Source organism: Panthera uncia, chromosome D1 (genome assembly GCF_023721935.1).
Source record: "Panthera uncia isolate 11264 chromosome D1, Puncia_PCG_1.0, whole genome shotgun sequence".
Classification (NCBI taxonomy): Eukaryota; Metazoa; Chordata; class Mammalia; order Carnivora; family Felidae; genus Panthera; species Panthera uncia.
In genome coordinates this window covers 48,464,704-48,536,642 of record NC_064808.1, presented here as the reverse complement: position 1 = coordinate 48,536,642, position 71,939 = coordinate 48,464,704, and the positions used below count along the sequence as shown (strand labels likewise).

At 43.8% G+C, this 71,939-nt stretch overlaps 2 protein-coding genes and 1 pseudogene across 2 annotated transcripts; 2 read left to right on the top strand and 1 right to left on the bottom strand.

Annotated features, from left to right (window-relative positions):
• Window positions 1-13,193: 13,193 nt before the first annotated feature.
• NLRP10 (NLR family pyrin domain containing 10) lies at window positions 13,194-17,111 on the bottom strand. Its single transcript, XM_049622870.1, has 2 exons — window positions 16,829-17,111; window positions 13,194-15,201 (listed from the first exon to the last, which is right to left on the bottom strand). The coding sequence occupies exons 1-2, from the start codon at window positions 17,109-17,111 to the stop codon at window positions 13,565-13,567; spliced, it is 1,920 nt and encodes a 639-aa protein (XP_049478827.1). The 3' UTR covers window positions 13,194-13,564.
• Window positions 17,112-24,590: 7,479 nt separating this feature from the next.
• Window positions 24,591-24,991, top strand: LOC125936572 (60S ribosomal protein L34-like; annotated as a pseudogene).
• A 9,017-nt stretch (window positions 24,992-34,008) lies between these two features.
• On the top strand, window positions 34,009-41,464 carry EIF3F (eukaryotic translation initiation factor 3 subunit F). Its single transcript, XM_049650718.1, has 8 exons — window positions 34,009-34,428; window positions 37,671-37,741; window positions 37,978-38,057; window positions 38,462-38,599; window positions 39,767-39,858; window positions 40,278-40,414; window positions 40,550-40,663; window positions 41,238-41,464. Exons 1-8 carry the CDS (start codon window positions 34,029-34,031, stop codon window positions 41,313-41,315), a joined length of 1,110 nt encoding a protein of 369 aa, XP_049506675.1. The 5' UTR covers window positions 34,009-34,028; the 3' UTR covers window positions 41,316-41,464.
• Window positions 41,465-71,939: the final 30,475 nt, after the last annotated feature.

Genomic DNA, 71,939 nt, shown 5'->3' with positions numbered 1-71,939 from the left:
TAAGTAAATTGTTTCAAGCATATTGATTTCTGGTTAGAATGGGACTAATTATATTGAAATACATCTAAATGGGAAAATTTAGAGGTCAGTTCTCCACCGTCCATCCTTGTGACCATAAAGTGGCTTTGGGGGCTATATAAAATTCCATTTTTAGTTATTCTGATCCTGTGATTTAGCCTCTCTTTCTCTCTCTCTTTCTCTCTCTCTCCCCCTCCCTCTCCCTCCTTCTCTCCCTCTCCCCCCACCACACACACACTATTAGCAAGTTCATTTAACCATTAACAATTTAATAAACATATCATTGATTGCATATCTATCATGTGGGAGCCTGTGTACCCTCAAAGATACATTTGTGACATAAATTCAACAGAGAGGTCTTTCCTGGCTACACAACACAAAATCGCAGCCCCTATCCCCTACTCCAGCACCCTGTGACTCCCATCTCCCTGGTTTATATTTTGCCATAACACTCATCACCAGCTGAAATAACACATAGTATTTGGGCTTTGGCTTATTATCTAACTCCCCCTTCTGGCATGTAAGCTCCAGAAAGACAGAAACTTTGTTTTGTTCTATTCTTTCCTGTGTTCTCAGTGCCCAGAACAGATAATAAATGATACAATAAATGCAACACCAACATTTGTTGAATATATCAAAGAATAAATATTAAAATTTAGAAACCTGGACTCTGCCTTCAAGGAATATAGTGTCTGAAGGAAAAATAAGTCAAGGGAATAGAGAGACCCTGCAGACCCTATAGGGGTCCTAACTCTGCTACTACCTCCAAAATGAGTCTTTGACTCTTCCTGTACTCAGGTTCACTCATGTGGTTTGCAGCAGGAAGGTAGCCCTGGACCTGACATGAGTGTTTCTCTGATTTGTTCACAGAAAACTGCATGCTTCTCCTCCATTCAGATGAGGACAGAGCTGAAGGGAAGGTAGAAAAGTGGGTGGGCACCTAGAAGACATATATGCTGCCTGAGTCCTTTGGGCCCACCAGTCCCAGGCCCAGCTGACCATCTTCCTCCCAGGAAGCACCTCACTTCTCCCCCTTGTCCTGGGGCAGAAGAAGTGAGCACCTCTTGGCAGAGAAGGAGCACCTCACTTCTCCCCCTTGTCCTCCCCAGTCACCCAAACCTATGTCCCCAGCATCCTATTTATTGTCAAGCCTACAGTGAGGTCTTTAAAATCTGGAGTCCCTCTGGTCTCAGCAAGTTCATTCCCCCCCGCCCCAACACTGCTTCAATTCATGGCCTCTTTTCTTTGCCTGCCCCTCTCCACCCTACCCCCATCATTAAATAGTCTCCTAACTGGCTTCTCCACATTTTGTGACTTCTCTTCCAATCTATCCTTCATACCTCTGACAAAATAATATCCTCCCTTCCAGTACCTTCAGAGTCTCCTCTCATTGGTAAAATAAAATGCTCACTTCTCAAGCTGGCATTTAAGGGAAACTAGATGGAAACAAGTGCTCTAGAAATTTTAAAAGGGAAAAAGTACTTTGGAATGGCAAGAGGAAGTAAACAACCATAATCACAGGATGTCATGGGTGGAAGGGCCAGGAAGTGGAAGGAGGAAGGCAGAAAGAGGCAGGCTGACTTGCTCGAATCAAAGGTACTCGATGACATACATCTCAGTACTAGAATGAGGGCCTCCTGGCCTTGAAGGGGGTGCTTTGAAAACGAGCAGACTTTCACTGTGGGACAAGATGAAGCCAGAAGGATAGAAGGACAAGCAAGCTGAGGATATGTACTGTTTTCTTGACCTCAGATCATTAAAACATTAACAGATGGTAGAAGGCAAGTTGATTTACAGAGTTTAACTCTGTATTGATAAATCGAATACCATATGTATTAACCTCAATAATTACATACTGGATATCAAAAAATCTCCTAAAATTAGTAGACTTTGCAGAAAAAAACCATGTAAGTACCTTTTCTAGTAGATAAAAAATACATATATTAAGCACCGAGTATATAAAACCAATAAGTTTTAAAATATGAAAATTTAGAGAATCTTGAAAGAAAAAGAAAGAAAGAAGAGAGAAGGAAGGAAGGAAGGAAGGAAGGAAGGAAAAGGGAGGAAAGAAAGGGAGGAAAGAAAGAAAAAAAGAAAAAGAAAGAGAAAAAGAAAAGAAAAAAAGGAGAGGAAAAAGGAAAAAAGGAACAAATGAACAAATGAACCTGAATTCTCCCTCCATCTTTTCCCCTTCACAAGAGTTACCCTAATGCTAACCTGACTGATTCAATGACATGTCCTTTCAACTCCACTGTTAACTTTCTGTATGACCCTGGGCAAATCACTCCTTCCTCAGGATTTCATCTTTGTGCATGACTGGCCTTATTTCTGACCACCTCCAACCCCAGCTACATAGCTCTATGAATTGATGATTAGTGCAATAAAACTTCTTAAAGCTCTAATTATTGCCCAAAGTTTTATGTGACTATGAAAGGCAGAGTAGTTGACATTCTCACCTGAGCACTGGTAAGCATCTCCAATTATCAGTGAGAAGAACTATAAATGGCAAACCCACTAACAAGTACATAAACAGAATCTTCAGTTCCTTTCCTATGGACTGGTTCTGACTTTCATCCCATTTAATCAGATGTTTCACCTCTTCAGAAAAAAAAAAAAAAAAAAACCCTCTCCCATAAATACAACTCAGTGATTGAATGCACTGATTTTATAATATTATATGGGCATTAAATGTTTGCCCTTTGAGAGCCCTTCTCTGGAGAACTTATACTCAATTTATATAGACTTTCCCCTATGGACATAAAAATCTCAGCTATATAAACTTGAAACAACACTCCTTCAGAGCCCTATAGGGAAAAACATCTCTTCACTCCAGAGACCCAATTCCACCAGGACCTCCCCCCCCCCCCATTAAAGAATGAAAGCAGAGGCTGAGTAAATGTTACTAAACAGGTTGAGGAAGAGAGGAAGGGATGGAGCTATGAACAAAGGCAGGGTTATCTAGACTGATTGCATGGGATGGACAATATCTGCAGTGATCGGAAAACACGTTAAGACAAGTAGGTTGAAATTACTGTGTGGAAAGCCTGGATATCATTACCAAAATTTTAAATATATTTCCAGTAGAAGTATGAAAACACTGAAATTGGGGGGTGGGGGGATAGTCATTCAGGTTACTTTATAGTTGGTGCTTTTTAATTTGAAGAGAAAACATCTAGACTAGCTATATGACTGAGAAAATATGTAACTTCTCTGGCCCTATTACTTTTCTGCTGAAATTAAGATACTGTTATTAATCTCACAAGGTATGTATAAGAACCTAGGGTCTCAGAGTTCAGCCTACAGCAATGAGACCATTGGCTCAGTCTCAGCAAAATGTAGGGATGAATGAATCCTCAGGCTTGACTTTATCCTACACTCAGATGAGGTGAACAGAATCTGGGTTCCCTTTCTCTGTTTCTCATCTCTGCTTTCCTAGGGTAGGTTCCATTCTCAAGGAGGCTCTCCCCTCTGAGAGACAACAAGGCTGCCAATACAGAGATACATCCTCTCCAATCTGTGTCCCATGGGAAACATACCAGTTATTCTGTGGGGAAAGGCTTTCATTCACAAAAACCAATCCAAGAACCCCCCCACCCCATATCATTCACTGTAGTAGGATTACATGAGAGACCATGAACCAGACAATGTGACTAATGAGGGTGGAAAATGCTGCCAAATATGCACTTTATGGTCCCTACCCCATAGCTGAGGATAGCATCTACCCCAAGTGTACACACCTGAAAAAGTTTAATGAAAAAATTCCCCAGGAGAAATAAAGGTATTGTTGGTAGAGGAAGGAGGCCAATGAGTGATGGTGAGCCAACACTCAAATGCCCCTATACATATGCAAAGGCACACTGTCTCATTGCAACTATTGCATGAATACAAAGAAACCCAATCAATTCCATTTGTTGTTGGGGTTGTGTGTGTGTGTGTGTGTGTGTGTGTGTGCATGCACACACGTGTTTTGCAAGACAGGCTGGAAGGAAGTATAAATAGGATGGAATGGATGAGTAAAACAAGAAATATTGCAGAGGATGAATTGAGTGTCCTGAAGGACATGGATGTTGTGGGTGAAGAAGATAAGATTTCAAATCTTGATGAAGGAAGGATAGAAAATAACTAGAAACAGGGCAAGAGAGGTCTATAAATGAATTACTTCAAAGAGTTCACACATTTTGTGGTCTAGTTCCCAAGTCTAGGAGTGAAGGGGAAAAGATTATTAAAAAAAAGTCAAAGGGTGAATAGTTACACATCCTACTAATGAAGGCGCCTTTTTGAGATTAACCATCCTTTCTCTCAGCAGGCTGAGTCTGACAGTATGGATGTCCCAGTCACCGTCTCCATGGTAAAAAAAAATCTACTGTGCTGTACCAGTTTGCATTACTACCAATAGTGAGTGCAAAATGCCACTCTGGGAAAAAGTATGGAGGTTTCTCAAAAAATTAAAAATTAAAAATAGAACTACTCTATGGCCCAGCAATTGTACCACTAGGTATTTATCCAAAAAATACAAAAGTGCTGATTCAAAGAGGCACATGCACCCCTATGTTTATAGCAGCACTATCAACAATAGATAAATTATGGAAAGAGCCCAAATTCCCATCAACTGATGGATGGATTAAGAAGATGTAGTATACATATATAATAGAATACTACTAGGCAGTAAAAAAGAATGAAATTTTGCCATTTGCAACAATGTAGATGGAACTGGAAGGTATTATGTTAAGCAAAATAAGTTAGAGAAAGACAGATATCATATGATTTCACTCATGTGGAATTTGAGAAACTCAACAGATGAATATAGGGAAAGGGAAGGAAAAATAAGGTAAAAACAAAGAGGGAGGCAAACCAGAAAAGACTCTTAAATACAGAGAACAATATACAGCCAAGAATCTTTTATCCAGCAAGGCTGTCATTCTGAATACAAGGAGAGATAAAGACTCCCAGACAAACAAAAACTGAAGAAGTTCTTGACCACTAAACCAGCCCTGCAATAGATCCTAAGGGGGACTCTGTGAGTGGAATACTGCAAAGACTACAAAGGATCAGAGACATCACCTACAGCATGAAACCTACGGATAACACAATTACACTAAATCCATATCTTTCAAAAATAATTCTGAATGTAAATGGACTAAATGCCCCAATCAAAAGACATAGGGTATCAGAATGGATTAAAAAAAAAAGACCCATTTATATACTGTCTATAACAGACTCATTTTATTAAAATTTTTTTTTAATGTTTATTTATTTTTGAAAGAGAGCACAAGCATAGGGGCAGAGAGAGGGGATCTGAAGCAGGATCTGAAGCAGGTTCCAGGCTCCAAGCTATCAGCACAGAGCCCGACATGGGGCTCAAACTCATGAGCCACAAGATCATGACCTGAGCCAAAGATGGATGTTCAACCAACTGAGACACCCAGACACCCCAAAAGACTCATTTTAGACCTGAGAATGCCTTCAGATTGAAAGTGAGGGGTTGGAGAACCATCTATCATGCTACTGGAAGTCAAAAGAAAGCTAGAGTAGCCATACTTATATGAGACAAACTCGATTTTAAACTAAAGACCGTAACAAGAGATGATGAAGGGCATTATATCATAATTATGGGGTCTATACATCAAGAAGAGCTAACAATTGTAAATGTTTATGCCCCCAACTTGAAACAACCCAAATATAGACATCATTTAGTCACAAACATAAGCAATCTTACTGATAAGAATACAGTAATTGCAGGGGACTTTAATACTCCACTTACAACAATGGACAGATCATCTAGGCAGAAAATCAATAAAGAAACAAAGGTCTTGAATATTACACTGGATTGGATGGACTTGACAGATATATTCAGAACTTTTCATCCTAAAGTGGCAGAATACACATTCTTCTCAAGTGCACATGGAACATTCTCCAAGATAGATCATGTACTGTGTCACAAAACAGCCCTCTATAAATATAAAAGAATTGAAATCATACCATTCATATTTTCAGGTCACAACGATATGAAACTTGAAATCAACCACAAGAAAAAATTTGGCAAACCTCCAAAGGCATGGAAGATAAAGAACATCCTACTAAAGAATGAATGGGTCAACCAGTCAAAGAATAAATTTTAAAAATATATAAATGGAAGCAAATGAAAATGAAAACATGATAGTCCAAACCCTTGGGATGCAGCAAAGGTCGTCCTAAGAAGCAAATACATTGCAATCCAGGCCTATCTCAAGAAACAAGAAAAATCCCAAATACAAAACCTGACCTCACACATAAAGGAACTAGAAGCAGAGCAGCAAAGAAACCCCAAAGCCAGCAGAAGAGAAATAATAAAGATTAGAACAGAAATTAGCAATATAGAATCCAAAAACAAAACAAAAAACAAAACAAAACAAAACAAAAACCAGTAGAACAGATCAATGAATCTAAGAGCTGATTTTTGAAAGAAGAAACAAAATTAATAACCCCCTAGCCAGACTTCTCAAAAAGAAAAGAGAGAGAATCTAAATAGATAAAATCACAAATGAAAGAGGAGAGCTCACAACCAACACCACAGGAATACAAACAATTATTAGAGAATAATGAAACTATGAAAAATTATGTGCCAACAGCCTGGACAACCTGGAAGAAATGGAAAAATTTCTAGACACCCGTGCACTATCAAAACTCAAAGGAAAGAAATGGAACGTTTGAACAGACCCATACCCAGCGAAGAAATGGAATCAGTTGCCAAACATCTCCCAACAAATAAGAGTCCTGGGGCAAATGGCTTCCCAGGGGAGTTCTACCAGACATTTAAAGCAAAATTAATACCTATCCTTCTCAAGCTGTTCCAAAAAACAGAAATGGAAGTAAAGCTTCTGGACTCTATAAAGCCAGCATTACCTTCATTCCCAAATCAGACAGAGATCCCACTAAAAAGAATTACAGGCCAATATCCCTGATGAAAATGGATGCAAAAATTCTCAACAACATACTAGAAAATTGAATTCAACAGTATATTAAAAGAATTATTCACCATGATCAAGTGGGATTCATTCCTGGGCTGCAGGGCTGGTTCAGTATTCACAAATCAATCAATGTGATGCATCACATTAATAGAAGAAAGGATAAGAACCACATGATCTTGTCAATAGATACAGAAAAAGCATTTGACAAAATATAGCATCTTTCTTTAAAAAACCCTCAAGAAAGTCAGCATAGAAGGAACATACTTTAACATCATAAAAACCATATATGAAAAGCCTACAGCTAATATCATCCTCAATGGGAAAAACTGAGAGCTTTCTCCCTGAGATCAAGAACAGGACAGGAATGTCCACTCTCACCACTGTTGTTTAACATAGTGTTGGAAGTCCTAGCCTCAGCAATCAGACAACAAAATGAAATAAAAGGCATCCAAATTGGCAAAGAAAAAGTCAAACTTTCACTCTTCACAGATGACATGATACTCTACATGGAAAACCCGAAAGACTCCACCAAAAAGCTGCTAGAACTGATAACATGAATTCAGCAAAGTTTCAGGATAAAAAATCAATGTACAGAAATTGGTTGCATTTCTATACACCAATATGAAGCAACAGAAAGAGAAAGCAAGAAATTGATCCCATTTACAATTGCAACAAGAACCATAAAAAACCGAGGAATAAACCTAACCAAAGAGGTAAAAGATCTGTATGCTGAAAACTATAGAAAACCTATGAAAGAAGTTGAAGAAGACACAAAGAAATGGAAAAACGTTCCACTCTAATGGATTGGAAGAACAAATATTGTTAAAATGTCAATTCTACCCAAAGCAATCTACACATTCAATGCAATCCCAATCAAAATGGCACTGGCATTTTTCTCAGAGCTAGAACAAACAATCCTAAAATTTGTATGGAACCACCAAAGACCCTGAATAGCCAAAGTAATGCTGAAAAAGAAAACCAAAGTGGGAGGCATCACAATCCCAGACTTTCGTCTTCACTATAAAGCTGTAATCAAGACAATGTGGTATTGGCACAAAAACAGACACATAGACCAAAGGAATAGAATAGAGAACCCAGAATTGGACCCACAAAAGTATGGCCAACTAACCTTTGACAAAGCCGGAAAGAATATCCAATGGGGAAAAAAGACATACTCTTTAGCAAATGGTGCTGGGAGAACTGGACAACAACATGCAGAAGAATGAACCTGGACCACTTTCTTACACAATACACAAAAATAAATTCAAAATGGATAAGAGACCTAAATGTGAGACAGGAAACCATCAAAACCCTGGAGGAAAAAACAGGCAACCACCTCTTTGACCTCAGCTGCAGCAACTTATTACTTAACACGTCTCTGAAGGCAAGAGAAATAAAAGCAAAGGTGAACTATTGGGACCTCATCCAGATAAAAAGCTTCTACACAGCAAAGGAAACAATCAACAAAACTAAAAGGCAACCAACAGAATGGGAAAAGATATGTGCAAATGACATATCAGATAAAAAGTATTCAAAATATATTTTAAAAACTTACTAAACTCAACACTCTAAAAATAAATAATGCAGTGAAGAAATGGGCAGAAAACATTAATAGACACTTTTCCAAAGAAAACACCCAGATTGCCAACAGACACATGAAAAGGTGCTCAACATCGCTCATCATCAGGGAAATACAAATCAAAACCGCATTGAGATACCACCTCACAGGTCAGAGTGGCTAACGTTAACAACTCAGGAAACAACAGATGTTGGTGAGGATGTGGAGAAAGGGGAACCCTCTTGCACTATTAGTGGGAATGCAAACTGGTGCAGCCACTCTGGAGAACAGTATGGAGGTTCCTCAAAAAATTAAAAATAGAACTACCCTACAACCCAGCAATAGCGCTACTAGGAATTTATCCAAAGGATACGGGAGTGCTGATTCATAGGGGCACATATACCCCAATGTTTATAGCAGCACTTTCAACAATAGCCAAATTACAGAAAGAGCCCAAATGTCCATAACTGGTGAATGAATAAAGAAGACGTGGTTTAGATATACAATTGAATACTACTTGGCAATAAGAATGAAATCTTGCCATTTGCAACAACGTGGGCAGAACTGAGGAGTACTATGCTAAGTGAAATAAGTCAGCCAGAGCAATACAGGTATCATATGTTTTCACTCATATGGAACTTGAGAAACTTAACAGAAGACCATGGAGGAAGGGAAGGGGAAAAATAGTTTGAAACAGAGGGAAGCAAACCGTAAGACTCTTGAATATGGAGAACAAACTGAGGGTTGATGGGGGCATGAGGGAGAGGGAAAAATGGGTGATGGGCATTAAGGAGAGCACTTGTTGGGATGAGCACTGGTGTTAAATTTAAACAATGAATCATGGGAATCTACTCCTGAAGCCAAGAGCACCCTGTATACACTATATGTTAACTAACTTGACAATAAATTATATTTTTAAAAAATCAACACTGAATAGAAGCAAATCAGAACAGGGAAACAATAAAATTAAATTTAAAATAAATTTATCTTTAACCACCTTTACTGGGGCACATGGGTGGCTCAGTCAGTTGAGCGTCTGCTCAGGTCATGATCTCAGGGTCGTGGGATGGAGCCCTGCATCGGTCTCCACACCGAGTGTGGAACCTGCTTGGGATTCTCTCTCCCTCTCTCTCTGCCCCCACCACTTGCACATGCTCTCTCTAAAATAAATTTAAAAAAATACAGAGAACAAACTGAGGGTTGATGGGAGAGGAGGTTAAATGGGTGACAGGCATTAAGGAGGGCACTTACATGTCATATGTAAGTGTCATATGTAAGTGCCCTGGGTGTGATATGTAAGTGATCAATCACTGGGTGATTACACTGTATGTTAACTAAATTGGAAAAAAAAAATCCATTGGGGGCTAAAAGTGGGGAATGGGCAGTGTGAAACATAAAGATTATCATCTTTCTGAGTCTGTTATGAACTCAGAAGGGTGTTTTGCTTTGTTTTGTTGTTTTGATTTGTTGTTTTGTGTGGTGTTTGGAGGGGTTGTTTGCGGGGTAGATTATTTTGGTTTGTTTGTTTTGTGTGTCTGTGTGTGTGTGTGTGTGTGTGTGTGGAGGGAGTTGCATTTCTGCCAATGTTCCAAAAAGGGAAAAGGAAATTCTAACTTGTCTAAGAAGGCATAGTCAATGACAACAGTGACAAAAATGGATTTGCACATTGATCCAATCTCAAAATTGCCACATATTTGCTAAAATAAATTCAGTCTTTCCCTGGCAAATGTTCTCCAAATATTCCCAAGAATATTCACATTTTTAACTTGCTATAGGAACCCCACCAGTTTGTGGGTTCTACAAAAAAATGTGGGTTTCATTTTAAGAATCCCAGAGATGGGGAGAAATATGGTAAACTTTTCAAGACTATTTGGAGCTATAGCAGCTGATATATTACTTCATGTGGCTTATGGCTGCTGCCTGCTCCCCCACCACCCTCCTCCACTAAGGGTTGCCAGATTGAGCAAATAAAAATATATAATGCTCAGTTAAGTTTGAATTTCAGATAAACAAGTAAACTTTTAGTATAAGTGTGTCCCACGCAAAAAAAAAAAAAAAAAATATATATATATATATATATATATATAGTTTATCTGAAATTCAAATGTAACTGGGCATCTTGTATTTTGTCTCACTACCTTCCTCCTCCTGCCACTCTTGAACCCCACCCCTTCAGAGGGGGTCCCCATGGCTGTTCCCTAGGGACAGAGCTCTTGCCTTTGACCACAACCTTCTCTTTCCCATGGTTGGCACCTCCCACTCCCCAGAGGGAGGCTAAGTAAGCACCAGGTAAGGCCAGCCCCTCTCTGTACCTGGAATCACTCCTCCCTTTGACCATCAAGTCCTGAAGCCCAGTGGACCCTTTCTTTCAGACTTCTATCCACAGGGATTTCATTGCATCTCCCTCTTACACAGCCCCCTCAGGGAATCCCAGACCATCAGACACACTTGTATTTGTGTAAAGTCTGTGTGACATATTGTTCTGCCTGTTCAGAATCCTTCCCTTTTGGGAGCTACTCTCCCATTCCATGCATTTTAGGAAGTTCTGATCCTTTCTTACTTAGCCATGGGGGTGTGGCCTAGACCATGAGACTTAGGGCTATCCAGTCAGAGAAGTTCATCTTCCAGACCACAGTGATTGTTCAAGGCTTGGTACATATCTAGGGTCAGGTCAGAAACCTCTTCCAACTTCTCTGCTAGACATGTTGGTAAAGACAATTCTGTTCCTTTAGGGTCATTGACTGTAAGGATGGTTTAAGCAGACCATAAGAGAAATGGCTCTTATGGCCATTTTCTCTGACATGTAAGAGCCACTCTCTGAAATGAGAAGAAAGGGTGACTATAAAAAGAGCAACAGACAAGAGAGAGAGTGAAACCTTGATGTCGTTGTTTAAAAAGAGCCTGACAGGGGTGCCTGGGTGGCTCAGTCGGTTGAGCGTCCGACTTCAGCTCAGGTCACGATCTCACGGTTCGTGAGTTTGAGCCCCGAGTCAGGCTCTGGGCTGATGGCTCAGAGCCTGGAGCCTGCTTCCGATCCTGTGTCTCCCTCTCTCTCTGCCCCTCCCCCATTCATGCTCTGTATCAAAAATAAATAAACATTAAAAATTTTTTTAAATAAATAAATAAATAAAAAGAGCCTGACATACCTAAAACTAGAAATCATTACTTTTTAAAAAGTAAATACAGTGGGTCATTTAATTTTTGCTTAAGCTAGTTTGGATTGAACGTGAATCCTAATATGTTTAAACCTCAGTGGTTTTTAGATCCATGTTTTTTGAAGCAGGCCTCCTAGGCCCCATGAAAATCCAGCAGTGTAGCTAAGCACCTGTTTCATTGTGCCCAAATTCTGTATGACGTTCGGGAGTTGGTCTCTGTGAACATCTAAGCTCTGTAGGGGACAACACAGCCTTTCTCACTGGATGCCAACCAGCCTCTGTAGGAACGTAGTACAAATTACTCTTCAAATAAGTACATGCACACGCATAAGGTTTGTTACATGTACCCTGAATCTAGGTGTTCAATATGCAATCTATCTAATTATCAAATGTGGAGCCACCAACCTTCCTGTGTGAAAAAGAATTAATAATAATTAGTGTTATGATGTCCCAATTGACCATCCAAGGCTGAGTTCCCTTGGATTCAGACGTCTGGGCATGTCCAGCAGATTACTGGAATTGGTACACATGGAATCAATTTGTGAGGAGTCATGACAGTAATAAAAATGTGTAAAAAGCAAAACGAGGGGTATCTATAACCTTTCTGTGGGGCACTGAGGGTCCAAAGCAGCACCGACATTCTCAGCTGTGCTGACACCAGCAGCAACAGCTGGGGTGGGGATAGGTTTGCAGTGCTTAGGCACAAGGTCCTCAGGGGCCTCTACACTGTTGACTGAGGTATGGGAACTAAGAGATGTCTTTGAGGAACCCCAGAAATTGATAGGGCCCCTAACTGAACTTTAATTTCCTCATCTAAGAAATGAGTCACGAACTACATCTGGAATTCCTTTGATTCTTCTTCTTTTCTATACAGAGGGAGCCAAAGAAGAAAAAGAGATTATGAGTTACCGCTTAGAACTGACTGGTCTTTACAAAAATAAAAGGGAGGTAATGGCACCAATGAGGACAAGTGACATGGTATTAGTACAAAGCTAAGTCAAGTCACAGTAGACCTTCCAAGACCAAAGATCTGTAACAAGATATGGCTTATTTCCAACATGGAAACTCTAGAAGTTTCTAGAAAGATGGGGAGCTACTATCTAAGCAGCAATTGATCACAAGTACAAAGTCAAAGGGATATTCCAGTATGACACAGTACACTATTTCCTTTAAATGTTGATATGAGGGGCGCCTGGGTGGCGCAGTCGGTTGGGCATCCGACTTCAGCCAGTTCACGATCTCGCGGTCCGTGAGTTCGAGCCCCGCGTCAGGCTCTGGGCTGATGGCTCAGAGCCTGGAGCCTGTTTCCGATTCTGTGTCTCCCTCTCTCTCTGCCCCTCCCCCGTTCATGCTCTGTCTCTCTCTGTCCCCAAAATAAATAAATGTTGAAAAAAAAATAAATGTTGATATGATATGTTTCACATTATCCCATTTTATAGAATAAGCACAATCCATAGTTTATTATATTTAGAAGTTTATTTTATACAAAGAGTCAAATCACATGTTTGGTGACTGACATTGATACATAAGAGGGGTTACTGAAACTCTACAGTATAGGAGGTTATAAACAGCCTCTAGGAGGAGGAGATTTTAAATAACTGATTTTGAGCCATTGATGGTAAATGTGGTTGTTCCTGGGAACTCATTCCACATGGACTTTCCCCACATCTTATGTTCCAAGTTTTCTGATCCCCTATTATCCAATGTTATTTTCGATTTGTTCCTCTGCTTTTCCACTCCTAGTACCCATTAGTGTAATCTCTCATCTGTCCATTCCTTTTTACACCCTGTCTTCCCCTATCCTCCGGTCCCTACCCCCACCACCTTCCCAACCCTTCAGTTCTATCTGCTTCCCAGATAAATGCTGCTCCTACCCGCCACGTCGTTCATTCCTCTGCCTCTCTGCCTTTTCCATTAGAAGACTTCTCTTGAGCCTTTGCTATATTATTGTCACAAGGACATTTTTGCTTTTCTTTCCATCCATTGCTCAAGCTGGTTTTGACAGAAAATGAGTTCTTGCCATGGGATTTCTTTTTATTTGAATGTTCCATCTTAAACGATACATCGCTCATCTGAACGCCCTTTACCAGATTCTTTATTTTAGACTTATACAGAGATAATTCCAAATCCCAGGCCCTGTTACATTTTATAGATTCCATTTTTTCTTTAAAATTCTTCAGATCCTGCTGTACCGAGGGAGAAATTTTGAGGGAGAACTTTAGCTCAAAGTTCGAGGAGGTCTCTTTTCTCGATATGTCCAATAAAAACCGTGTACTGAGGGTCATCTCCTCGTTCCCTGCCTGCCCCTCTTCATCCAGAAGGCTGTTTACTTTTCTGTGGGACTCTTTCCCCAGCTGACTCTGGTCCTCTTTCACCAGGTAGGACATGGCATAAAAAAATTCCTGGAAACTAATGTGGCGGAAGGTATAGAACTTCTTGATGTCAAATCCCTCTTGGTAATCCATGCTGCTCAGGAAAGCATCAAGCCTGGTCCCATCTAAATTGTACTTCCTGAGGTCAGCTTCTTCAAACATGAACCTCTGGTGCTGGATCCCCTCAGCTGCTAAGGAGCACAGACCCATCAGGACCCTGTGCCGGGTAAGCTCAGAGCCGCCTCCGTTGTCACTGGGCGGCAGGAAGGTAGAGACATAGGCCATGAAGATGTCTGTGCCATTACTGGGAGTCTCTGAGATCTCCCTGCCCTTCTCCATCTGCTCCTTCAACCAGGAGCAGACCACCCAACAGATGCCTGGAATCTGACATGATTTGTAGAGAATATCATTCCCTTGTACAATGTCAAAGGCATTTCTGGCTTGCTTCTCATCCGTGAAATAGGAGCTGAAATACTTCCTCCTCTCATCCTCAGAAAAGCCTAGGATGTGAATATGATGCGACTGTTTCAGCAAGGGCTTCAGATTCGGCAAAGCCAGGGGCCGGGTGGTGATAAGAAGTGAAGACGTGGAAAGCATCTCTCTCCTAATTAGACGGTGCAGGATTTCCCCCATGGGGCACGGACTCAGCCTCTTCAAGCCCTTTGCAAAGGGCCTCTGCAGCTCATCAAAGCCGTCCAGGATGAACAGCAGCCGCTCTGGCTCCCTCAACATCTCATCCACAGGTGCCTGGTTGTCCCCACAACACCACAAGAGGAGCTGGTTCAGTCTGCCCTCCTGCAACAGGACCACTTCTCTGCAGCTGACATAAAAGACATAATCAAACCGGCCTTGGTAAAGGGTGCCAGTGGCCCAGTCCAGCACCATTTTTCTGGCCAGTGTTGTCTTTCCAGTGCCAGCAGACCCCTGTAGTACCACTGTGGGCGGGGCTTGGTAAGGCCTTTCTCCTGGATCAAACAGAGCCTGCAGCGACACGGAGTCCAGCTCTTGCTCCAGAACGGGGAGGGCAGACGATTCTGGGCTCTCCTGGCTAGGCCTGGCCACGAGGAGCAGCTGGCTGTGGCTGCCGCAGGGTCCCTCCTCTTGCCTCTCCTCCAGGCCACGCACATGCTCTCGGTATATTTCTCTGTAATCTGAGCCAGACACATGGGGTGTTAGCGGGTGACATGGAGATAAAGAAGGACCAAGAGGGCCGTTCACACTCTAGATCCTGATCTCTAGTTTCATTGTGTATGCTAACTTCTATCTTCCTGAAGTTTATACTTCCAGCCACAAGGACAGTGACTGCTACAGATGTGTATGTGTGTGTATCTGCACACATTTACATGCCTGGTGTGCATGTGTACACCCATATGAGTGTGCAAGGGTGTGTTTTGTGTGTGTGGGTATCTGTGGGGTATGAGTGACTGTATCCACACATGCCCATGAGAGTACACCTATGAAAGCTTATGTATTTTTTTAATGTTTACTTATTTTTGAGAGAGAGACAGAGCACGAGCAGGGTAGGGGCAGAGAGAGAGGGAGACACAGAATCTGAAGCAGGCTCCAGGCTCTGAGCCTGATGTGGGGCTTGAACCCACGAACTGTGAGATCATGACCTGAGCTGAAGTTGGATGCATAACTGACTGAGCCACCCAGGCACCCCAAAAGCTTGTGTATTTTTGTGTGAGGAAGGCATGTCAGTGTGCATCAGCAAGTAGGTGTTTGTAAGAATATGTATATGTGTAAAAGTCTCTGTGTATATGACTGAGTGTTCTGATGAAACATCCTCATTTCAAATGGTGAAGACAGGGCCGCCTGGGTGGCTCAGTTTGTTAAGCATCTGACTCTTGACTTGGCTCAGGTCATGATCTCACAATTTGTGGGATTGAGCCCTGTGTGGGCTCTGTGCTGACAGTGCGGAGCCTGCTTGGGGTTCTCTGCCTCCCCTTGTTCTCTCTCTCTCTCTATCTCTCTCTCTCTCAAAATAAATAAATAAACTTTAAAAAAAAAACAATTAAAAACTTTTTTAAAATTGAAATGATAAGGACAGAGAGGGGAGAAAGGGAAGGGAAGCTGGAGGATAGTGAAGTAATAGAAACATATTTTTGGTAATCAAAGCAGGTGCTCAAGATAAACCAGCTTCTGAGCAGAAGCCATGACTTTGTGCCAGAAGAGGTCTCAGGTGTGAAAGGGGTCTATGGATGGAGCACCCCCCCAGCACCCCATGAGAAGGGACAGGAGACCTTCTGGGCTCCATGCCCATCCTGCACTCTAGGGTGGCATCAATCCATCAGTTCCTTGAGAGAGAAGGACGCAGAAGCAGACTGTCCTCTGTGGGAAATAGCCTGAGCTGCCTGCTAGGACAGCAGCTAAGGCAAGGTCAGACCCCCACCACCTGATGCCATTTCTGCTGCTTAGCGGAATCCCCTTCACCAACATCTTCCCCAATCTCTAAGTCCTTCTCCTCTCCTCTTCTTTTCTGTGGCACTATGACTGGAGGCAGGAGGTGGGGGCATTATGGCCACAAGATAATAGTAATCTTTCTGTAAATAAATCCCCACCTTCGGCTCAGGCTGTCAGAGCCTTGGGCTGGAGACCACCAGGACCCTGGGCACTGGTGATCCTAGGCATGGACAGAGGGCAAGAGTAAGAGACAGCATAAATCACAGGCTGTGGGAGTCTCTGGAAATGTCATGGGGGTATCATTCCCATGATACATTGCTTACATACATAGTCCTGGGGCTACCCTGACCTCCTGTCATCCCCTCCTGCACTCACCATTCAGACAGATGTGGCTGAGCTGGTCCACTAGTTCCAACAGGTTCATGACCTTCAGGATCCTGAGCACCACCTTTGAGGCCTCCTGTGCTCCATACAGGGAAATCAGCAAAGAAGCCAGGTCCACCCGGCTCAGGTCCTCCAGCTCCCCACGAGCCAGCTGTGGCTGCCTCTCAAGCAGGCTTCTGTCCCGTAAGTGGAACTTGAATAGCTTGAAGCTTTTGTCCTCAAGGTCACTCAAAACCCAGAGCAATGTCTCTCGGGGGCTGTGGGCCAGGGCCATGGTGTTGGGGTGAAGGGTCGAGTTGAGACCAGTGACCTGGAGAAGCAAGGGAGAGGGGAAGAGAGGTGAGCACTGAGGGAAAAGCAGCCTGCAGGCACCTCAGCCACTCTCCTTTCTGGGTGTTTAGCAAGCTGCTGAGCCCAGGCCAAGGAGAGAGGAGAGAGAGACGTGTGCAAAATTCCAAGAAAAGCGAGTAGGTGGGACAGCAGGGAATTTTCTTACTCATTCCCGGCTGTGCCTCTTTGTCAGCTGACGTGTGTCTGTGCCAGCAAATAGGAAGGAAGGGATGTGGGTGTATAGGTTCTATCTCTCCATCTCTCCCTCCGCCCCCGTTCTCCCTCTCACACACACTATCAGGCCCTAACTGCCTACTTAAGACAGTTGGGTTAAAAATATATACTTCTTTAAGTTTTCAAAGTGAGCCCTTCCCTGACTTTGTGAACCTATCCAGAGTTGAAGCATACTGGCTAGGACTACTGAGGAGTCCTGGCAAGAAGGTAGAAACTCTATATCATCAACCCATTGGCTTCGCAATCAGCCTCATGGACTCAAGCACACACAGGATTTCAAAGCTGGAAGTTTTCTAATTCAGATAAGGAGACAAGTTCAAATAATAAAAGAACAGTCACTTTGAGGGCTCACTTTGTGCCCCATGATTTCTTTTCTTTTTTTAAAATTTATTGTCAAGTTAGCTAACATATAGTGTATACAGTGTGCCCTTGGCTTTGGGGGTAGATTCCCATGATACATTGCTTACATACAACACCCAGTGCTCATCCCAACAAGTGCCCTCCTCAATGTCCATCATCCATTTCCCCCTCCCCCACCCCCCCACCAACCCTCAGTTTGTTATCCATATTCAAGAGTCTCTTATGGTTTGCCTCCCTCTTTGTTTGAAACTATTTTTCCCCTTCCCTTCTCCCACGGTCCTCCGTTAAGTTGCTCAAGTTCCACATATGAGTGAAAACATATGATATCTGGTTTTCTTTTATTTATTTCACTTAGCATAATACCCTTCAGTTCCATCCATATTGTTGCAAATGGCAAGATTTCATTCTTCCTCATTGCCAAGTAGTATTCCATTGTATATATAAACCAGATCTTCTTTATCTATTCATCAGTTGATGGACACTTGGGCTCTTTCTATAATTTGGCTATTGTTGAAAGTGCTGCTATAAACATTGGGGTACATGTGCCCCTATGAATCAGCACTCCCGTATCCTTTGGATAAATTCCTAGTATCACTATTGCTGGGTCATAAGGTAGTTCTATTTTTAATTTTTTGAGAAACCTCCACACTATTTTCCAGAGTGGCTGTACCAGTTTGCATTCCCACCAACAGTGCAAGAGGGTTCCTATTTCTCCACATCCTCACCAACATCTTTTGTTTTCTGAGTTGTTAATGTTAGCCACTCTGACCCATGTGAGGTGGTATCTCAATGTGGTTTTGATTTATATTTCCCTGATGATGAGTGATGTTGAGCATCTTTTCATGTGTCTGTTGGCCATCTGGATGTCTTCTTTGGGAAAGTGTCTATTCATGTCTTTTGCCCATTTCTTCACTGGGTTATTTTTCCCCATGATTTCTAAGTGTTATCTCTCTTGATCATCACAGAAACTATCTTAGGGGTTACTCCAGATAAGAAATTTGAGAGAAAAGTGGTTTTCCAGAATTTTCCAGAGCCGGACCAGTGGGCAAAGAGGCAGGGTTTAAATCATTGTCTATGACCTGGGTAAATAGGAACAGAAAGATGTGAAAAGAAAAACCATAGAAGACAGATGCAGAAACCATGTCGTTAGACTAACTGCTATCCCCCACTAGAGAGAACAGGATCTTGAATTGTGTTTAAAATATAGAGCTAATATGTTGACAGGGTGGCAGTCTTCAGAAGAAGAGAAGCAACAATTAGAAGACTTCAGAGTCCAGAACTACCCCTCTGATCTATAACCAATGGGAAATCCATCTCAGTAGCAAAATGTCTGAGAGCTAGAAAAAGGTATTTGGATATGGGGAAAGCCACTGAGATTCAAATGCCAGCATTTTAACTATGCACCAAAAAGTGAGAAAAAAAATTTCAGAGTATGTTAGGATACAAGGGACTTTGGGTGCAAGTCTTGGGGTAGTTTGGAAAAGCAAGCCCATTGACACAGGAGTGATTTACAATAAACTCTCAGGCTCCCCTGAAAATCTCTGCTGTTGGCAGAGCTAATTCAGGAGACAGCAAGAAAAGATAGCACTAGAGGGTGCCAAGGAGATCTGCTATCTAGGCTTCAGGCCATTTGGACTCAAAGAGCTGGAGGTGAGTTAGGGATGACTCACCTCCCTTAAGCAGGAGCCCAACAAGCCAGGTCCTGGGCACTGAGGGAAACAGATCTTCTTTTCTAGTCAGACCCCAGCCAAGCCTGGGTCCACTTAGCCCAAACCCACTAGTTCACTTCTTCTTGGTGGTGCTGGGATTAAAAGGGTGGGTGGGACAATCCCGTCACCTCCCCTTTCATACCTAATAGGCTCTGGCCCATCTGGGGCTGGGAGAGATGAAGCACCCCAGGGCCTCAGAGCAGCAGAAACACCCACACATTCCATCTAACATTCAGTAGATAAGCGCTGCTCATCAGAAGAAAACTTGACTTCCTTCCTGCACATAGTAAATTGAAAAACAAGGGAATGGCCAAAGGGATGACCTATTCTGTCACCAAGAAAAAAAAAAAGAGTCCAGCAGCCCTTTCCTCTCCCTCTCTGAAACCCCAGCACTCTCCTACAACTTGACACAGGGCCAGGCTGGGGCAGTCTGACTCGCGAGGCAAAGGAATGGAGGCACTGTCACCACCATGTCCTCAGCCATGCATTGCACCATTTCTTCACATTGTTTAAACCACTGGAGGATGTGCTCCACCAAAGTGAAAAGGGAGAAATATAGGAGCTCCATGAAACAGGAATCCAAACAAGGAGGAAAACAAAGCACCCTCCCCACTCTGCCCAGGGCACCTGGTCAGAGAGCCTAGAGTGGGGACAGGACAGAAGCCCTGACCGAGGAGAATAGGGCTCTCAGATCATCTCCAGGGGGAAAAAAGAATTGACAGAATAACAGATGTTTCTAGGCCCTCTGGAAGATCCTACTGAGAGGCTACTAGAAGGTATGGAGAAACTAACATTCAATACCAAGAAAACTAAACAAATAACTAGAATATAGAAATTCTAGCTCTAGGAAAAACAAAAAATAAGAAAGAATTTTACATAATAATAAACTACAACACTCCATTGTAAATAATGTTTGCATAGAAATAATAATGGAACCGCTGAATATTGATCTAACTAAAATGTATAATATAACCATATTGAAAGGACAGTGGTGGAATATTATGGCATAGGAAGTCAAGAGATAGTGCATAAAATTGATGAGACAAAAGGTAGCAGTAGACATTTATTATTTAAAAGTGCAGAGATGAGAGGCACCTGGGTAGCTCAGTTGGTTAAGCATCTGACTTCAGCTCAGGTCATGTTCTCTCACAGTTTGTGGGTTCGAGCGCCACATCGGGCTCTGTGCTGACAGCTCAGAGCCTGGAGCCTGCTTCGGATTCTGTGTCTCCTTCTCTCTCTGCCCCTCCCCCACTTGTTCTCTGTCTCTCTACGTCTCTCAAAAATAAATAAATGTAAATATAGTAAAATAAAAAAATAAAAGTGCAGAGATACAAGAGGAAACAATTTAAATATAAAAGCAGTTGCCTCAGGAAAGAGAGAATGGAGGTAGTCGAGTAGGGAGGGGGTTGGAGAAGTGGACCAGGAAAGTACTGGATTTGGAGCACAAGCTTTTTGATGTTAATTGATCTTTTAAACTATGAGCATATATGTTATAAAATAAAAATTAGCAAAGTAAGAACAGGAGGTAGAAGTAGAGATAGTAATACTGTATTGCATATTTGGAAGTTAGTAAGAGTAAATCTTGAAAGTTCTCATCACACAAAAAAATTTGGAACTATGTATGATGATGGATGTTAGCTAGATTTGTTGTGATGATCAGTTCACAATATAAACATATATTGAATCATAATGTTGTATATCTGAAATAAATATAATGATGTATGTCAACTAAACCTCAGTACAAAAGAAAGTACATTAACTAATGTATATAGACATATCTTTCAGGAAGCTTGGCAACAAAAGGAATTGAGAGGTCCTGAGAAGATGTGGGGGATGTGGGGCCAAAAGAAGGTCTTGTTTGTTTTAATGTGAGAGAGTATGGGAAGGATTTAGATGCTGATAAAAAATCATCTGACACAGAATCAGGTTAGAAATACAGGCAAGAGAGAGAAGTACCAGAGGAGAGAATTGAGCTGTGGATTGAGGCAGGATTCAAAGCAAAAGCAAAAGATGGGCCTTTGACAGGAGAATGGAGGGAACATCTTCCATCCATGCCTGAGGAAAGTGACAGGGTCATTTGGCAGAGCAAAGCGGGTCTGTGAGTTTTGTGGTCAGGTGAGGGTACTCATGTCTGGTTGTCCCTGGATTCTCTTTGAATGATGAGTAAGAGCATCTCCTAAGGGTGGGACGGCTGCTGGTGAAGAGGGGAGAAACCATAAGGGAGCAGCTTGGAGCCTCTTTTGTGCACCTTTCCCCCTATCTCCCCAAGGCCTCTGTGCCCAGTGCTCAGTGAGTTCTGCCAGAATCCAGGAGAACAGGAAGGAATGGGAATTGGTCTCTCCCAGAGACTTAACCAAGCTGAGGCTAGAGACCGAAGCAAGACAGCAAAGAATCAAGCCCAAGAGATAAAATGGGAAAATGGAATGAGACATAGCCACATACATAGCATGACACAGAAAACTGAGTCCACTAACTGAGAAGACTCTCAGACTGGCCTTCCCTAGAAGGATCCAAGTATGGAGATGATGGGTCAGGGATTGAAAGTCACACTGGAAGGAATAGAAATGAGATGTAAAAAGACTGGTTTTAATTGAAGGGTGGAGACAGGACATGAAATGAGGCAACCCTGGCTTGGCTGTAGGCAGAACTGAAACTGGAGCAATGGAATTCGAAAGGGAAGGGGTGGAGACAAAGAGACAGAGGCCAAGGGTGGAAACAGTCAGAAAAGAAATACAAAAGACAGAAGAGAGAAACAAGCGGATGAAACAGAAAGCGCTCTCTCTCTCTCTCTCTCTCTCTGTCTCACACACACACACACACACACACATACTTTATACACTTATTCTGTAAAGAGGGTTTTTCTTAACAGCAAACTCTCAAGAAACAAGAGTAACTAGAAATATGTGTGGAGGGATTGAAGTCTCTGAGTTGAGCTACCAGAATTCCGTGCCTGCATTATAATCTTTCCTCACCCATGGAGGCAAATGCCAAGGCAAAGTTCAGTATGCATCATCACCCCCCTGCTTCCAGGCCTGCCTAATAGAGGTAGGGGCTCCAACTCCAGACCATCCCTTCCATGCAAAGGTCCCTTGAAAAGGTGCCTTCTGGCCCCTATGGTGATCACCATATTCTCTTTTATACTTTGGTCAGTTCTAACAAAGTTAGCATATGGGGTTGGTAAGTTTAAAGGTCCTCTTGAGATCGACTCCATACAGCCATTTGGAAGTATCCATCTCTGCTATGAGAGGCTGCCTTTTCTCAACAGTACTCCCACATGGCCTTGGAGGAGAAGGAGAACTGCATTGTCCCCAGTGACTTGGCAACTGCTAGCAAGATGGCGGTCAGAAAAACAGGCAGGTTGGCAAAGTACATGCACAAATCAGAATGGGAAATATCAGAGCTAGAACATTTCAAAGTCCTCATATCATTGGTACAGCTATTTAAACTCAAAACAAATGAGTTAAAATGCATGGTAACTTTGGCACCTGTGTGCTGCTGGAACACCACCACTCCATCAGTCAGGGAGTTGATGTTGAGGAGAATAACTATAATGGCTCCCAGTGCTTTGACAAAACTTCAGATGTATACCCTTCTGGCCAAGCCTCTGCAATTCCATACTGTTAGAGCATTCATTGTATCCCTTTGGGGTTCCACTCTTTTTTAAGTTTGTTGTGCCTGAGCCACAAAAAGAAGCGTATATGGATTTCTACAGAAATTTTGATTCCATGAAAGATTTTGAGATGAAGAAGGCAGGTGTCTTTCAGAGTGCAAAATGATATTGGAATATAAAGGTTTTATTTGGATTGAGTTCCACAGAAGTTTGTCACTGACCTGTAATCCTTAACTATGAAATATGAATATTGTACACTAAGGAATCACTTCCCTTGATAAGTAATTAACAAATAAGAAAAGGCATGGCAAAATCAAAAACAATAATTAAAATGCTAAAATTAGAATGTGTTTCTTAACTAGCAGAAGAACCTTAAGAAAACACAATCAGACAAATAACCACATTATAAGGCCAAATAGAAGTTAAAAAAAGAAAATGGAAAGTGTAACAAAAATAAACAATAAAATGTTAGAGGGGTACCTGCGTGATTCAGTCAGTTAAGCGCCTGTTGAAGCCCCATGTCAGGCTCTATGCAGACAGCTCAGAGCCTGGAGCTTACTTCAGATTCTGTGTCTCTCTTTGTCTATGACCTCCTCCGCTTGTGCTCTGTATGTCTGTCTCTCTCTCAAAAATAAACATCAAAAAATTAAAAATATAATAAAATGTTAGAAATTAACCCAAATAATAGTCTAGGTATGGGAATCCAAAAAATTCAAATGTGGGCAGTTGGATTTTCTAAATATTTATGTATATGCTATTTACAAGAGATCCTCCTAAAACATAAAGATATGGAATTCTTGAAATCAAAAGAATGGAAAAAAGATATATAATACACTTATCAAGGGAAATCTGGTGTAGCCATATTTATGGAATTCAAAAACTGAAGAATTAAAGAGTATATTACTTAGTCAACCCATATATATTTGAAATAAACCATAATTTTTAAGCAAATGATGTTACACACAAATTCAGGTGAATAGTCACTTATCAGGGTGGGGCGGGAAGGCAATGAGATCTTGGGCGTGAGCAATAGGTATATGTAAAGCAGCAGTGCTGGATCCAACCCATACCAGCTCTTGAAAGCCAGTTGGCAAATTTTCAGGAATTTTGAGAGCCAGTTGTTAAATTTTGAGAGCCAGTAGCTTGAAATCAACCATGATAGGAATATCTATACTATGGAAATTGATAACAAAACTAGGGTCACTTTTTTTAAGGGAGCTGGTTGTTAAACATTTACTAGCATACCACTGAATGATAATATGCTAATACTCATGATAATATTACCTATTATAATGTTCTAATTTTCATAGTAATAAATTCTATTGTATATAATTCTATTTTAATAAATTCATATTCTAATATATTAATTCATAATACTGCTGTTGATAATGTTCTAATCCTTGGTTTGGGTTGTAGGTCCTGTTCATCATTTTAAAAAATTAATGAATGTTCTAGTTCTTGGTTTGGATAATAAGTCCTGTTCATTACATTATTTAAAAAATAATGAGTGCCTCTTCCGGGGACGGCGTCTGTAGGCATTCAGAATGGTCCAGTGTTTGACATACCATCGTAGGCTGTCCTGCAACACAGCCTCTAACAAAACTAGGCTGTCCTGAACCCCGGGTAACAGAATCGTTTACCTTTATACCAAGAAGGTTGGGAAAGCATCAAAATCTGCATGTGGCGTGTGCCCAGGCCGACTTCGAGGAGTGCTGTGAGACCTAAAGTTCTTATGAGGCTGTCCAAAACGAAAAAACATGTCAGCAGGGCCTACGGTGGTTCCATGTGTGCTGAGTGTGTTCGTGACAGGATCAAACGTGCATTCCTTATTGAGGAGCAGAAAATCATTGTGAAAGTGTTGAAGGCACAAGCACAGAGTCAGAAAGCTAAATAAAGAAATGAAGCTTTTTTGAGTAATAAAACAATCAAAGGCAAAAAATAATAAAAAAATTAAAAATAATGAGTGAATGAATGAATGGAACTAAAAAAGCAGTTCATGAATGAACCCAAGTGTCATGAACCAAAGAGTATGATTATTACAATTCTGTATACCTGCGATAGAAAAAAGAGCACTAAGTTTCTGGAGGACATCAAGTATCAAAAGAACCTCCACTAATGAGTGTGGTCCATGGACACCTGAAAAGAACCACCTCACTTTAAAGCAACACAGCAGATGCAAGAATAAGAAGATGGGCACATCTAGCCCAATGGAGGTGATTCTTCTTGGCTCCTTCACTGGGAGAGCCTCTCAAAGGTCAGCTCTGGGCTACAACACTGGCCCAGGCAGGGTAGACTTATGTCTCCTGTGATATTCACAGAAAGATCTGGGGCCACCCTAAAGTCTCCTTTCCTGAAGTTATAAGCAACAGCCATATGGTCATGGTTCTTGGGCCAGGCAAGACCCAGCCCCTAAGCGTAGCTTAGGCAAGAAGGGCAGAAAAGACCCACGGCTAATATCATCCTCAATGGGGAGAAACTGAGAGTTTTCCCCCTAAGGTCAGGGACACAACAGGGATGTCCACTCTCACCACTGTTGTTCAACACAGTGTTGGAAGTCCTAGGCTCAGCAATCAGACAACAAAAAGAAATAAAAGTCATCCAAATTGGCAAAGAAGAAGTCAAACTTTCATTCTTCACCAATGACATGATACTCTACGTGAAAAATCCAAAGGACTCCACCAAAAAACTGCTAGAACTGATCCATGAATTCAGCAAAGTCACAGGATATAAATATCAACATACAAAAATTGGTTGCATTTCTATACACCAATAATGAAGCAACAGAAAGAGAAATCAAAGAATCAATCCCATTTACAATGCACCACAAACCATAATATACCTAGGAATAAACCTAACCAAAGAGGTAAAAGATCTGTGCTCTGAAAACTGTAGAATTCTTATGAAATAAATTGAAGAAGACACAAAGAAATGGAAAAACATGCCATGCTTGTGGATCAGAAGAACAAACATTGTTAAAATATCAATACTACCCAAAGCAATCTACACATTCAATGCAATTCCTATCAAAATAACACCAGAATTCTTCACAGAGCTGAAACAAACAATTCTAAAATTTGTATGGAATCAGAAAAGATCCCAAATAGCTAAAGCAATCCTGAAAAAGAAAACCAAAGCTGGAGGCATCACAGTTCCGGTCTTCAAGCTGTATTACAAAGTTTGAATCATCAAGACAGTATGGTACTGGCACAAAACCACATAGATGAAAGGAACAGAATAGAGAACCCAGAAATGGACCCACAAATGTATGGCCAACTAATCTTTGACAAAGTAGGAAAGTGTATCCAATGGAATAAAGACAGTCTCTTCAGCAAGTGGTGCTGGGAAAACTGGACAGCGACATGCAGAAGAATGAACCTGGACCACTTTCTTACACCATACACAAAAATAAACTCAAAATGGATGAAAGACCTAAATGTAGGACAGGAAGCCATCAAAATCCTAGAGGAGAAAACAGGCAGCAACCTTTTTTACCTCAGCTGTAGCAACTTCTTACTAGACATGTCTCCAGAAGCAAAATGAAACTATTGGGACTTCATCAAGGGAAGCAAAAGCAAAGGGAAACAAAAGCAAAAATGAACTATTGGGACTTCATCAAGATACAAATCACCTGGGGGCGCCTGGGTGGCTCAGTCGGTTAAGCGTCCGACTTCGGCTCAGGTCACGATCTCGCGGTCCGTGAGTTCGAGCCCCACGTCAGGCTCTGCGCTGATGGCTCAGAGCCTGGAGCCTGCTTCCCAGTCTGTGTCTCCCGCTCTCTCTCTGCTCCTCCCCTGCTCATGCTCTGTCTCTCTCTGCCTCAAAAATAAATAAAAACATTAAAAAAAAAGATACAAATCATCTGCATAGCGAAGGAAATGATCAACAAAACTAAAAAGCAACCAACAGAATGGGAGAAGATATTTGCAAATGACATATCAGATAAAGGGTTAGTATCCAAAATCTATAAAGAACTTATCAAACTCAGGGCACCTGGGTGGCTCAGTCAGTTAAGCGTCTGACTTCACCTCAGGTCATGATCTCAAGGTTTGTGAATTCCAGTCCATCAGGCTCACTGCTGTCAGCTCAGAGCCCGCTTTGGATCCTCTGTTCCCCTCTCTCTGCCCATCCCCTGCTCTCTCTCTCTGTCTTTCTCTCTCAAAAATAGATAAACATTTTTTTTAAAAAAAGAACTTATCAAACTCAACACCAAAAAACAAATAATCCAGTGAAGAAATGAGCAAAAGACATGAACACTTTTCCAAAGAAGACATCCAGATGGCTAACAGACACATGAAAGGATGCTCAACATCACTCATCATCAGGGAAATACAAATTAAACCCACGAGATACCACCTTACACCTGTCAGAGTGGCTAAAATTAACAACTCAGGAAACAACAGATGTTGGTGAGGATGCAGAGAAAGGGAAACGCTTTTGCAGTGCTGGTAGGAATGCAAACTGGTGCAGCCACTCTGGAAAACAGTATGGCAGTTCCTCAAAAAGTTAAAAATAGAACTACCCTATGACCTGACAATTGCATTACTAGGAATTTATCCAAAGATACAAAAATGCTGATATGAAGAGGTACATGTCCCCCAGTGTTTATAGCAGCACTATCAGCAATAGACAAATTATGGAAACAGACCAAATGTTCATCAACTGATGAATGGATAAAGAAGAAGTGAAACACACACACACACACACACACACAGGAATTATTACTCAGCGATCAAAAAGAATAAAATCTTGTCATTTGCAATGACGTGGATGGAACTAAAATGTATTATGCTAAGCGAAATAAGTCCGTCAGAGAAAGATAAATATGATTTCACCCATATGTGGAATTTAAGAAACAAAACAGATAAACATAGGGGGAAGGGAAGAAAACTAAGATAAAAACAGAGAGGGAGGCAAACCACAAGAGACTCTTAAGTACAGAGAACAAACTGAGGGTTGCTGGAGGGGTGTTGGGTGGGGGAATGGGTTTAAATGCATGATAAGCATTCAGGAGGGCACTTGTTGGGATGAACACTAAGTGTCATATGTAAGTTATGAATCACTAAATTCTACTCCTGAAACCATTATTACACTATAATTTAAATAAAATTTAAATAAGATTTTTTAAAGGGCAGAAAACACGAGCAACTCTCTGTGATTTTCTGCCCCCCACCTTGGCATGAAGTCAAGGGGGTTGGCCAGGCCCACTGCGACTAGAATCTGAAGAATCTGGAGAGGCAGAAATTAAGGATGAGCTGAGAATAGCAAGCCAGAGAAAGAAGCTCTAGTGACCAAAACCAGGTGGAGGGAGGGAAGACCAGAAGCAAGTGTAGAAATTAAGATATGGATATCAGAAAATCAGAGAACTAAGAAAATAGCATGCCTAGCCAAGTAGTCAAGAATGAACTGGAGACGGGCAAATCTCACGTGTGACGAGTTGCCTGATCAGGCTGGCTTTTGACAGGGTGGGTAACCAGTTGGTGGGGCCAGGTTCCCTCCAGAACAGAGAACATTTGCCATGCAGGGAGGCAGGTATGAGGCTTGAGGTCTGTGACACTGTTGCTTTCAAACTGTGGCCACTGCTCCTCACCACCTCAGTCTGAAAGGGCATCCAGGCAGAGAGCCTTAACTGTGTAGAAGTCTAGCATAGCAAAGGAGCATCCTGGCACTAGTGGGTGGAGCCTGCGTAAGGTGCACAACTTCCTGAAACCTGCTGGCAGTGAGCAGAGACAAACTGTGGGAGGCAGCCTACCAGCCTGCCTGTGCCAACCCAGTCTACAGAAGGACAGGTGGTCGGCCACCAAGGTATGGTTCCTGCACTGCCCTGCCTCAATAAGTCCCAAGTCATACCTGCAGCGCTGAGCGAGCTTCGGGCTCCCCCTTGCGGCCTTCCCGTAGTTGGAGCTGTAGTCAGACCTCCCTTCACTCCAGCCAGTCATCGAAGAGGTGGAATGGGTTTATCAAGCTACAGTCCCCAATTTTAACATGAGCCTGTAGCTATGACCTTCTTTTCAGGAAGGACTATCAAGCATATTCCTCAAGATGACCAGGATCCCAGGTGTGATGGTTAATTTTATGTGTCAATTTGACTAGGGCACAGGATCTCCAGATATTTGGTCAAACATTACTGTAGGTGTGTCTTTTGGATAGGTTTAACATTTAAATTGATAGGCTGAATTAAACAGAATGCGATCCCTAATGTTGCTGGACCTTGTCCAATCAGTGGAAGGCCTGCATAGAACAAAGAGCTGATCCCCACCCAGAGTAAGAGGGAACTTCATCTGCCTGAAGGCTTGAGCAGGACATTGGTCTTTTCTAGCCTTCAGATTCAAGCTGAAACATAGGCTCTGCTTGGGTCTTGAGTCGGCCTGCCTTTGGACTAGAACTATATTGGCTCTCTTGGGTCTCCAGCTTGTTAAGTAAATATCTCAGGACTTCCTAGCCTCTATAATCACATGAGCCAATCCCTTATTTAAATATATGTATATATTTAGGGATGCCTAGGTGGCTCAGTTGGTTAACTGTTCGACTTTGGCTCAGGTCATGATCTCATGGTTAGTGGGTTCGGGCCCCGTGACAGGCTCTGTGCTAACAGCTCAGAGCCTGGAGCCTGCTTCGGATTCTGTGTCTCCTTCTCTCTCTGCGCCTTCCCCACTCACACTCTCTCTCTCTCAAAAATAAAACAGACATTAAAAAAATTATATATATATAATTTTAACATATATATTTATTTATATTTATACATATTTAAAATATATTATATATACATATAATATACATAGTATTTTATATGTATATTATATATGTATGGCATGCCTGGGAGGCTCAGTTAGTTAAGTGTCCAACTTCTGCTCAGATCATGATCTCACAGTACATGAGTTCGAGCCCCACATTGGGCTCCCTGCTGTCAGTGCAGAGCCCGCTTCAGATCCTCTGTCCCTCTCTGTCTCTACCCCTCACCCATTCACTCTCTCTCTCTCTCAAAAATAAAAAAATAAAAAACATTATATATATATATGTGTATATATATACATATATATATATATGTATATATATCCTGACCAGTACGCCATGTGCACAACACAATTCCCATATTCAAGGGGACAGCTCGTTTTTCTCTCTCCCCATGCCTTCTGCCCTTTCATGATGAACCTAGGCCTCAGAGTTTCTATTCATAGGGTTCAGCCTGCCTGGATCCCTCAGTCAGTGATTGAAAAGTCAGCATCCTGGATGTATGTACTTCCTTATCCTAGCTGGTCAGCATTCCTAGGAAGGCCATGCCAATGATCTCTCCCTGCCTGCCTCTTAGCCATGTGGCTGGAGAAAAATACAAAAGCTAACCAGATCCTTGAGGTCTCCAGGCTTAGCTGGGCTCTCTCATAATTGATCAATGCCTTTAATGACTCACTCTTGGCCCCTCTTCCACTGCCCAAAGAGTGAGTCCCACCCTTGCACTTCCATTCTCAACAGATCACCATGGCTCCACTTCCCTGAGAAAACTATCACTTGACAGGAGGTCCTGCAACTTCCCTTCATTCCCCAATTCAAAGTGTCTGATTCTTTTTTAAAAAAATTTTTAATGTTTACTTATTTTTGAGAGAGAGAGAAAGAGCATGTGTAAGGCAAGGAAGGGGTAGAGACAGAAGAAGACACAGGATCCGAAGCAGGCTCTACACTGACAGCAGAGAGCCCAATGTAGGGCTTGAACTCACGAACAATGAGATCATGACCTGAGCTGAAGTTGGACTCTCAACCAACTGAGCCACCCAGGCGCCCCATGTCTGCTTCTTCATCTACCCCTTTCTCTTTTCCTTCCAGAGAGAAAGGTCTTCAGGACATTGACATCAAGGTAAAGTTCTTGGTGATGAAGTATCCACAACCAACTCAAATAAGTAGATAGAGGTCCCAAGGGTCAGTTCGGAGCAACAACACCTCTTCATCACAGGTGATTCTCTCCTCTGGCCTTCTTCCCATGGGATGATCTCAGGGGATCAGCCCTTGTAAGGCAGACCCACTAGCATCCATAAGGGAGGCCACAGCCTGGGGCAGCCTCTCTTGCATGTCCCTCACTCTATGCAAGAACATCTCTTTCATTTAGACTTCTCCATTCAGGTCCTCTTTCCTCCCTTCTTTCATTAGATGGTTCTTCTCACATGTATATTCAATCTTTCTCTTTCCTCTAGATCTTCACCCTTAGTTTAAAGTACACTTAAAACTCTTCCAGTCCAGGGGACTGAGAAGTGGCCCCTTCTCTAGTCCTATTGTTCCCCTCTGCTACTGCCTTAAATGTCTCCTCTCCTTTCTACCAATTATCTTGAGAGAGCAGCCAGCACTCACTGCCATCAGTTCCCACTGACCATTCTCTCCCACCTGAATTCTGATTTCCATGCCCACCCCACCATCAATTCCTCAAATACTGTTCTGCTAGAGTTGTTAAAGATCCCAGTTACAAAATCCAAGCCTCGAGGAGCCTGGGTGGCTCAGTCAGTTGAGCGTCCGACTTCAGCTCAGGTCATGATCTCACAGTCGGTGAGTTCAAGCCCCGCGTCGGGCTCTGTGCTGACAGCTCAGAGCCTGGAGCCTGCTTCAGATTCTGTGTCTCCCTCTCTCTCTGCCCCTCCCCCACTCATGCTCTGTCTCTCTCTGTCTCAAAAATAAATAAAGCATTAAAAAAAAATCCAAGTCTCTTTTCAATCCTCCTCTGATAGGCTGTTCACCTGTGTTTAGGGGAATTAAAAGAAAGAACATATGTCTGCCCAGAATATTGACAGGGGAGCTGGATCATATAAATTCTAATTATGGAACATAGTTCCAAAGAGAAAGCAGCTCTTGGACATGAGAGTAAGGGCTGAGAAGTCCAACCTCACCCACCCACCTTGCCAACTAGCTGCCAGGACTTGACCTAATTAAGGGAGTTGATAGGTTTCCTAACAGGCAGATATCATCATTCCCATTGTACTGAGAAGGAAACTAAGACTCAGAAAAAATTATAGATTGCCCAAAGTTACATAGTACACTAGAATCAGAGCTCCTCCCATTACATAGCAGTGATAATAGCTACCACTTAATAATAATAACTGCTGGGGGTGCCTGGGTGGCTCAGTCGGTTAAGCGTCTGACTTTGGTTCAGATCATGATCTCATGGTTCATGAGTTCGAGCCCCACATCAGGCTCCCTGCTGTCAGTGCAGAGCCTGGTTCTGATCCTCTGCCACCATCCCCCGCCCCTCCCCCACTTGTGTTTTGTCTCTCTCAAAATAAATAAACTTTAAAATAATAATAATAATAATAACCGCTGTATATCAGGCATATGCTGAGAGATTTACAGAGGGTTACTCATTTAACCCTCTCCCAAGTATCTCCACCTGATCACACTACAGTTCTGCTTGGATGTCTAATAAACATCTCAAGGATGACACCTCCCAAATTGAACTTGGGATCTTTTCCCAAAAAACTGCTCCACTTGTAGCTTTTACTATCTCAACTGATGACAACTTCTTCATACTAGTTGTTCAGCACACACACAAAAATGGAGTCATCCTTGACTCTTCTCTTTCATACCTCACATACAATTCCTCAGAAAATCCTGTTGTCTCTATCCTCAAAATATGTCCCTAGTCTACCAACCTGTCACCACTTCCACTGTTACTGGCCTAGTTCCCACCACCATCACCTCTCACTTAGGCTACCTGCTAATCTCCTAAAAAGTCTTCTTGCTCTTTCTCTCTCACCCTCCTCTCCTCAACAACCACCTCTCCCTGGCCCATTCTATTCTTCTCAAAACATCCAGAATGATCCTTTTAAAACTAAGACTGATCATGGCCTTCCCCTGCTCCAAACCCTGCAATGGCTCCCCTCCTCTCTCAGAGTAAAAGTCAAAATCCTTATCATGGCTTAGTACGTCCTTAATGATCTGCTCCCCAACTCCTATTCAAAGGTCCATCTCTGCTATTCCCCATCATGATATGAACACACCAGTCACCAAATAGTCTTCTCACATACTCCAGGCCTGCTCCTGTCTTTAAAGCCTTTGCATTGCTGTTCCTTCGACCTGAAGGCTCTTCTCCCCAATTACAGCCACCCCCTTCACCTCCTTCAATCAACTCAAACCTTGCATTCTCATTGTGACCTACCCTAACTTCTGATTCCCCCTTACTCCCCGCTAATTTTCCCTTTTTCATAGTTCTCATTATCTTCTAACATATTATATAATGTACTTATTTGTCTCCCTCCACTAGATGGTGAATTTTGGGAGAACAACAATCCTTGTTTCATTCATTGATATATCCCAAGGGACTAAAACAGCATCTGCCACATATTAAAACTGCTGAATAGAATAAGCCACCTCATTGTCTTCTTATGACTCTGTCAAGAAGTGCCGTTAAAGGCACTTTACCATTCACTATCCTGGGGTGCTGGGTGGCTAAGTCAGTTGAGTTTCCAACTTCCACTTAGGTCGTGATCTCACGGTTGAAGAATTCGACCGCCTCCGCTCTGCGCTGACAGCTCAGAGCCTGGAGCCTGTTTGGATTCTGTGTCTCCCTCTCTCCCTCTCCCCTGCTCCTGCTCTCTCTCTCTCTCTCAAAAATGAATAAACATTAAAAAAAATTTTTTTTTAATTCACTGCCTTTTTGAAGTCTGAAAACAGGAATTACAACCCATTCTCCGCTCTCTGGGCCCATCTGGCGGCAGCTGCGCAGACTGAGCTGTTTCCCTTTCTCAGCGGGGGGTCCCAAGTTTGCTCGGAACTATTTAGCTCGCCTCTCACTGAGTGCTCATGGGACAGAAATTAAAGAGCACAAACTCAGCAGGAAATTGTAGTGCCGTGAGAAACATCATCAGTGACCAATAGGCACAAAGATCTGGTTCACGTGGTGCATATTCAGCCTATCGTGCCCCTAATATTCTTCAACTCACTCCCTTCCGTTCCTGGCTCCTTCTTTCTCGACAAGATGGCCACACCGGCAGCACCGGCGAGTGCGTCTGCCGCCACTCCAGCTCCAGCCGCAGCTCCAGCCGCGGCCCCACCCTCGGTCCCAGTCCCGTCCCCAACCCCAGCCTCAGCGCCAGCCCCGTCTCCTGCTCCAGCGCCGGTTCCGGCTCCAACGCCGGCTCCAGCCTCATCCTCAGACGCGGCGGCTGCAGCGGTTACGACCGCGGCTCCGGGCCAGACCTCGGCCTCAGCGCCGGCCCCAGCGCAGACCCCTGCGCAGTCACTGCCCGGTCCTGCTCTTCCAGGCCCCTTCCCCGGCGGCCGTGTGGTCCGGCTGCACCCGGTCATTTTGGCCTCCATCGTGGACAGCTACGAGCGACGCAACGAGGGCGCTGCCCGAGTTATCGGCACCCTGCTGGGTGAGTGGTCAGACACAATCGTCTGAATCTTCTTCCTCCCACCTCCTTTTTCTCTTGTTCCCCTCCCTTCCCATCCCCATTGACCTCTTACCTATTCTTCCATGCCACCTTCCTGCCGCGACTTACCTCCTTAAGAAACTTGAACTTCCCTGCCACATTTCTGTCACTTCGGGTGGCATAAAATACGTAAGCAGTAGTTAGTTATTGAATAAAAACCGTATGCGGAATGATTTACATTTTATTTTTAATCTGCCCAGTAGCATTTCAGGCCAAGTATGACCAAAAATGAGTTCAGATGCTGAGTAGGAAGTCAGAAACATTTGACTCCCTAAACCCAATGACCACGTTTTCCCCCCTTTCCTACGGACTAAATTTCTTTATTTTCTAGGTGTTTACAAAGACATTTTTAACCACTTGAGAAAGGAGTGGGGAGATCCGTAAAAAGACATCCCTTTGAACAAGTAAACCGGTTTGTCAGAAACTCGTTTAGGGCTTCAATAATCCTCTGTTTTCCTAAAGGTTTAAGCCTGATCTTTTTAATTTATTTGTTTATTTTTATTTATCTTTTTAATTTACATCCAAGTTAGCATATAGTGCAACAATGATTACAGGAGTAGATTCCTTAATGCCCCTTACCCATTTAGCTCATCCTCCCTCCCACAACCCCTCCAGTAACCATCTGTTTGTCTGCCATATTTAAGAGTCTCATATGTTTTCTCTCCCTGATGTTATACTATTTTTGCTTCCCTTCATTTATGTTCATCTCTTTTGTATCTTAAAGTCCTGATATGAGTGAAGTCATGTGATATTTGTCTTTCTCTGACTAATTTCACTTAGCATAATACCCTCCAGTTCCATCCATGTACTTGCATATGGTTAAGATTTCATTCTTTTTGGTTGCTGGGTAATACTCCATTGTATGTATATAGGGGTGTATACATCTTTATCCATTCATCCATTGATGGACATTTGGGCTCTTTCCATACTTTGGCTATTGTTGATAGTGCTGCTATAAACATTGGGGTACACGTGCCCCTTTGAAACAGCACACCTGTATCCTTTGGATAAATACCTAGTAGCACAGTTGCTGGGTCATAGGGTAGTTCTATTTTTAACTTTCTGAGGAACCTCCGTACTGTTTTCCAGAGTTAAGCCTGATCTTCTGTCCATTAGTCTCCCTAATATGTTAAAGTAATTTGTAAAATGGAGAAGCACTAGAGAGAGATTACTGATAATGTGCCTCTTTCTATGGGTACTGCTGATCCCATCAAATTCATTTTCATTCCATCTTTGTCCCCAATTTTAGATACCTTTGTGACATGTAATAGTTCTTCCACCATAGAAGACAATTGGTGTATTGCAAAGAAGACAAGATTGTAGGTAGATTGCACCAAATATTAACCATGTGCCTTGGAACAAATTACCTAAAGTTTAGTTCTGTCGGGGGGGGGGGGGGGCTACTTAGACTTGGGCTTTGCAAGAGCAAAATTATTACCAAGAGCATCTAACTGCTGGGACACATGAGCTACAAAACAGCCATTAGTTGCCATCCTCCACATCAGGGCTCTACCCCTGCAACACACAAACATAGTCTCTCTTTACTTATTTTTGAAGGTTTAGCATTTTACAGGAACTTTAACTGATCCATTATCTTCCAAACATTGCCAAAGTTTTTCTGAAACCAAGACTTTGTATTCTCTTTGCCACAAGTGCCTTCCCTGATCTCCCTCATTTGTTCCAAGTTCCACTCATCTTCCAGGTTCCCAGGAAAAGTGTTAATTAAGTATCAGTCCTTCATCCCATACCGCCACCCTCACCCCCACTCCTAACTTCCCAAAGTATAATAGCTTTCTGTAACCATGTCCTGCTTTGAGCTTCTGTAACAAATGATTTTTGCAACATTAACTTGGCACTTGACAAAGACTGCGCTTTCAGCTGCACTGCCAAATTTTCCAAACTCACATGCATGAGCTATTTAACTAAAGAAACAGTTCTCCACTGAGGGAGAGTATTAAGTACCCCAGATACTATAGTGACCTTATTTAGTGACCTGTAATCTACATCTTAAGATTCTCTTCTGGACTGGGACCATGGTACAATGCTAGGTGTTACAGGGATAGTACTTACCGAAAAATGAAACAGACTCTTCTTACTAGGAGCTTATATATTTACTCAGACATTAATTCATGAAACATTTAATTTGGCTAAAAGAAGTCAGTGGTATCTTTTAAGTACCATAAAATTGTTTTAAATATTTGTAATTTAAAGTTTGATAAAACAACATCTACTCTAACCTTCAATTCAAGATGAAGATCTACTCATTCAAATAATTAGAATACAATATGATAAATGCTCTAATAGGAGGTTATTATAGCGGCATGGAAATATAGAAGACTCAAAACTGCTTCAGAAGTCTGAAATGGTCAAGTCTATTGAATGCTGATGAGAGGTCAAATAAGAGAAAAAGTATTTACCCACTGGGTTTGCGGACGTAGTTTCACCTAAGGGAGCAAAAACCATAGTGAAGTGGAATTAAACAGACACAGGGGTGGGCAGCATTGTGGTCACTAGTATAGAGGGCAGGGCTTGAAGCCTGGTATGGGCAATGCCAGTAGATTAGAAAAAAATGGAGAACCCAAGGGACCAGCAGTCTTAGGTCAAGAAACAAACGTAATGGGAGTAAGGGTATCAAAACTAGAATAGGAGTTTGTGGTAAAAGACTGATACTCATGTTTAAGGTTCACCGGTAGAAGGTTTCTGGATGGTGATGGGGCTAAGGTTATGACCATGGGACTAGATGACTGAAGGGAGGTACAGGTGAAGCTCCCTAACAATGTGCTTTGGGACTAGGCTACTGTATGGGTGCCCTGTGTAGACATTATTAGAATTTTCCAGGTAGTTCTGCAGATTGAATTGTAGGGAGAAAGTCTAGAGGCTGAAAATGAAGGTCATAGAAAAAAGATCTGGAGTAGGACTGGTAGCAGGATGGAACAGATAAGCAGAAGAAGACCTTGTGAAGGAAGAATAGACCCCATATGTTGATGGCTAAAGCAAAGAGAGATTGCTTCAGAGCTTCAGCTCTCTGGAGAATCCTGGTCCCACTGATGCATATGGCTAACTTAGAATTTACGAATTCAATTTGTTCATTGACTTTGAGGAGGCCTCTGAAAGCATTTGGAAAGTGGTCGGAGGCTGCCGAGTGCCCTAGGGTCTTGTAACACGTGGACAATTCTCTCTCACAGGCACCGTTGACAAGCATTCAGTGGAGGTCACTAACTGCTTTTCAGTGCCACACAACGAGTCAGAAGATGAGGTGAGTGGGAGCTTGAGCTGCCACTGTGTGGTCTATAACTGTTTGCTAGGCTCTCCTTAAGGCTTCTCCTGCACAATACGTTGTGCTTCTATAACTAAAAGTTCAACAAAGAACCTTCTTTCTATGGGTACATACTTCCTGGGCCTCTTGTCTGCTGGGGTGGGCTCTGGTCCTTTTCATCCATTTTTTCTATGGACTTCTAGCTTCTTAGCTTCCTTTTCTGCTTTTCTTCTAAGGTGGCTGTTGACATGGAATTCGCTAAGAACATGTATGAATTACACAAGAAAGTCTCTCCAAATGAGCTCATTCTGGGCTGGTAAGTTGGAGTTGGGGGAATGGAAAGTGTTTGTGATTGCCAAGGTTTTTTGCTACCAAGCTAGTTATTCTACTCCCTTTTGGAGACAGAGTATTGAAAGTGTATTACTTCAGGGATCTGTGAATTTAGTGTGTCTTGCTGGCAGTTCTAATCTCATGAGGCCAAGAATATTTACTTTGAATTGTAGCTTTTACTGAGCCAAGTATTTTTGCCTTGCTGATGACTTGTAATGTTTCAAGAGCTCTGAGTCAGCCTTTGATTTGAGTTAATACAGTTTTCAGTGTAGTCTTTTTGCGTTTAGGTTGCACTGGGGGTAACGCTACCTAGAGACATCCATTTTACCATTGCGTTTGGTATTAATGTTACATGTAGACTTGAATCCACAACTATGTTTCATTTTCCAGGTATGCTACAGGCCATGACATTACAGAGCATTCTGTGCTGATCCATGAGTACTATAGCCGGGAAGCCCCCAACCCCATTCACCTCACCGTGGACACGAGCCTCCAGAATGGCCGCATGAGCATCAAGGCCTATGTCAGGTGACCGGTGTCTTGGGGCACAAGGCCATAAAAGGCTGTCTGGTTCCTACCATGCCTGGATGACACCCACCTCCACCCCAAGCAGGTTTAATCCTTCAGTATATAACTCATTGCCTCATAAGGAAACCCATTCCTCCCTCTCCACAGTTATCACTAGAAGGGTTTTACTCTGAAACAAAATTTGTCCCTCAAATATCCACTTGCTGATACCAGTTGTACCCCAGATTTCTACTTATTTCTCTTAACCAATTTCAGATGACAGACCTTTAGGTATTTGAGCAAACTGTCATGTTTTTCCTGTCATCATTTCTATAAGCTAACTCTTCACGGTTCCTATAGCTGATCCTCACTGGTATTTTGGTCATGTTCACTGCTTTTCTGAGTAACCCTTTGTTAATCATTATTCCTGGATACACAGGACTCAGAGTCATACAGATTAAAGGATGGCTGTCCTTTGTGACTACATCTATTACCCCAGGGTCGAGTACAGTTTTGGTGACAATAACATTATAGCATTGACACGTTGAGCTTGCAGGCAGTTAAAATTCCTGTTGACAGGGGAGGCATGCTGAAGAAGGGGCTGCTGGGAGAGTTGGAAGGATTATCTTTTCTGGTTAGAATGAAGGCATTTCTTAGCATATCTCTTACGCTGTTTGATTTGGTGCACTTTCTGTGTGTGACATAATGTAACAGACTTTGGTCCAGGTGAAAATATATAGTTGACATAGTAAAGGCAGTCACCTTTAGTGAGATTTCTTAAAGCACCTAATCTGGTCTTGGTGGGCTGGAGTCAATTTGCTTTTTTCAGTGCTAATGAAGGGCACAGTCTCATAGAAGACCTACGGGTGGATATCTGGGCAGCCAGCTCCACAGGGAAATGCAGCGTCCTGTTTCATCACTGATATTGCAGTGAGTGAAACAGTCCTCTGAAGGGACCAAGTCAGATCTGCAGGCTGAGTCCCCTCTCGCAGGCCAGGCTTCATTGTGTGTGAAGTGAACTAAAGGAAAAATGTGACTTGCTCCCATGAGACCTCAGGTTCAGGTGGTTTCAGCCTTGTCTCAGAACCTTGGAACCCATAACCTTGGTATGACTGCTTTCCCAGCCTGGACTAGACGTGGAAGCCCTTTCCCAAGGCTATTTATTTACCCTGACTTCTCTCTCCCCAGCACTTTAATGGGTGTCCCTGGGAGGACCATGGGGGTGATGTTCACACCTCTGACCGTGAAATACGCGTATTATGACACTGAACGCATTGGAGGTGAGTAACCTTCCCATACCCTCTTTTGAGGTCTGACACTTTTCAGGGCACAGGGTAGCTGCTCTCTAACAAGAATGGAGGGCTTTGGGTAGGTTGAAGAGGAACCGTTGATCTAAAGTCTGTGATGATTAAAGTCACAATCGTTCTCCATTATAAATGAACTTTCAGGAATTATTTGTGCAATTAGAATGGGAAATTATCAGCACCACAGGCTACGTGGCCATTCATATAAGACCAAAACCAGTGATTAAGCTCTAGCAGGCGGAAGAGAAGCAGCTAAGAGCAGAGCAGGGTTTCAGAGAAGTTGGCTGTATCCAGAGGGAAGTGAGAAAGTTAGCAGAATGATTAGAGATAGTCTCTTCCCTGATGGAATGACTGAAATGTCTGTGCCTCTTCTGTCCCCCAACCTGTTCCCACAGTTGACCTGATCATGAAGACCTGTTTTAGCCCCAACCGGGTGATCGGACTTTCAAGTGACTTGCAGCAAGTAGGAGGGGCATCGGCTCGCATCCAGGATGCCCTGAGCACAGTGTTGCAGTATGCAGAGGATGTGCTGGTGAGGAGGGGGAAGGCGAGAAAGGAGGAGGGCATAGATCTCCACTCCGAGATCTCTGAGAGGTGTACTGGTGAAGTGACAGTCCTTGGTGGTGAGAATTAACTGTGCCTCACTGAATCTTTGTTTGGTGCTTAGTCCGGAAAGGTGTCTGCTGACAATACTGTGGGCCGCTTCTTGATGAGTCTGGTTAACCAAGTACCCAAGATTGTTCCTGATGACTTTGAAACCATGCTCAATAGCAACATCAATGTGAGTGCCATCCCTGGGCTTCTGGGAGCTTGTGTCTTTCCCCACCTCAGCTCATGCACACAAATGTGAAGGGAGATGACCTAGAGGGGAACAGAGGAGAAAGGGCTTTGCCGTTGGCCCCTTGCAGTCCAGGTTGGGAGAAAGGAAGAGATGGTACATGTGTTTGGGGAGGTCTTCTGCCTTCTCTTCTTTGATTCCATTGTCTCAGGAACTGCTGATACTACTGTGACTTGCTATCTAGATTCATGGTCAAAAGAAATGCTAAATTCAGAGGTTAATGAAAATGCAATTTCTTATTTTCCCCATCTGGGTTCACAGACTTCCCGCCCCCCATATCTTACCCCAGATCTTGGCTAAAGCACCCCACGTTTATAAGTGTATCAGTAAAGAAGAGAAAGTGTTCTCAAACATTTCATTCTTATCTTCCACCTTTGAGTCTTGCTCAACCTCTTCTGAGCTATTATTTATCCAGGACTGCCCTCTACCCGGTGTTCACCATGGAGCTGGCCAACCCCAGACTTTCTTCTCCCTTTCTGCCCAACCCCTCTCTTATTGTGGCTTCTTCCTCTTCCAGGACCTGCTGATGGTGACCTACCTGGCCAATCTCACGCAGTCACAGATTGCCCTCAATGAGAAACTTGTAAACCTGTGAATGGGCCCCAAGCAGCACTCCTGCCAATCTGGGCCACCCCAGGACTCAGAATGGAGTGTCGTAGGATGGTTTCCTTGTGGTTTGAGTCACACTGAGTCAGTCAACTGCTCGTGACTCTAAATAAACATAGCCTACCTTTTGTAAATGAATCCATCTTATATGAGTTTACTGCTGGGTGGAGGGAGAGCTCATGCAAAAACCAGGAAGGGAATACTTGGGTAGAAGTTGGTTGTGTGTTGGTGACTTGCCATCAGTAGTTGCACCCATAACCCAAGTCCAAGCCACTTTTCACCTGCCCTCAGACGAGACAGCCTTCTTTGCACAGTGGTTTCACAGAGGTACTTTCTTCCCGCTCTTTTGCCTATGATTAGAGCAAACTGGACCTTCAAAAAAACATTTTTGTCACTTCTCTTCCATAGTGCCTCACATGAATGACAGTACAAAGTGTTGCCCTATGCACAATTAGGAGGACCTAGAGCATGTGTTGGTGGGTGAGTGGAGAGGAACAAAGGAGTGGGTACAAATCTCAGTCCTGGGACCCATGAGTACATGCTGGTGGGAAGAAAGTCTTCTCCTGAGGATTAACTGCATTTTACCAAATTTTTCTTTTGGCTTTCAGTCTGGAAAGGTGTCCACTGGCAATACTCTGAACCATTTTTTGATGGATTATGTGGGGTTTCCACAGGAAGTGAAAAGGAGAATCCATGCAGGGAAAATAATTAAGAGAATTCAATGCTTGATCTGAACTGAAAGAGTAAAGAGTGTGGTCAGGGTCATAAACTACTTGAATAGTAGAATGGAGCTATTTGCCACTATGGTTCGCGGAGGCAAGTTTAGGATCTATAGCTTAAATTTAAAGAGATGTCCCCCAAACTGCAAACTCCTTCAGTACTATGTGTAACTTGAAAGCACCATCAGGCTGTGTTGAGCTCTGCCAATGGCTGAATCTAAGCAAAGACTAGATGATATTTCCCAGGGATTTTGTAGACTTCAAACAGCCCTTTCATCTGATTGCTGGAGTGTTCTGCCTGGCCACTGTGAAATACCTTAGGTTGAGAAGAAATGGGTCATTATTCAGGGACTTACGGTTATGTTACGTGTTGGAGTGGAAAGGTAAATGAAAGCAAGTGGGTATCAAAAAGGCCCAGATTGTAATTCTGTTTCTGAGACATGTGACAAGTTCTGGGGGTCATAAGCTATGAATAGTAATGATACATTTTTACACGTAGGCATGAAATGACAATAGTTACGCCAAATTGTGAGGTTAAAAATAGCATGCACAATGGGAAGAGGGTTGATCAGAGTTCAGAGTGTTTGTGTTCTATTTTTGGGGTGGGTGGTTAATACCAACTTCAGTTTTTTTAAATATGCATGATAAAATTCCAGGGTTACTCACTGGAAATAATCTCCAAATGAAAATGATGGGAAATAATAGAATAAGAAAAAGGAAAGAATTTTTTTTAATTGAGAAAGCATGGGAAAACTGGGTAAAGCAAATAAAGATGGCAGATGTACATCCAAATATAGTAACCACACTAAATGTAAAAAGGATTAAACTAATGAGAGAAAAAAAAGATTGAAGTTAAAAAACAAATCCCACCTATATCTTATGTGTGAGATACACCTAAAATATGGACACAAAATTGTCATGCAACTGTAAGCAGGACATCTTAAAACATTGAATGAAAAAGACTAGTCTCAGAAGACAATGCATACTATAGGGTCAGAATGCAGAATCTAATCCTTCCTCTTTCCTTCGAGGCTGCCCAGAGCCTGGTAGCTTTGACCCTCCTGAGAAGTAGAGGACAGGGGACAAAAGAAATACCATCTCTCAGGAGGCATGCGGTCTTCAAGCCAAGGGCAGCCAAAAGCATCCCTTGTGGAATTGAGAGTATAAACTGCTGCAGAAGCCCAGAAAAGTCACTGGAGAAGATTTTCACCGACGAGGTAAACCTAGAACCCTGGAATGGAGCTTAAAGGATGACCACAGCTGTCCCTGGGGTGAGAATAAGCTGAACGAGGCAGAGATAGACTGGCCTGGACACAGTGAAGAGACATGGTGTGGCGGGTCTGTGCAAAGGACAGCTAGCAAGAGATGGTTGATGAGGGCTTGTCACCACCAGAATAGCTAAGGGAGACCGCAAAAAAGTTTCTGAAAGAAGCAGGAGTGCCTTTCAGGATGATGCCATTGGTCATCAGAAAGGTAGCTGGAGTGGTCCAAGTGAGAACTGCAAGTAACCTGAATTAGAACCATAAGAGGCCCAGGAAATGAAGCAGAACGCATGGGAGACCATGGCCTGACATGCCTTGGTTCAGCACACATCGAGGATTTTTTACCACCTGCCCCCCTCACGTTACCATTCCATACTGAGTGGGGAGTGGGAGCAGTGATTCCCAGCAGTTCTGAGGATCCCATGATTGGGAGAAGCAGCAACAAGCCATGGGGGACAGTTAAGAAGTTACGGCTAAGATGGGACTTGTACAGTCGAAGCAAAAACGGAACAAGCCTACACCAGTGAAGATAATGCTCCGCAACTGGCGAGTTACCCACCCCACCCCACCTGGCCATCCTGTCACAAGAGGTTCCCTGTTCAGGGCTCTTCAACAATCTTTAGCAGAAGTCTCCCTTCCCCTACTCCTCAAACAACTTTCCAAAGAACCCCCGCTAGCGAGTTCAAAGCGTTTCCAGACTGCAACCTTCAAATACTAATCCATCTTCTTTATCCCCCAAATCCTGTCCAAACATTCCACAGACCTTAGCCACCCAAACTGATTAGTCCTTTCAATCAGTCCAACAAACTATGCAACCAACTAGCCCTACTAAAGTGATGGCCCCACCACCTCTCCATTTCTCACTTACTCCCTCTTCCCTGCAGAAGCTGGGCAACACCAGTTACCCAGTGTCCATGAGCTTCATTCTGATGGTTGGTTTGATAGCATTAGCTTCTTAGACATAAATGGCATATTCCTGTACCTCCCCTGATGGGCTTCAATGAACATTCTGACCTTTGGAGAGTCCTTATCAATGGATGGCCTAACCCTAAATAAAGTATCCTGAGCCCGGGAACATCTTGATCTTAGGAACAGATAGATCCCACAGGAATGCATCCTCAGGCACACTGAGCCTCTGGAGCATCTAATCCAATTGGCAGACTGATGCCAAATGGCAATGAGTCTCTGAAACTATGTCGACACTGATAGTGGATAGTAACCCCGTGTACACTAACACCATTTGCTCTATATTGTTGACTCAAGCATTAAGTGTTTAGTATTTGCCAAATAGTATGCTAGCACTAGGTCAGTAAGTGTGCACTCCATGCTACTGGCATTAAGGAGTTCACATTTTGATGGAGAAAACAGAAGAGTAAGTAGTTGCAAAATAGAAAATGAGTGTGGATCTAGCCCTCAATGAGCACCTGTTCTGTTTCGGTCAGTCTTCTCTTCATATCAGAACAAGCTGGGGTTCAGAGAAGTGGAGTATGTTACTCGAGGTAGGCTACACAAGTAGGAAGTGAAGAAATGGGGTTTTAATTCAGGTCTGGATTTTTCTTTTTTTTTCCTCTGTAGCCCTCTGCTTCACAGTTTAGTGACTCAGTAAGATAATATGGCAAAAATGAAACATTACAGGAGCATATTACAAAGGTTGACCAGGTCTGTCCTAGGGAGTCTGGGAAGATTCTACCCAGGACATAAATACCTGGGCTAGTCTTTTTTTACGAGGAACTTGGGAAAGGATAAACAGGGCAAAGGAAACATGCAAACACCTGTTCAAAAACCAAGGAGGCATATTCTGGGGGCAGACCATAAGAGCCCTCAAGACTATGGAGGTTGGACATTATCCTAGAATTTGGGGGAGGAGGAGGCTGCATAATTTAATCAGGCATTTCAGGAAGATCCCCTGCTAAGGGAGAGAAGCAGAAGACAGGAAGGTGAATCGGGGCCGCTGTGACTGTTTAGAGGACACGACAGTGGCAACAAGGATGGCGACAAGACTATGATTGAAGAGGATGTTAAGAGGCAGACTCAGGAGGGCTTGGAGACTGGTTGAACTTGAATGGTGAGATACGGGAATCTAAGACGTTACCTGGTATTTTATAAAGATAATTGAAGGGATAGTATAGGGAAAAGCTGGCTACTCCAGAGTGGTGGAAGCTTACAGCATGTGGAGATGTGTCCAGAATTAAGGTTAGAGGGATAGGCTGGGACCTGTTTTAAAAAGCCCAAAGTGAAGTCATTTGCCCCCCAAGATTTAATTAGTTTCAGCCTATCCCAGGAATGTCACCTTTTAACAGCCAACTATGAAATTTTCTGACCAACACTAGTGAGATAGTCTGCATGATAAAAACCTTGCCAGTAACTTGCCCTCCTCCTTTCCTGTGAGACCTTCCATTTTGTACAACTCCTGGGAGCATCTCTGCTTGGTAGATGGGATGTTGCCCAATTTATGAATTGTTTAGCAAAGCCAATTAGATCTTCAGATTTGCTCAGGTGAATTTTGTTCTTTAGCAGACCAAATGGTGAGGTCTTAAATGCAACTAAGTAATTGTGACTTATTTGATCAACTATGGGGCTACACCAAATCTTTTAAGGAAAGATTGAAGAATTTACTCAATGGAGTTAATGAAGTTATTCATTTATTCATGTAATACCAAATGGCAGCAAGGTGCTAAGCAAGAATCCTGCTTAGACCCTTTTGGAGGGGCAAACAAGTAAAAAGATGATTGCATTGGGAGTCACGAGACATTGGAGGTCATGGAAGTCTTCCATCTAGGAAGTAAGATCCAAGCTGGACTTGAAGAATGAAGAAGCAACAGACTGAAAAAGGAGAGGGAAATTGCATTGTAGACACAGAAAACTGCCAAAGGCTCAAAGACAGTGTCGACCATGTGGCTCTTTCGTTGCTGACTCTTGGCTAGGGAGGTGTTTGTAGGGAAAGAAATACCCTATGCCTAGGTTGACAGAAAATGGATGATACTGGAACTCTTTTTTTCCTTACAGCCTGTGCTAATGTGTGCACAAGTTTGTTTTTACTGTGAATGTGTGTTCACACATTCTCTTTGTGTGTGGTTGTGCATGTGCTAGAAACATTTCAGAAAGGGTCTCGGTGATATCATATGTGTCGCTTAAGTTGTAAGATACCACAGTTCTCTTATTTTTTCCTGTTCCCCTTTTCTGTGCTTCTGCTTCATCCTTCCTCCTCTGACCCTCCCTTAAGGTTTCATTCCCCAGGCTTCCATCCTGGGTCCTTCTCACAGTCTACACACTGTGCTGGGAAGGTCTCATAGAAGCCTTTGACTGCGATTATTGCCAGTTTGTTAAAGGTGCCCAGTCTTCAGCTCTAGCTCTGGCCCATATTCAGAGCTGATCGCAGACTAGGTAAATGAACACTAGATTTCCCCTGGGTGTCTCAGAAGCATCTTAAATTCAACATGTTCAATATTGAGCTGATTGTCTCTTCCTCCTCCACAACACCTGAATTTCCCTTCTCAGGTGATGACACATCAGGTATTCTGTTGTCAAAACCAGAAACATGGATGAATCCTTGATTCTCCCCTCCATGCTTCAACTAGTTCATTACTACTCTGCCTTCAGTCTTGCCCTCTTTGATACTGTACCAAAAATACAGAAACACATATTTGGCTTTTCATCCAGGTTCCTGGAACACAGCTTTTAAACCCTTTGGAATTTGTTTAAGTGATAAGAGCTATAAATGGTGTAAAGAGTCTTTTGTTATTCTTAACCAGACCCTTTCAACCACACCGAGTTTATGTTAATGAAGTGATTTGAGTTTGGAATTTTCAGCTTGGGGGGAGGGGAGAGGGGCTGAAAGTCACCAATTGAATTAATCACCAATGGCCAATGATTTAATCAGTCATGCCTATGTAGTGGTGTTTCTGTCCAACAGAGTTTGGAGAGCTTCTGGGTTGGTGAATAAGAATGTATCTAGGAACAATTACATGCCAGGAAGGTAGTATACCCCCAGTCTTCAGAAACAGAAGCTCCTGTCCTTTATACCCTTCCAGACCTCACCCTGTGTATATTTTCATCTGGCTGTTCATTCGAATCCTTTAATGTTTTTTAGTAAATCGGTAATGGTAAGTAAACTGTTTTCCTGAATTCTGTGAGGTGCTGCAGTAAATTACTCAAACCCAAGAAGGAGGTCCAATTTATATCTGGTGTGTCAGAAGCACAGGTGACAACCTGGACTTGTGACATGTATCTGAAGGGGCAGGGGAAGGCAGTCTTGTAGTAGTGAGCCCCTAACCTTGGAATCTGATACTGTCTCCAGGTATTTGTAGTGTTATTGCAGGATATTTTTTTACCACAATACCTGGGATTCATTGTCTTGCAGCTTCCAAGAATGAAGAGGTGGGCACAAAATGAGCAGCAGACAAGTTTATTAGCATATAAGATTAGAAAGGAAGAATAGTAGAAAAGCTCTCTTTACAGAAGGGACATTCACAAATAAATGCCCCAGGACTATAGGCAAGGGTCCTTGTTTTACAAGGTTCTGGTCAGCCCACCCCCATCCCTTCCCCCTTGTACCTTTTCAGGTTCTACCATTATTGGCTTGATAGTTCCAGGTGCTGGGTTGTCCATTCCTGATTGGCTCCTTTCCGCTGTGGCTGTGTGAGGGGTTATCAGTGACCATACTTAGGTCTTTTGTCAAATTCCAGAGGGGAAATCTGAGGCGGGGGTTGGGGGGCGGGGGGGTCTGTTACATCCTTAAGAGGAACCTTAATGCCTCTTGAGGTCAGACACGCCCAGCATCGTTCCAAAATAGGTGTTTTTCCCCCACCCAGGGACCTCAGGCCCTAATCTTACCCTCCCTGCCTACTGAATCCTATCTTCTATCATAGTGTCAGAATTGAGTTAAACTGTAGGATACTCAGCTGATATCTGGGAATTGCTTGGTGTGGGAAAATTACCTGCACATCTGGTTGCAGAATTGTTTGATGTGAGTAGTAAGTGTAGAGAAAAACAGTTCCTCTTCACTCTCTGATCTATTCCCCTCACAGCCCAGGATAAAGTTCACACTTCTTACTACAGCCTGTAAAGCTCATCATGGCCTTGACTGATTTTCCACCTCCATAGCTGGGAGGGTCTCATATGGAGTATCGTGCTTCCTCTGCATTTGCTCTGCCCTCTGCCTAAAATATATGCCCCTTTGGCTCACTTCTGCTCTTCCTTTAGGTTTTGGTCTAAACCGAAAACCTCCTCTTGGAAGGTGCTCCTGTACCATGATTACATCTTAGCATTCATCTCACCATTTTGGACTTGTGTGTTTACTCTTGTTAAAAAGCAGAATTCAAAGGGATGCCTGGCTGGCTCAGTCAGAAGAGCATGCAACTCTTGATTTCGGGCTTGTGAGTTCAAGCCCCACGTTGGGTGTAGAGATTACTAAAAATAAATAAATTCAGGGATGGGAGAGGAAAAAAGTTTCAACTGAGTAAGTTTTAAAGATCTTGTTTGCTTTATTCAGTGATTCAGAAATTGGGCAGCATCCCATCTAGCAGATAGAAAGGAGCTCTGAGGGGCTGTACAAAATGAAATATAGGCAGAAGGAGGTGAGAACAAGGAAGTTATATTAGCAAGCATTAGATTGGTTGTGGCAAGGTCACTTTCCTTTAGGAGATGGCAGGGATCTGTCGGATTACCTCACTAGTGCTGACCAGGTACTTCGGTTTTGGAGTCTGTTTCTGGGAAAGGTAGAAACCATAACTGAGTCTTGGTTTGGTGACTGGCATATCCTAAATGGGCTTGTGTAAGAGACTCTATTTTGGCCACTTTTTTTTTTTTTTTTAATGTTTATTTTTGAGAGAAAGAGACCGCATGAGTGGGGGAGGGTCAGAGAGAGGAGGAGACACAGAATCCGAAGCAAGCTCCAGGCGTTGAGCTGTCAGCCTACAGCTGGACTCGGGGCGTGTATGGAGTATCGTGCTTCAAAGGATACAGCAGCCAGGAGGTAAAATAAGGTAGCAATAACAGCCGCGAGACAGATTGTTGTCCTGCTCCTATGTACCTGCTTACAAGTCCTCCCAAAAGTCATGTGGGGTATCTTAGAAGTTCTTTGAACCTACAGTCAACTTTGTGTTTTAAAAGTTTAACTGAATTTTATAAAATAATTTTTAAACATTGTAAAATAATGTCCATGTCATTAAATCTTCAAAAACCTTATTTTGAATAGGTTCATAAGTTTTTATTACGTAGCCAAACTTATTTATACAATTCTTTAGTGTTGGACACGTGAGTTTCCAATTTTGTGCTAATACATCATTCCGTGGTGAACAGGTGTATGTAGACACAAATGTCTGCATTTCTATTTCTTTAGAATAATTTGCATCCCCTACTCTGTGTCGCACATTCTCACCTGAGAAACCATCCAAACCACTGCATGGGAAGGAGGCCATTACGAAAGTACATCTCCAGCTTCTGCTTACCCTCTTTCTACTGTGGAGGGAGGGGGTGGGAAGCTGAGAGGGAACCAGAGAAAATCTGATCCTCTGCCTTCTGTGGGTCCATAAGTGCCACAGTCCTGTCTGCCTCCATCAGCCTAAACTAGAGCCCCTGTGAAAACTCTAAGTAGCTTTGGAGAGCAAAAGGATTCTAGGGATGTTGAAACCTGAATGTGGTTCCCTTTAATCAACCCCAACCTATCTGCTCTCCTGAGCCTATAGGCTGCTTGGGTGCAAGAGAGGCCCTGGGCTCTGCTGGAGTCCTGAGAGAGGATTGCTTTAGGACTTTGGCTGTGGTGGGCCAGGGAAGTCTTGGGAGGCTGGTACAGAGGGGTCTCTAGCAAGGATCTGGCTCCTGCGGAGAACATGCTCCAGTGATCTGTGGACCCTTGAGGGAAGCAGATGTGGGCTCTTAATGGATTCTTGCTCTGGACAAGAGTAGTTGAACAGGTAAACTGAGTCTTCCTGTTCCCCTGAGGCAGGGAGTATGAGACAAGGGCTTCAGCAGGGGATTGGCGTCTTGCTTGGTTCTACCTGGCCCATCCTGGATGGCAAGACCATTTCACCTCCCAACACCCACAGAATGGCTAACAATAGCCAGACTTAACCCCAAAAAGCTTCACTCAGTCCTCCTTGAGGAACCAAGGGATCCATTCATACTCCAGTTGACTTCACAGCTTATTGCTGTGATATCAGGTTCTAGCATATCTGATGAAAAAAGTAGCATTTCTCCTACATACTAGCCATGGTCAGCATTTCCAAGAATGTTCAAACAGTGCCAAACTGCTGGAACTGCATTGCTTCTCATTGCAATGCCTAGGAATCCATGCATGATCAGTAATGCAATTCTTTACAGGGCTAACAAAATTCCAGTTGTCCCCGGCTACACCAGTGTGTCTCCCAGATGGGAAGATAATTGTTTGGTGGTGATCTAGGCTGTAATTAGGGCTGCTTGTTTCCTGATCTGTCCAGGTCTGTCTTCTGCTTCATTGGGAATGCCAGCCCCATGCTTATGTTTCTGTCCCATGTTGGTGGTCATCAGTTTAATAATGGTCTCTCCCACCATGTTGGTCCTTCTGTCTATAATGGATGGGCCAATAGTCCCATATGGAGCCCAGCTCTATGCCTGAGGTCTGAGTCAGGCCACTAGAGGGCTCCCTTGCACCACTTAACAGCCTTTGGTTGCCAGCTCACACTCCTTGTTCCTGGGCAGCTTTCTAAGGGCCTGGTACAGAAAAAGCACTTCTTGCCTTGGAAAGACTAGGTTGGTGCAAAATGAGTGACCAAAGCTCATAGAGATGCTTCGCCTCCAGAACCACCTTTGGTTACCTTTGATGTGGTTACAGAGTGAAGACACCGAACTATCTTACTGTAGCCCCACCACAAAATCACTATAAACACATACTAGTTTTCAAAACATGGTTTAGAAACACAGTTTTGTTTATTTATTTATTTATTTATTTATTTTAAATTTTTTAACATTTATTCATTTTTGAGACAGAGAGAGACAGAGCATGAACGGGGGAAGGTCAGAGAGAGAGGGAGACACAGAATCCGAAACAGGCTCCAGGCTCTGAGCTGTCAGCACAGAGCCCAACGCGGGGCTCGAACTCACAGACCGCGAGATCATGACCTGAGCCGAAGTCGGACGTCCAACCGACTGAGCCACCCAGGCGCCCCTAGAAACACAGTTTTAAATGAAACTCATAGGGACCATTCCCTTTCTAATCAGATTATAATATACAAGCCCTTCTATACAAAAATTCTGGAGCTGCCACTTCCCAGGAGAAACCCTGGCCCAGGCCCTAACGATCAAGAAGGGGTTTCTGGGGCTTTCTATCCAGGGAAGGGATGGTGCCAGAGCTAGTGTATAGCCCTGGGACCCCTAAATAAGATGGCCTTTCTGCATGGTACTAGTTTTTGGCAGGTGAATGAGGAACCCTCGACAACTCTGAAGGTTGGAAGAAGGTGCAAGGTGGTATCCTGTCCAAACCATCCCAGGTAAGACCACTCAGCTGATTGAGAGAGCAAGAGAAGGATTGAGGTAAGGGTTAGCTGAGGGTGGAAACCCCAAATCCAGATCTAAAATCTCAGCTGGAGGGGGGACATACTTAATTTGGGTCCCCTGAAAGCAGAGCATGTGACAGGGACTTGGGGGAAGAAGGTAGTTTATGTGGAAGGTGATCTGTATTAGAAAAATACCACAAACTTATTGTCTTATAACAATAGAAATTTATTCTCTTACAATTTATGGAGTCTGGAAGTCTGAAATCGAGGTGTTTGTGGGGCCATGCTCCCTCTGAAGCCTCTAGAAGAGGATCCTTCCTTGCCTTTCCTAAATGCTGGTAGCCCCAGATGTTCCTTGGCTTAGAGCTGCAGCGCTTCGTCTCTGCCTGTCACCATGTGGCACTCTCCTTGTGCATCTGTGTCCAAATTTGCCTCTTATAAGGACACCAGTCATATTGGATATGGCCCACCCTAATGTTCTCAACTTGATTACATCTGGAAAGACCCTATTTCCATGTAAGGCCATATTCGTAAGAACCAAGGTTTGGGACTTCAGCATATCTTTTGGGGGGAGACAGTCAACCCATAATATGATCCAAGAAGCAGATGTGAAGACGAGGGAGGAAAATCAATACAATCTAAGGTATTAAACTGGTTATTTACGTGCCACCGAGAACCCTCTAGGAACTGTGTAAAATATCCCTCAGAATTCTGAAAGACCTGAAAGCTGGGACATTTAATCAGTTCTTCCACTGGTTGAAGAATGTCTTAGAAGGTTAACTTCCTCCTACTTGTAGACTGCATCCACAGGTGGACGACGTGTCGTTTCCTGGCCGATAAGGAGAACTTGAGATAAGAGTAATATGCATGAAACTGTCCACTACGACCAGGCAGAAGAAAGGAGGCCACGTGCTATGACACAGGGCACCAAAAGATTCTGCAGAGGTACACCCCTTGCATTGCTAAGATCTGCTCCTGCCCCACATAAGTCCACTCTGTCATTGACTCTTTTAAGGCAGTGGTCAGCTGCAAGCTCTTTAAAAAAAAAACCAACAAACTTTCAACAGGAGGGTTAGTGGAATAAACTATAGTTCCCCTCCTGCAGCTTCTCCTAAACCACAATTAATATTCATCATCTCCTTTCCCCACAACCCTAACATCAAAGCTGGTCTGGATGGCTCATCCTGAGGGGGTGAGCCCTTGTCTACCTTGCCATTATCAGGCTTTGTTGGCCGTGATTGCCTAGTTAGCATCATCCCCAGGGCTGAAAGCGCAAAGAGACACTCCAGCACACAGTTCCAGATGACTCTCCACTGATCCCACTATTCAGCAGCATCCTTAGCTCCTCTGGACAGTCAGGGATGATTGCTCCCTTCAGTATAATAAAACTCTTTTTACTTGATGGTCTACTGCCTTGAGGGGCCCAAAGTGGAAAAATCCTGTGTTAACCAGTTGACAATGTCTCCCTGAGAATCAGGATCTCAAATCCAACAGAGCCAGTCACAGAAATGGGAAAATGTTTCTGTAAGGATCTCACCAGAGTGATGATGAAAGGGACTAATCCTATTTTCACCACTTGGTTACTTGGCCCTGTGTCATCTTTTTTTTTTTTTTTAATTTTTTAATTTTATTTTTGAAAGAGCACTAGCGGGAGAGGTGCAGAGAGAGAGAGGGAGACACAGAATCCAAAGCAGGCTCCAGGCTCTGAGCTGTCTGCACAGACCCTAACACAGGGCTCGAACTCACGGAGTGTGAGATCATGACTTGAGCTGAAGTCGGACGCTCAACCAACTCAGCCACCCAGGCGCGCCCGACCCTGTGTCTTCTAACTACTGGGGACATAGCACTATATGTCAGCTGTTCCACAGGATGTCACTCCAAAGCTGGCTTCTTAGCTAAGCCTTTAATTTAAAAGGCCATTCCTGAGGTGTCTGGGTGGTTCAGTTGGTTAAGCGTCTGACTCTTGATTTTGGCTCAGGTCATGATCTCATGGTTCGTGAGATTGAGCCCTGTGTTGGGCTCTGTGCTGACAGCACAGAGCCAGTTTGGGATTCTCCTTCTCTGCCCCTCACCAACTTGTGCGTGTGTTCTCTCTCTTTAGCTCTCAATAAACAAACATTAAAAAAATAATAATACAAGGCCATCCCCACTTTCTACCATTTGTTTCCAGGCAATGAAGTATATGATAAGACCCCTTCTTTTACAAAACCATTGTCACATGTCCTTTACCATAAAATGTACCCTTCAACTGATACTTCACGATACAGAATCCCAGGTTGATAATTAGATGTTCAATAATCCACTAGAGAAGCACGACAGGCACGGAAGATAAATCCATATTCCAAAAAGATTTCAGTTCCGGTAAGAACACATTATTGCCTTCTGCAGGGTGGAAGGAGTCTGATGTAATCAAATTACCACCAAGTGCTGGGGCAATCTACTCAAGAAATGACACCATAGTGAGGATCCAGCCCCTGAGACTGAGACTGCAGGCTGAGCATTGAGCGGCTGCAGTAGATAAATCAGCCTTGGTGAGAGGGAGCCCCTGGTGGTGAGACTCTGCAGCACCTCCCTCTTGGCTACACCCCCACTCCATTCATGGGCCCGTGCACTTTGCTGGTTGAAACAGAAACCAGCAGACCAGTCATTCTGTGTACCTAATTATTGATCCTTCCTCTGCAGCAGAAGCTTTCTGATGAGCATTGACATGACACGTAAAGATCTGCACAATCTGACATCTCTCCTGTGAGTCCATCCATGCACCTTTTCCCTAGGCTTCCTTCTCCAGTACTCCAATCTTGCTTCATACGGTTGAGTTATTCTCTGCTGTCCAGAAGTCCATGTACATTCTTGCCTCAGGCCATGCCTCCCTACATGCGAAGTTGATGGACAAGTGTACTGCTCAGTAGAAGGATTTCCCTCACCGCTCCCCTTTAGGACTTGTCCTGAGTATGTGGTACGGCTGCAATTCATTTTTGTTTTGTACCATTGTATGAAGTCAACCCAAACAGACTCCAGGCTCCACATTTTTTCCTCCTGTAACAGTGGTCGTAAGGAACGCCCCCACAAGCATGAATGTGAGTTGTGGAGGCAGGTTGGTCAACAGGGCTGTACACATAGAGTCATCTTTCCATGCAGCTCACTTCTTGTTCTGTCTGGATCCAATCCCAAATGTACTATTCCCATCATACAATGAACTGCCCACTTATGACTGGTGAACTAGTCAACAGAAATTACCCAGTCTATGACTGGTGGCCCAGATTACAGCAGACATTTCTAGTCATATAGTGTCTTGATATCCCTGCTATCAGGTATTCACAGACTCTGCTTGAGCCCTGTAGCAAACCATGAGCTGCTTTTTCAAACATGAGTAATTCTGTGCTGTGGAAGGCAAGGCTTAGCTCTCAAGCCAGAAAGATCTCATAGTGGAACTTTCCACAGACCCCATACAGTGTTCTTGTCCAACGGAGACCTCTGGCACTAATGGATTGTCAAGTCCTAGAACTCAAGAGTTAGGCAGCTGGCACCTCCTTCTTTCCACTCATCATTTAGCCACCAGAGGACAACTGCCACTTTCCTAGTGCTTTACTATGCAGAACAATCGAGTTTCCTTGTTGCCACTCTTCTGTGTAAACTAACTGGGACCCTTCCTATCATAACCAAAAGGCCCCATTCATGAGCTTTCAAGGAAAAAGAACCAGCTCCTCTGAGATGAATTCTGCCTGTCTGGGTATCTTTGGTGTAAAACAACCGTTTCTATGTCCCCACTGATTTTCTGGGTGAGGGCAGGGCACTCAAGGGTGACTTATCTCTCCTCCATAATGTTTGGGGCCTCAGCTGGGAACACTCAAGCATCTGGAAATGACTCGAAGGACTAGGGGCTATAATCTGCTGAAGGCTTTTTTGCTTACATGTCTGGTGCTTGGGTGACCTGAAGACTGGGCTCAGCTGGGACTATCCACTGACGCATCTACATATGACCTTCCTTTGTAGGTTGGGCTTCCTCACAGCATAGTGGCTACATGGTCGTGGGACTTTTTTACGTGGCGGCCTTTCCAGTAAACTAAAAGGCCATCTATTACTTAACCTCAGAAATCACATAGCATAGAGATTCATGGTAAGGTAACATAACCCTTCGGCTCAATAGGAGGAATGTCAAAGATTCGGCGACTGTACTTTAAACCTGCCACTATCTCCCCCCAACAGAATGCTGACACATGACTTCTGGAATTGATAAGGGTCAAAGGTCCATTCTCTGGGGCTTTGGTAGGCTCTTCCATCTGCCTAGCTCAGGGCTCATGTCTGGGATGCAGCTTCTCCACAGCTCTCAGCCCAGGCCTAGGAAACCTGACTTTGGGCTTCTTATTTGTACCTAAGGGTGTCAGGATTTGGAGATGCAGGTCTGGGAATCCAGTACACCTGCTACTGACTCTTATAGCTATAGAACTCTTGTCTTGCACCAAATACTTGGTTCCCTAGTGATGTAGAATAGGTGTTTATTACCACTGGCCCCAGTGACCTCCAAGGCAGGCTGCAAGGAAGGGCCTGGCAGCCAGTGCCCAACGTCAGCCCCAGTGGGTCTCTGTGAGCATGTGTTGGAGTGGGGTGATGCTGCTGGAGCAGGACTCCTCTTGTTGAGGGAATATCCTTCTTAGGTTCTACTGCTCTTCCATCAGTGTTTTGGGGAAAGAACATCCTTGGATGCTTGTCTGATAACATATGGGGCAGGAGCTGTGGCTTCTGGTTCTGCAGTGTCTGTGGGAGGTCCCACAAACACCACACATTCTCCGGATAGGAGTGTTCTCCCCTCAACTTTACCCAAACAATGAAATAAGGCTTCCCGCACTTGTAACGAGTTGATTCTGGAGTCCCAATCCACCACTCCCGTGGCCAAGAGACTCACCATCAAGATGTGGTTCTGAAACAGTGGTTCTCTTTGGGAGTCAGTCCATGCATGTCAGTCTATAAACCCCACAGGGGAGTGACAGTGTCTGCTTGCTATTTACAGCATCTTGCTGATCCTTGGTAAATACTGCTTAATGATGCATTTGCACAACTCTGAGGGCTTCGGGGAAACCATTGGTTACAGAGAGGACTGTTGCCCAGGGTGGCAAACTCCAAAGCTACAGGGACCAGTTATGTAAGTGGAAGAAACTGGCTGGCTGGGGCCTGAGGCCCATAGGAGAACACATTCTCCCTGTAAGGAGAGCAGCCACTTCTCGGCTGTATGCCCGCCATGCGGAAGGCTGGCCCAAGGCTTGCCAGATTTTCTTAGTTTTCAAGAGAGGACAAAAGTTTCAATCTATTAAATCTCTCCATTAATTGTTGTCAGCTTAGTCAATGAAAACAAACACAACCACATTTGTGGGCTGGATGCAACAGGTGTGCTGTCCCTTGCAAGCCAGGAACCCACAGGGTTCACAGAAGGTCTGGTTTCACAGAGTTGCCCCTGATCCTTGGATTAGTGTAGCTCAAAGGCTACTGTCCTGCGCTCCTCCTCCCCACCGCTGGCGCCTCCACCCTGACCCGGGTCTCAGCATGTTATTGCTGTCACAACAGCTGCACTGAAAGGTCCTTCTTAGGCTTCCGTGACCTCTGCAAGAAGATTATACCTGTAAATCCCCGCAGCCGGCAGCCAGGGTGGGGGAAGGGAAGAGAAGGAGGGGGCAGTCTTCCCTCTCCACGTCTGCGCCCCTCTCCCCATAGCCTTCCCTGGGCCTTTTTCTGCCGGGTGTAGATGAAGAAGACACTCTCCGCTAGTTGAGCCAACAAGGCTGGATTTTTTTCCAAAGAATTTTTAGTAGTAATGAAGGGAAAGCATAAGGAAAATAAACAGACATGGCCTAGACATGGGTGTGTTTACAGAGCCCGGTCCTCGGAACCTAAGGGGGCCACTGTATGTTGAATAGCGGGGCCAAGGGAATCCAGTGGGGGAAAGGGAGGAAGAAGTGGCTTTTCCTTCGGGTAAGGAGGGGGCTGAGTCTCGCCACTTTCAGGCGAGGAGGACTCCGGTAATTAAAAGACTTACTAGGGGAAAAGGGGCTGGGAGATGGCGGGAGTACTCAAAATTCGGGGGATGGGGATTTCCATTCCTGAGAAGGGGGTCAATCGAAGCGGAAGGTTGAGAGGAGTCAATGCATGACACTCCACGCCAGGAAGAAGGGGGCGGCTCTGCAGAGGGGGCCTGAGTACGGTGAGCAGGAGAGGAGACAGCCTCTTAGCAATCCTAGTCCCGGGAAGGTTTGAAAGCAGCGGTGCCCCAGTGACGCCGGAAAAGATGGAGCGGTTGCCATGGCGACACGGAGCACACATCGGAAATAAATAAATAAGCCGTGCGGGCTGCAGCAGCCGCGCCCCCGCGGGACTGGAGCGCGGGGGAGGGGGCCCCGCGGGCCCGGGTCCCCGCAGCCCGCGCGTCCCAGCCATTGGCAGAGCCGGAGGGGGGGTCACCCCCCCCCGGAGGGGGGGCGAATGGTACAGTCCTCCGCCCGCGCCCCGGCCGGGCCCGCAGCGAGCGAAAGGCGAGCCCAACGCAGCCGCTGCTGCCGCGGCGGAGCCGGAGGCGAGCCCGGAGGTGGTCATGGAGGGAGTCAGCAGCCACCGGACCCTGTCCTACAGCCGCTGGAGCTACGACAGGTAGGGCGAACGCCTGCAGGGTGGGCTCGCGGGGCTCTCTGCGTGGCCCTGCGTGGGCGCCCTCCCCTGCGCCCACCCCGGCGGGAGGAGCAGAGTTCCCCGGGAGCGCGGCCGCCAGCGCTCAGACCCCCGGCTGCACCCGGACCCTCGAGCGTCCGGCTCGTCGGTGCCGGGAGCGGCGGATATGCGAAGCCGGAGCAGAGCGAGGGTGTCCTCACACCTACGGGGCAGAGCCGGCGGAGGAGGGCACCGGGTCCGACGAGCTGCCTCCCCACCTCGCACCCCGCCTCCATCCCAGCCCGGCTGCCCTGCGGTGTCCACCCGCGCAGCAACCGCACGAGGGAGCGTGGAGGGGCCGCGGGGCGGGCGGCGCCGCGCGGTGGGGCGAGGAGGGGCCCTGGGGCGGTGGGTGAGGACTGCCGGCCGGCCGGAGCGCCCCAGCTTGCTGCCGGGGACCTGCGGGTCGCCGCGGGCTGGGCGGAGCGGAAGGGCGGCCCGGGGCGGACTGTCTCGGGGCGCCCGCAGTGTTGCCAGGCGCCCCGCCCGCCCCGCGGGCACCCGGAGAGGCTGCGGGCGTGGGCGGCCGGGAGTCGCGCTCCCCACGCACCCGTCCTGCCGGGCAGAATCATCCTTCCAGGTGAAATGAGAAAAATGAGGACAACAGAATGAGTCGGTCATCAAGCCGAGACTCATTCTGAGATTTTTGTCCTTTCTACCTATTTTTGGTGTGTTAAATGTCCCCTCTCTTTTAAAAATGAAACCATGGCGATAGTAGACAGTAGATTGTTGCTGTTGTTAAAGTTCACAACCCCATGAGGATCTCTGGAGTTACATTTTCTGATCCATGGTCCTAATTGGGGAGGGCTGGAAGAGAAACTTCATTAACTGGGCTGCTCTCTTCTCCCTGAAGTCCTGCTTCCTGTGCTCTCCTTCCCTTCACTGCTAAAAGCCTTCCTGCATCTTTGACACCCCTACCTTCGGAGATTCAGAGAACAGGGTCCCCCTAGGACCCCTTTAACTCGCCCTCCAATTGATTCCATCTTTTTCCATTTTCACCATTAATTCTTAACTGGCGATCTCTCAGCCTGTAAACCTATTCAAGTTTGTGACGCCTCCCTCAAAGAGGGGTGCAACTGGTCCACCTCTCTGCTTTCATCGCCTTCTTTGGGAGAACATGTCTAAATTGGTTGATTCTGTTTCCTCACCAACCCTGCATTGCACAGTCCTAGCCGTCTCCTCGCTGTCCAGCTCACAACTGCAGCGAACGTGCCCATTTTAAAAATAGTGTTTCCTATGGAGAGGAACTCTAAAATGATTGGAGTATTCAACTTAAAATAACAAACCCTCTGAGCTTGCCTTCAGAGCCCAAACCACACATGCATTTGCTTATTCTGCAAACATGTATTGACTGCAAACTGTGTGTGGGGCCCTGGAGATAAGGAGATAACAAGACATAATTCCTTCCTCCAGAGGAGCTCCCAGTCTAGATCCTAGTAGAAAGAAGTGGCAACATATGCCAAGGACCTAATACGTGTATAGGAGGGAATTTTTAAATTGAGACAATTCTATATAGTAACTAGACTTTTTTCCTGTAAAAACAAACAACAGCAAGACACTGGAATCAGACAGCCTGGGTTCAAATCCAGACTCCACCTAGCTCACTTGCAGCAAGTCATTTTCCCTTTCTAGGCTTCAGTTTTTTTCTTCTGTGAAATAGGAAGTAATATAAGAATTAGATGGGAACATAGTAATAAGTGGTATCTATCACTGTTGTATTAATAAATATTGTAAATGTCTCTGAGAACCCTGTCTTCCATAGATGCTTAGTTTGAAAAGCAGTGTTCTCCTTTTTAGACCCCTAAATAAAGACCTTTCCTGGGGTTCTACCCTCAGAACCTTTTTCTTCTCACCCACATCATCTCAACACCTGGGGAGCCATGGGAAGAAAATAGCTTCCCTGGTCCGTATCCAAACTAACTGAATCAGAATCTCCAGATGTGGAACTCAAGAATCCGTGATTCGGATACAGCTGGTTTGGCTTTTACTCTGGAACCATTGGTCTATATCACCTCCATTTTCCAGTTAGTGCTTAGTCTTTAAAACATAAGGATTGAATTATTTTAAAATTGCACAGTCCTCAGTAAACTTTTAAAAACACTACATAAGCTACACATATATGTAGTCCCCATATTAAAAGTGAAATTCTGTGATTGTGCTGTCCCTGTCCCCACCCCTAACCCCTAGAAGCAAACACAGTTAACAGTTAACACTTTCTGACTCTGTTCTTTCACTTCTGCCCCCACCACATCTCTGAACATTTGAACTCTCCTTCACACCCCCCTAGAAGTTGGCCTCTCTCCATTATATAGTGTGTTCTTTTTAATCTGTTCCCCTCTTTGCTTTTCAGGTCATGTATGTATCAGTCATCTATTGCTGTGTAACAAATTACTCTTAAGTTTAATGGCCTAAAATAATAGTTGTTCTAGTTAACTCGAGATTCGGTGTGTCAGCAATCTGGGCTGGGCTCGGTTGGGCAGTGTTTGTGGTCTGGCCTAGGCTTGGCTTCTCTTGGCCGTGCTTACTCACGTGTGTGGTGCCTCAGCTGTGAAAGCTAACACATCTGAAACTTCTCTCCCCAAAAAGAGAGAAATCCTGTCTCATCTTCCAGCAGGCTCACTCTGGTTTGTTCACATGCTGGTAGAAGTTTCCCAGTGAGAAAGCAGAAGGTACGAGGTCTCTTGAGGCCTAGGTTTAGGACGTGCACATCACCCTGTGGCACTGTATTGGTCAAAGTGAGTCAAAATGTCAGCGCATGTTCAGGATAGAGGAATAAGCTTCACCTCTTGAAGGGAGGAGCTGCAAAGAATTCATGGCCATTTTTGCAATCTACCACAATATGAGGCCTGCATTTCTTTAATTGCTCACTCCTCTTGGTCCCCACTGTCCCAACGTGAGCACATGCCAAAGCTCCCCTCTCTTCAGTTCTGCTGTGTTCCATTCTATTCTCAGGCTACACCCTGGTCCCAGTTATCACCTCAGTGCTTTTAACACAGAAATCAATATCTTCAACTCCACTCTTTTTGTCGAGCCCTAACCATGCCTCTAAATGCTTGTAAACATCTCCATGTGGGTATTCTGTAGATATTCCACCAACACCCCTAACTGAATGGGTTCAAAGCCAGATCCTTCACTGGTAACTCTGTATTCTCTATCCAGCATCCCTCTAGCCAATGAACTCCTCAAAATTCTGACAGTGATTTTGAACTCTCCAAGTGTAACCATTCTGTCTAATGTATATCACTGATTGTTATGAAGATAAAATGAACTGACTATGAAAGATGAGTGGCATGGAGTGCATATCATCAAGTCCCTGTGTTCTCAAGAGCTTGGCACTTGGTTAACCATCTTGCCTCCATTCAAGCTCTAGTCATTATCCCAAAGATTTCAGGGTTTATGTAAATTACCAACTAGCCCTCTTCACTCACAATTTCTGGACCTTCCCATTCTAGAAACTTCTCTTCAGCCATTCACAGAATACACTCCTACATGTTGGCTCCAGGGATCACCTCACCTCTGATATCATACACACTACTATCCCAATCTCTGGCCTCATGCGTCTCCCTCATATATTCTTCCCACCACATTATCGAGTTATCTAGTGCTTTCATGTCTGCTTTTTCTCCTGCCAGCCTTTTCCTGGCCTCTCTTCTTCCTTTCCTATCATGGACCACCTGGCAGATTATCTGAACCACTCACTACCATCGCTTTCTGTTTCCTTGCATATGCTTGCCACAACTCCAGCCCCCTGTGGGCCAGCGTTAGGATCCCCACCCCCTCTCTTATCGGGGGCATCAGAACACTGCCACAAAAACTGCAGGACCGTGATGATCGTCGCCATTTTCTGGGGCTTCATCTTGAGCTGTGCCATCAACAGTCTTTCCCTTCTCTGGCTTAGCATCACTCCCATCCCCCATAGCAGTTCTTCTGCATCACTCAGGGCCCCTCTTACTTGACCCTTACTCCACACCCCCAGGCCCTAAGCAAATGATATTGCCTCCTGCTCCTTTGAGAACTGTTCACATGGGGCTCAATCTTCTGTAACTTCCTGATTCCACATCACTGCCACGCCACCTCAGTCACACCCTTTGGGGGACTTTTTTGTCATCTCCAAATCTCTTGTTATAAATAATTCCACAGTAGACAACCTTATATACGTAACATTTTTTCCTCATATCTGGTTATTTGATTAGAATGAATTTCTTGAAGAGGGATTGCTAGTTTCAGATTTGGGTGACTGTTGCCAGATTATCCTCTAGAAGGAGTGGATTGATGTGTATTCTCACGCTCAGAGGCTCTAACTGCATTGTTTCATGGTGATCTCTTTGTTTTGAATCTGGCCCCCCAGACTCTGAGACAGTGTATACAACTTGCTTGGAACTTGGATTTTGGAGTCACAGTGACCTGACTTTGAAGCCCAGCTCCCTCAATAATTGGTTGTGTGACTTTAGACAAGCAAGTTAACTTCTGCATACAGAAAGATGATAATAATGATACCTGCCTTTGAACGTGGTCCATTCACTCAATATGTATTTTCTGAGCACCTCCTAAATGCCAGGCAACATTATAGATGTTGGAGACAGAGCCGTGAACAAAACAAATTCCATAGTCCCACAACTCTTACCGTCTAGTGGGGGGAGATAGACCCGGACAAAAACATGTATATAATATGTCAGTGCTAAGTGATTTACCTAATATGCTAAGTGCAAAGAAGAAAAATAGAGCTGAGCAAAAGGAAGAGAATCTCACTACATGGAGGTTGGGGTGGAGGTGAATATGTTGTATTATATTATCTGGTTGGGGAAACTCTTTCTGATAAGGTGATATTTCAGCAAAGACAGGTAAAAAACAAGGGAGTGAATGGGGAAGAATGTTCTATAGAAGGGAACAGCAGGTGTAAAGGTTTTAAGGTATAAGTGTGCCTAGTGTATTTCAGAACAGCAAAGAGGCCAGTGTATGCTTGTTTCCCTTTATAATACTTCCTTCCTCCTCATCCGCCAAACCCTACCCTCCTCCTATCCTCAGGGAACCACTGATCTGATTTGTTTGCATATCCTAGAATTTTATATAATTGAAATCATTCAGTGTGTATTCTTTTTTTGTTTTTTGGGTTTTTTTTTTTTTGGTCTGGCTTCTTTCATGCATCCATAGTTATTTTGCTATTTCTCCATGTTGTTGCATGACTCGGTCATTCATTTCTTTTTACTGCTGATAGTACTCCATTATATGGAGATACCACAGTCTGTTTAGCCATTCCTCTGTTGGTAGACACTTGGGTGGTTTCCAGTTTTTGGCTATTACAAATATAATTTTTGTGATTGTTTATGTACAAGTCTTTGTATGGGCATATGTTTTTATTTCTTTTGGGTAAATATCTATGAGTGGGACGGCTGGATCACATGGTAGGCACATGTGTTTTCTTGGTAAGTATGCATTTAACTTTTTAAAAAAACTGCCACTTTTCCAAAGTGGTTGTACCGCTTTACATTCCCATGAGCAGTGTATGAGAGTTCCAATTCCTCCACATCTGTGGGACAACTTCGTATGTTCTGTCTTTTAAATTTTGGCCATTCTAATAGGTATGTAATCATGTGTCATTGTGAGTCTATTTTCATGTCCTCAATGATTAATGATATTGAGCATCATTTCATGTGCTTATTTGCCATCTATGTATCTTTTGGGGGGGAAAGTATCTGTTAAAGTCTTTTCCCCAATTGTTACTGGGTTATATGCACCCTTATTATTGAGTTTTGAGAATTCTTTGCTTATTCTGGATCCATGTCCTTTATCGGATATGTGACCTGCAAATATTTTCTACAAGTCTGTGGCTTTCTTTTCAGTCTCATGTATTTTGAAGAGCAGAATTTTACATTTGGTGCAGTCTAATTTAACAGTTTGTTCTTTTATGGATTGTGCTTCTAGTGTCTCATCTAAGAAATCATGGCCTAACTCCAGGTGAAAAAGGTTTTCTCCTAGGGATTTTCTAATTTAGGCTTAATATTTTAGGTCTGTGCTTCAGTTGAATTAACTTTTGTATGTAGAATGAGGTTCACTTAAAAACAAAAGCTGTGGGGTGCCTGGGTGGCTCAGTCGGTTAAGCGTCCGACTTCGGCTCGGGTCATGATCTCGCGGTCTGTGAGTTCGAGCCCCGCGTCGGGCTCTGTGCTGACGGCTCAGAGCCTAGAACCCGTTTCAGATTCTGTGTCACCCTCTCCTGTTCATGCTCTGTCTCAAAAATAAATAAACATTAAAAAAAATTTTTTTTAAAAGTTTATCTAATTGTTCCAGCACCATTTGTTGAAAGGACTTTGCTTTTTTTGCACCTTTATCAAAACTGGATTGTCGTTGTATTTATTTCTATACTCTCTATTCTGTTCCACTGATCTATTTGCCTTTCTCAATGCCAACACCACACTATCTGGGTGACTATAGCTTTGCAAAGAGTCTTGAAATCAGGTAGCTTAGGATCCTCAACTTTGATGTTGTTGCTGTTCTCCTCCTCCTCCTCCTCCTTCTTCTTTTCAAATCCAGAGACCCACTTATTAACCTAGAATTGTGAAGATCTCTTTGTAGTTATTGCAATGTTGGCGGCCCTGCACAGGGCCCATCCCCAAGCCAGAATCAAGCTACTTGGCAAGTAAAATCCAAAGGTTTCTGGGTGAGTGTGGAGCCAAAACAAGACAAAAGAAATGCCTGGGAGAGGCTGTTTCATCCAAGCACTGGAGAAACCAGGATGGTCTTCTTCAAAGCTGTTTGTCTCTTCTGGGTCCTTGTTAATTTCACATTCCTTTTATAATGAGATTTTCAAGTTCTGCAAAAACCAAAAAAGACAAAAGTCTGCTGGGATTTTGACTGGGATTGTGTTGAATCTATAGATCAATCTGGGGAAAGTTGACTCTTGGTAATGGTGGGCTTTCCAACCTATAAACATAATGTATCTTTGTGTTTATTTAGATCATCTTTCATTTCTCTCAAGCATATTTTGTAGTTTTCTGAGTATAAGTCTTTCACCTCTTTCATAAGATCTATCCTAGAGTATTGCATACTTTTCAATGATATTGTAAATGTAAATGTAAATTTAAATATCTTTAAATTCAGTTTCCAATAATTAATTGTCAATGTATAGCAATACAGTTTGTATCATTGTAGTAATATATATAACATAAAATTGGCCATGTTACTAATTGCTAAGTGTACATTCCGAATGTTGTGTGACCATCACCACTATTTCCAAAACTTTTTCATCACTCCAAACAAAAACTTCATACTTATCAAGAAATAACTCTTCATTGACCCCTCTCCCCAGCCCCTGATAACCTGTAATTTCCTTCCCATCTTTATGAAGTTGCCTATTCTAGATATATGCCTATAAGTGGAATCATACAATATTTTGCCTTTTGCAAAATATTTAGCTATTTCACTTCCTGTGATGTTTTCAAGGTCTATCCATGTTGTAGTGTATATGAGTACGTCATTCCTTTTTGGACTGAATAATATATTACATGCGTATACCGCATTTTGTTTCTCCATTACTCTGTTGATGGACACTTGGGTTGTTTTCACCTTTTGGCCATAGTGAAAGTGCTACAGTGAACACTGGCGTACAAGCATCTGTTCCAGTCCCTGTTTTCAATTCTTTTACGTGGATCGTAGGAGTGAGATGGCTGGATCAGATACTAAGTCCACGTTTAGCTTTTTGAGGAACCACCCAACTGTTTTTCACAGCAACTGCACCATTTTATATTCCCAGGAGCAACACATGAGTTTCCCATTTCTCCACATCCTCGCCAACACCTGTTATTTTCTGGTTTTAAACCATCCTAGGGTGTGTGAAATGGTTTCTCACTGTGGTTTTGATTCACATTTCCCTAATGACTATTCATGTGCTTATTGGCCATTTGTGTATCTTCTTTGGATAAATGTCTGTTCAAGTCCTTTGCCCCCATTTTTTTTTTAAATAAACTCTTTATTGAAGTGTATGACCTCATATGAAAAAGCACACAAGTCATAAGTGAAGAATTTGGTGAATTTTCACAAAGTGAATACACTCTTATAATCAGAAACCATCCTATCTCTGCCCTCTAATTCGAGGGTTACCATCATCCTGACTTCTGTTAGGCTGACTTCGAATTGGAGAGGTTAGTTTTGCTGATTTTTAACTTAAGAGTACCAGGTGTACTCTTTTGTGTCTTCCTTCTTTTTAAAAAAATTGTTTTTAATGTTTATTTATTTTTGAGAGAGAGGGTGAGAGAGAGAGAGAGAGAGAGAGAGAGAGAGAGAGTCAGTCGGGGAGGGGCAGAGAGGGAGGCAGACACAGAATCTGAAGCAGGATCCAGGCTCCAAGCTGTCAGCACAGAGCCTGACACAAGGCTCAAACCCATGACTGTGAGATCCTGACCTGAGTCAAAGTCGGACACTAAACTGACTGAGCCACCCAGGTGCCCCTGTGTGTTCCTTCTTGAGTTTAACAGTGGAGTCATCTGTGTTTCTGCATCAAGTTGCAGTTAGTTCATTCTCACTGCTATGTAGAGTTCTGTATGGATTTACCACAATTCACCCGTTCCACTACGATGCATGCTTGAGATGTTTCCCAGCTTTGGTTATTATTAACACTGGACATTTGAATGCATGTCTTTCTTTTGGTTGGTATTTCTTGGTGGCTTTTTTTTCAGCTTCATTGAGGTATAATTAACACATAGGAATTTTGTATATATGTAAGCGTATACACACATGTACATGTAAATATAGACTCTATAAATATATATATTTAAAGAGTACTACTTGATGTTTTGATACACATATACATTGTGAAATTATGGCCACAATCAAGTTCATGAGCATACCTATTACATCACAGTTACAATTTTCTTTCTTTCTTTCCTTTGTGTGCGCGTGCACGTGTGTGTGTGTGTGAGTGATGAGAAAACTTAAGATGTATCCTCATAGCAAATTTCAAGGATACAAATAGTATTGTTAACTATAGTCCCCATGCTGTACCTCTGATCTCCAGAACTCATCCATCTAAGATAACCAAAACTTTGTACCCTCCGACCAACATCTTCCCATTTTCTCCATCTGCCCAGCCCCTGGAAACCACCATTCTATTCTACTCTTCACTCCTATGACTTTGACTAGTTTAAGATTCCACATAAAGTGATATCGTGCAGTATTTGTCTTTCTGTGTCTGGCATATTTCACTTAGCACAGTGTCCTCCAGGTTCATCCATGTTGTCCTACATAGCAATTTCCTTATTTCTTAAGGCTGAATAATATTTCAGCCATATATATATATATATATATATATATATATATATATTACATTTTCTTTATCCATTCCTCTGTTGATGGACATTTAAGTTGTTTCCATATCTTGGTGTGAATAATGCTGCAGTGAACATGGAAATATCCCTTTGAGGTCCAGATTTCATTTGCTTTGGAAGTATGCCCTGAAGTGAGATTGCTAGATCATATGGTAGTTCTGTTTTTAGTTTTTAAGAAACCTATGCCATTTTCCATAGTTGTTGTACCAATTTACAGTCCCACCAACAGTGAACAAAGGTTCACTTTCTTGGTAATGCCCTTTAAGCACAAGTTTCTAATTTGGAGGAAGTCCAATTTATCTATTTTTTTCTTTCTTTTTTTTAAATGTTTATTTACTTTCGAGAGAGAGAGCAGGGAAGGGGCAGAAAGAGAGGGAGACAGAGAATCTCAGGCAGGCTCCATGCCATTAGCGCAGAGCCTGACAGATGCAAGGCTTGAACTCACAAACCTTGAGATCACGACCTGAGCTGAAATCAGGAGTCAGACACTTAACCGACTGAGCCACCAGATTCCCCTCTATTTTTTTCTTTTGTTTATACTTTTGATGTAGTATTTACACATTCATTGCCAAATCCAACGATTTACCACTGTTTTCTCCTAAGTGATTTTAAGGTATATATTTAGGTCTTTGATCCATTTTAAATTCATTTTTGCGTGAGATGTGGGTCCAACTCTATTCCTTGGCATGTAGAAATCCAGTATCCAGCTGTCTCATTGCCATTTGTTGAAGAGACTATTGAATGGACTTAACACTCTTGTCAAGATTCAATTGTCCATAGATGTATGGATTTATTTCTGGACTTGCAATTCTACTCTATTGGTCTGTGCATCTATCCTTATACCAGCACCTCACTGTTTGATTAATTGCAGCTTTGTAATAAGTTTTGAATAGGAGAGATGGGCAAGGAAGCAAGACATGACCTGTATTAAACATGTCTAGGGAGGGCTGTGACTCCCAAGAGACTAGGTCGCCAAGATGGCACAGAGGGTGCAGTAGAAAGAGCTCAGGCTTTGTTATTAGTCGGACCTGGTTCAAATCCCAGCCCCACCTCTTATTAGCTGTGTACATGTAGCACAGTATGGGAAATCTTTATTGTTTTGGTTGATTATAAAAATCCTATGTGCCATTTGTAGACATAAAAGAAGCAAAGTCTAAACAGTTTAGAAGTGTGTCAAGTAGCAAGTTACTTAATGTCCTTTAGTCTCAATTCCCCCGTCTGTAAAATGGGGGTGATGATTTTCTTCTAGCGAAGGGTCATGGTGAGACTTGAATGAGATGATGTTTGTATACCCTTTCAGGTAGGCTGTGGATTAGAAACAGACCACACACATACCCACTCTAGGATTAGGTAAAATGAAGTTCCTAATTTAACTGGTCCAGAGCTTATTGGTGACCAGGGACCACACCGGCCAGGAGTCTCCACAGCACATCTTGCTGTGATTTTCTTTTGGCCCCTTGGTTCCCACCCAGGGCGTGCAGTGCTGGCCGACATTCTGTGCACAGGCAGGTTTCTGCCAAGTTGAGAGAGTACCCAAATCCCTATTGTAAAAGTAGCCCTTTGTACTTACGGCTTACTTCATCATTCTGAGAGTACTTGACCCTAACAAAATATATTCTGTTTTCAAAAGGTAGACTCTCTTGCCACTAGAAAAAAATGTCGAGGCTCTCCTGGTTCTTTAGAGCCAGCAGCTTGGTGTCAGCAGAGCCACCGACTTTTGGCCAGGACGAGGCTGAGGTGGAAGGGGAAGCGAGTCAGTGTCTGGACGTTCCCAAACAATGGCTCTGGCTTCTGTCCCCTAACGTTCCAGAAAGTTGTTCCTTCACAGTATTCAAATCACTTGCACAGTGTATGTGTGACCTTGGGAAAGCTATTTAACTGCCATGAGCCTCCATTTCCTCATCACTAAAATGGAAGTAATAGTATTAGAGGAAATAGTACCTACCGTTGTAGGGAGTAAATGACTTGATGTTTGTAAGGTTTGATAAATGTAGAGTGCCCGGGACAGTGCCCGCCACATGGTGAGTGCTATTTCTGTGCTGGCTGCTGTTATTACGAGCCAGCACAGAACGAGATTCCTCTACTAATATCGGCATTTTCCTGTCCAGTTGAATCTGAAAGTTAGGCCATTCCTAGATACAGGGATAGGTGACATGGCCCAGGCAGGCTCTGCCCCAAGGTGGAGCTGTGTGAGGAGAGTGTAAGGGCAGGTAAGGGAAGGAGGCCGAGGTACCTAGGGAAGCGGTCCAGGGACTGAAGAGGCATGGCTGATGAAGACCAGCTGGGACCAGTTGGGTGAGAGGGGCATAGTTGCAGGACCCCCGGGCTAGGGATGAAAAGCGAAGTCAGATGAGAACTCGGGGGGTGGGGACCTTAGCCAGTGCCTGAAGTGTGGGTGACAAGGTCTAGCTTCCTCAAGGGGGCCAAGCATTTAGCCCCAGTGGAGAATTCACAAGCGGATCAGGACACTGAAACAGCCCCTTCCCTTAGCACTTGGACTCAGGCCACAGCTGTTGAGAGACTACACAGAGGGAACCATAGGGATAAGCCAACTAACTCCAGTCCCTACTGCTGGTGGGTCAGAACCAGCAGAGAGGCTGGGAGAGACAGGGCAGTAGCAGGGAAGATCAGGCTTGGGCACAGCCAGACTGACCACTGTGGTATGTAAGTTCACAAGCAGCTTCTTCTGAGACAAAGTGGTGATGCTTTCACTGTCTGTACACTGAGTTTTGTTTTTGTTTTTGTTTTTGTTTTTTTAACATTTATTTATTTTTGAGACAGAGAGAGACAGAGCATGAACGGGGGAGGGGCAGAGAGAGAGGGAGACACAGAATCGGAAGCAGGCTCCAGGCTCTGAGCTATCAGCCCAGAGCCTGACGCAGGGCTCCGAACTCACAGACCGTGAGATCGTGACCTGAGCTGAAGTCGGACGCTCAACCAACTGAGCCACCCAGGCGCCCCATGTACACTGAGTTTTATGAAGCAGGGAAAGATATTAGGAAAAGCACTGTGCAGGGAGTTAGGAATCGAGGATCTCATTCTGGCTACTCCATTAATTTCCATTCTGGCTCTGGGCAAGTCACTTGCCTCTCTGGGCCTGTTTCCTCTGAAGTTGAAGAGGCTGGACTGGTTGACTGAGCACTCTTATAGTTCTGGTATTCTGTAAGTACATGACCCAGGGCCTTCTATGTGTTCTGTGATTGGAAAGGCCAAGGTGCAGGGATGTGAATAGGGCAGGCTGGGATTGGAGGTCCTGGCCAAGGCAGTGCCAGCTTCCAGGGTGCAGCGGGGCGGGGGGGTGGGTGCTGGGGTGGACACCAAAGCCAGGTGGTTGGAGGTCCTGCTTTGTTCCAGAACTTTTGGAATATAACTATCCTTTTGGCAGATTTATAGCAGTGTAGGACCAAAATGACTGTACTGGGTAGGACAGTCAAATGAGAGTGGTGGTCTAGGGTCAGTGAAGCAATAGTTCTGGGGGAGGGTGGAATGTGGGGGGTGGTCTGTCTCCCATGCAGTCGGCGTGGTTGGGGCTCAGGGTGATAAAGGATAGAGAGAAGAGCAAGTCATGGAGCTGAGACAAAGATTTCTCAAGTCTTTTGGGACTTGTCCACACTGAGGTTTGAAGTCATCAGGCAGTGTGGCTTCCCAGGTAGGATGACAGGATGCTTTTAAACAAAGGTAGAAAGACCCTGGAGCAGTGACATCATTTCTGTGACCAAAGGTGGAGAGAGGGGCACAGTGTGGAGGACAGTTGCTAAGCAGGAGCTCATAGGAACCCACTGATATCTGACTCCTTCGTTCTGAAAAATCCTGAGCCCTGATGATAGACAAATGCCGAGCCTGGCTCTCATCTGGGGCATTCTTACCCAGCATGTGCTTGGGAGAGACGCACACCTTTTTCCTCCATCCCGAGCAGTGTGGGCTGTGCTGCAGTTGGAGAAGTTAGATCTCCTAGCTCAGGTGTGTGTTCCCAATCAGCCTCACTCTGATATTTTGGGCATATGTTTTGGTCTCCTCTAATCTGAAGATTGACAGAGCAAATCCTAGGGTTCTGTGTATGTGTGTGGGTGGGGAGGGTCTGTTGATGAGTGCTAGGCCAGGCTGTGGGGAAGTTAGCAGGCGTTAGGGAATAGCTTGCCTGTGCTGTT

Excerpts from the sequence above, each read along its gene's own strand:
- NLRP10 (XM_049622870.1), bottom strand. The coding sequence starts at position 17,111 with ATGGCCCTGGCCCACAGCCCCCGAGAGACATTGCTCTGGGTTTTGAGT. Across the intron at positions 15,202-16,828 it reads CAGCCACATCTGTCTGAATG|ATTACAGAGAAATATACCGA; the intron begins GTGAGTGCAGGA and ends TGTCTGGCTCAG.
- EIF3F (XM_049650718.1), top strand. The coding sequence starts at position 34,029 with ATGGCCACACCGGCAGCACCGGCGAGTGCGTCTGCCGCCACTCCAGCT. Across the intron at positions 37,742-37,977 it reads ACAACGAGTCAGAAGATGAG|GTGGCTGTTGACATGGAATT; the intron begins GTGAGTGGGAGC and ends TTTTCTTCTAAG. Across the intron at positions 39,859-40,277 it reads TGACACTGAACGCATTGGAG|TTGACCTGATCATGAAGACC; the intron begins GTGAGTAACCTT and ends CTGTTCCCACAG.